The 60,948-nt window shown below is 33.4% G+C and overlaps 1 protein-coding gene across 2 annotated transcripts; it reads left to right on the forward strand.

Moving 5' to 3' along the window:
• Nucleotides 1-26,956: 26,956 nt before the first annotated feature.
• Nucleotides 26,957-42,725, forward strand: LOC142349321 (uncharacterized). Of its 2 annotated transcripts, none has more exons than XM_075400796.1 (4): nucleotides 26,957-27,427; nucleotides 32,475-32,788; nucleotides 38,742-38,980; nucleotides 42,170-42,725. In XM_075400796.1, the coding sequence occupies exons 1-4, from the start codon at nucleotides 27,165-27,167 to the stop codon at nucleotides 42,284-42,286; spliced, it is 933 nt and encodes a 310-aa protein (XP_075256911.1). In that variant the 5' UTR covers nucleotides 26,957-27,164; the 3' UTR covers nucleotides 42,287-42,725. The 2 variants fall into 2 exon arrangements, with proteins under 2 accessions (XP_075256911.1, XP_075256910.1); XM_075400795.1 differs by lacking the exon at nucleotides 26,957-27,427 and adding an exon at nucleotides 29,493-29,992.
• Nucleotides 42,726-60,948: the final 18,223 nt, after the last annotated feature.

Genomic DNA, 60,948 nt, shown 5'->3' on the forward strand with positions numbered 1-60,948 from the left:
TTCAACACTTCTTTGAAAAATTTTTATAGAAGTGAAAAGCTTGGCAACTGTTGTTACCCAAACCCTAAAATTACAATGTCATGGCTACCAAATGAGCTATAATACACAGTTTAACTCATCTTCAAAAAGCTATTAACAAAGCTTTTTCATTAAGTTAGACAATTTCTCCACCTGATCCAACAATTCTTTGAAAAATTTTTATGGAAGTGATTATTTTCTTTGACAATTTCCTGTACAAGTCAAAGATTGGCATCTGTTTCAACACAAACTCTTTAAATTTATTGTTATGACTACAAAAAGAGCTGTCATACACATTTTAACTCGTATTGTTCAAAAAAGTTAATAAGGAAGCTTTTTCATGAAGCTCGACAATTTCTTCACCTGATAAACTTTTTTAAATGCTTTGCACAAGTCAAAATATTGGCATCTGTTTGTACACAAACTCTAAATTACAGTGCCAAGGCTACCAAATGAGATATCATGCACATTTAAACTCGTATTGCTCGAAAAGTCATTGACGAAGCTTTTTTAATGAGTTCGACAGCTTCTTCACCTAGTTCAACAATTTCTTGGAACAATTTGTTTGTTTTTCAAAAGATTGGCATCCGTTCCAACGCAGAATCTAAGGGTAGTTTTCACGGCTACCAATTGAGCTCTCAGACCTTTTTAACTCGTATTGTTCGAAAATTTATCAACGAAGGTTGTTCTTGAAGTTCGACAATTTATTCACATAATTTAACAATCCTTTAATCTTTTTTGTTTAATTCAAAAGATTGGCATCTTCTTCAAGACAAAAATCTGAAAATAATTTGTCATGGCTACCAAATGAGCTATAATACACAGTCTAACTCATCTTCAAAAAGCTGTTAACAAAAGTTTTTCATGAAGTTCGACAATTTTTTTTTTCTAATTCAACAGTTCTTTGAAATTGTTGTATAGAAGTCAAAAACTTGGCATCTGTTCTTCCACAAACGCTGAAATTACATTGTCATGGCTGCCAAATGAGCAATTATACACGTTTTAACTCGTCTTGTTCAAAAAGTTATTAACAAATTTTTTTCATGATGTTTGACAATTTCTCCACCTAATCCAACAGTTCTTCGAAAGTTTTTCATAGAAGTCAAAAACTAGGCATCTGTTGTTACACAAACGCTAAAAATAAATTGTCATGGCTACCAAATGAGCTATTATACACATTTTAACTCGTCTTGTTCTAAAAGTTATTAACAGAGGTGTTTTATGAGAATCGACACATTCTTCACCTAATTCAACAATTTCTTGAAACTGTTTGTTTTATTCAAAAGTTTGGCATCTGTTTCAACACAAAATGAAAAAGTAAATTTCTCGGCTACCAAATGAGCTCTCAGACCTTTTTTAAACTCGTTATGTTCGAAAAGTTATCAACAAAGGTTTTTCTTGAAGTTCGACAGTTTATTCACAAAATTTAACAATTTTTTAATTTTCTGTTGTTTAATTCAAAAGATTGGCATCTGTTTCCAGCCAAACTCTAAAATTAATTGTCACGGCTACCAAATGAGCTCTCAGACACTCTTTAACTTGTATTGCTCGAAAAGTTATCAACGAAATTTTTTCATGAATTTCGACAATTTCTTCGCCTAATTCAACAATTCTTTGAAAATGTTTTATAGAAGTCAGAAGCTTGTCATCTGTTATTACACAAATGCTTAAAGTACATTGTCATGGCTGCCAAATGAGCTATTATACACATTTCAACTCGTCTTGTTCTAAAAGTTATTATCAAAGGTTTTTCATGATGTTCGACAATTTCTTCGCGTAATTCAAAAATTCTTTGACAAGTCAAAATATTGACACCTGTTTCAACTCAATTTCTATCATTATTTTGTTACGGCTACCAAATGAGCTATCATGCACAGTTTAACTCATCTTCAAAAAGCTATTAACGAATGTTTTTCATGAAGTTCGACAATTTCTTCCCCTAATTCAACAGTTCTTTAAAAATGTCTTATAGAAGTCAAAGGATTGGCATCCTTTAGTACACATACGCTGGAATTAAATTGTCATGGCTACCAAATGAGCTATTATACACATTTTTGCTCGTCTTGTTCTAGAAGTTATTAAAATTTGTTTTCATGAAGTTCGACAATTTCTTCTTCTAAATCATCCATTCTTTGAAATTTTCTTAAAGATGTCAACAGATTGGCATCTGTTACTACACCAACGCTTAAGGCACATTGTCACAGCTACCAAATGAGCTGCCATTCACTTTTTTACTCGTCTTCTCTAAAAAGTTATTAACAAATGTTTTTCTTGAAGTTCGATAATTTCTTCACCTAATTCAACAGTTCTTTAAAAATGTCTTATAGAAGTCAAGGGATTGGCATCTTTTAGTACACATACGCTTAAAATACATTGTCATGGCTACCAAATGAGCTATTATACACATTTTTGCTCGTCTTGTTCTAGAAGTTATTAAAATTTGTTTTCATGAAGTTCGACAATTTCTTCTTCTAAATCATCCATTCTTTGAAATTTTCTTAAAGATGTCAACAGATTGGCATCTGTTACTACACCAACGCTTAAGGCACATTGTCACAGCTACCAAATGAGCTGCCATTCACATTTTTACTCGTCTTCTCTAAAGTTATTAACAATTGTTTTTCTTGAAGTTTGATAATTTCTTCACCTAATTCAACAGTTCCTTGAAAAATTCTTTTAAAAGTCAAAAGATTGGGGTCTGTTTTTGCAGAGATTCTGAATTGAAATTGTCAAAGCTACAAAAAGGCTTTCATACACATTTTAAATCGTCTTGTTCTAAAAGTTATTAACAAAACCTTCTCATGAAGTTCGACCATTTCTTCACCTAATTCAATAATTCTTTGACAATTTGTTGTACAAGTCAAAAGATTGGCATCTGTTTCAACACAAACTCTAAAAGTACAATGTCACAGCTACCAAATGAGCTGTCATACACATCTTAAGTCATCTTCAAAAAGCTATTAACCAATGTTTTTCATGAATTTCGACAATTTCTTCGCCTAATTCAACAGTTCTTTGAAAATGTTTTATAGAAGTCAGAAGCTTGTCATCTGTTATTACACAAACGCTTAAAGTACATTGTCATGGCTACCAAATGAGCTATTATACACATTTCAACTCGTCTTTTTCTAAAAGTTATTATCAAAGGGGTTTCATGATGTTCGACAATTTCTTCGCGTAATTCAAAAATTCTGTGACAATTTCTTGTACAAGTCAAAATATTGACACCCGTTTCAACACAATTTCTATCATTATTTTGTTACGGCTACCAAATGAGCTATCATGCACAGTTTAACTCATCTTCAGAAAGCTATTAACGAAAGTTTTCATGAAGTTCGACAATTTCTTCACCTAATTCAACAGTTCTTTAAAAATGTCTTATAGAAGTCAATGGATTGGCATCTTTTACTACACATACGCCTAAATTACATTGTCATGGCTACCAAATGAGCTATTATACACATTTTTGCTCGTCTTGTTCTAGAAGTTATTAAAAAATTTTTTTCATGAAGTTCGACAATTTCTTCGCCTAAATCATCCACTCTTTGAAATTTTTTGAAAGATGTCAACAGATTGGCATCTGTTACTACACAAACGCTTAAGGCACATTGTCACAGCCACCAAATGAGCTGCCATTCACATTTTTACTCGTCTTCTCTAAAAAGTTATCAACAAATGTTTTTCTTGAAGTTCGATAGTTTCTTCACCTATTCAACAGTTCCTTGGAAAATTCTTTCAAAAGTCCAAAGATTGGGGTCTGTTATTACAGAGATTCTGAATTGAAATTGTCAAGGCTACCAAATGGGCTTTCATACACATTTGAAATCGTCTGGTTCTAAAAGTTATTAACAAAACCTTTTCATGAAGTTCGACAATTTCTTCACCTAATTCAATAATTCTTTGACAATTTCTTGTACAAGTCAAAAGATTGGCATCTGTTTCAACACAAACTCTAAAAGTACAATGTCACAACTAACCAATGACCTATGATACACATTTTAACTCGTCTTGTTCAAAAAACCTTTAATGAAGCTTTCTCAGGAAGTTCGACAATTTCTTCACCTGATTCAACACTTTTTGGAAATTTTTTGTACAAGTCAACAGATTGGCACCTGTTTCAACACAAACTCTAAAAGTACAATGTCACAACTAACCAATGACCTATGATACACATTTTAACTCGTCTTGTTCAAAAAATCTTTAATGAAGCTTTCTCAGGAAGTTCGACAATTTCTTCACCTGATTCAACATTTGTTGGAAATTTTTTGTACAAGTCAACAGATTGGCAACTGTTCGTGCAAAAACTCAAAAATTGTATTTTCACGGCTACCAAATGAGCTCTCAGATCTTTATTAACTCGTATTGTTATCAACAAAGCTTTTTCTTGAAGTTCGACCATTTATTCACATAATTCAATACTTCTTTAGTTTTTTTTCTTTAATTGAGAATATTGGCATCTGTTTCCAGCCAAACTCTAAAATTAATTGTCACGGCTACCAAATGAGCTCTCAGACACTCTTTAACTTGTATTGCTCGAAAAGTTATCAACGGAATTTTTCATGAATTTCGACAATTTCTTCGCCTAATTCAACAATTCTTTGAAAATGTTTTATAGATGTCAGAAGCTTGTCATCTGTTATTACACATACATTGTAATGGCTACAAATGATCTGTTATACACATTTTGTTTTGAACTCGTCTTCTTCAAAAAAGTTGTTAACGAAAGTTCTTCATGAAGTTCGACAGTTTCTTCACCTTAATCAACAAATTTTTGGAAATTTCTTGTACAAATCAAAAGATTGGCATCTTCTTCCACGCAAATGCTGAAGTTACATTGTGATGGCAACCCAACGAGCTATTACACAAATTTTAAATAGACTTGTTCTAAAAGTTATTAACAAAATTTATTCATGAGGTTCGACAGTTTCTTCACGTAATTCAACAATTCTGTAAAAATTTCTTGTACAAGTCAGAAGATTGACATCTGTTTCAACACAAACTCTATAATTATTTTGTTACAGCTACCAAAACAGCTATCATGCACAGTTTAACTCATCTTCAAAAAGCTATTAACGAATGTTTTTCATAAAGGTCGACAATTTCTTCCCCTATTTCAAAAGTTTTTTAAAATTTTTTTATAGAAATCAAAAGATTGGCATCTATTATTACACATACTCTTAAAGTAAATTGACATGGCTACCAAATGAGCTATTATACACATTTTTGCTCGTCTTGTTCTAAAAGTTTTTAAAAGATTCTTTTCATGAAAGTTCGACGATTTCTTCTCCTAAATCAACAACTCTTTGAAAATTTCTTAAAGAGGTCAACAGATTGGCATCTGTTATTACACAAACGCTGAAAGCACATTGTTACAGCTACCAAATGAGCTGTCATACACATCTTAACTCATCTTCAAAAAGCTATTAACGAAAGTTTTTCATGAAATTCGACTATTTCTTCACCTAAATCAACAGTTCTTTGAAAAGTTCTCACAGAAGTAAAGAGATTGGCATCTGTTACTTCACAAAAGCTAAAAGCACATTGTAATGGCTTTAAAATGATCCATTATACACATTTTAACTTGTCTGGTTCAAAAAGCTATTAACGAAATTTTTTCATGAAGTTCGACAATTTCTTACCTAATTCAACAGTTCTTTGAAAATTTCTCATCGAAGTAAAAGATTGGCATCTGTCAATGCACAAGCCAAGCGCCAAAAGCAGATTGTAATGGCTTTAAAATGATTTATTATACACAATTTAACTCGTCTTGTTCAAAAAACTATTAACCAAAGGTTTTGATGAAGTTCGACAATTTCTTCACCTAAATCAACAATTCTGTGAAAAATTCTTCTACAAACAAAGAAATTGGCATCTGCTTCTACGCAAATGCTGAAGTTACATTGTCATGGCAACCTAATGAACTACTAAACACGTTTCAAAACCACTTGTTCTAAAGTTTATTAACAAAGGTCTTTCATAAAGTTCTCCAATTTTTTCATCTAAATCAACAAATATTTTAAAATTTCAAGTCAAAAGATTGGCATCTGTTACTACACAAACGCTAAAAGTATATTGTCATGGCCACCAAATGAGCTATTATACACCCTTTAAATCGTCTTTTTCTAAAAGTTATTAACAAAGGTTTTTCATGAAACTCAACAATTTCTTCATCTAAATCAACAAATCCTTAAAAAATTTTTGTACAAGTCAAACGATTGGCATTTTTTTCAACAATAATTCGAACAGTGCATTATCCCAGCTACCAAATGAGCTGTTATACACATTTTAACTCGTCTTGTTCAAAAAGTTATGAACAAAGTTTTTTCATGAATTTCGACAAATTCTTTGCCTAAACCAACAAGTCTTTGAAATTCTTATGTACCAGTCAGAAGGTTTGTCTGCTTCTACATAAAAGATGAATGTACATTGTCATGACGACCAAAGGAGCTGCTATACACATTTTCAATCGAATTGCTCTAAACTTTATTAGCAAAGGTTTTAAATGGAGTTCGACATTTTCTTCACATAAATCACTGTTCCCTTGAGAGTTTCTTGTAGAAGTCAAAAGAGTGGCACCTGATACTACGCAAACACTGAAAGTAAATTGTCATGCCTAATAAATGGGCTATTACACAAGTTTTTTAATCATCTGATTCTAAAATATATTAACAATTGTTTTCATGAAGTTCGACAATTTCTTCTTCTAGATAAAAAACTCTTTGAAAATTTCTTGTACAGGTCAGATTATTGGCATCTGTTTCAACTGTAACTCTAAAACTACATTCTCACAGCAGCTATACAATGAGCTGTTATACACATTTTAACTCGTCTTGTTCAAAAAGTTATTAACAAAGTTTTTTCATGAAATTCGACAAATTCTTTGCCTAAACCAACAGATCTTTGAAATTCTTATGTACCAGTCAAAAGGTTTGTCTGCTTCTACATAAAAGATGAATGTACATTGTCATGACGACCAAAGGAGCTGCTACACACATTTTCAATCGAGTTGTTCTAAACGTTATTAACAAAGGTTTTAAATGGAGTTCAACATTTTCTTCACCTAAATCACTGTTCCCTTGAGAGTTTCTTGTACAAGTCAAAAGAGTGGCACCTGATACTACAAAAACACTGAAAGTGAATTGTCATGCCCAATAAATGGGCTATTACACAAATTTTAAATCATCTGGTTCTAAAATATATTAACAAAGGTTTTCACGAAGTTCGACAATTTCTTCTTCTAGATAAAAAAACTCTTTGAAATTTTCTTGTACAAGTCAAAATATTGGCATCTGTTTCAAGCGTAACTCTAAAAGTACATTCTCACAGCTATCCAAAGAGCTGTCATACACATTTTAACTCGCCTTGTTAAGTTATTAAAAAAATTTTTCATGAAGTTCGACAATTTCTTTACCTAAATCAACAATTCTTTGAAAATTTCTTGTACAAGTCAAAAGCTTGGCCTCTGCTTCTAAACAAGTGCTTAAGTTAAATTGTCATGGCTACCAAAGGAGCTGATATGCACATTTTGAATCGATTTGTTCTAAAGGTCTTTAACAAAGGTGTTTCATTAAGTTCAACAATTTCTTCACATAAATCAACAGTGCTTTAAAAATTTTTTGTTTAAGTCAAAAGACTGGCATCTTTTTCAACCATAGCTCTAATAGTACATTCTCACAGCTACCAAATGAGCTGTCAAACATATTTTACTCGTCTTCTTCAAAAAGTTATTAACAAAGGTTTTTCATGAAGTTCAACACTTTCTTCGCCTAAATCAATAAACCTTTGAAATTTTTATTTACAAGCCAAAACGTTTATCTGCTTCTACATAAACGCTGAATGTACATCTCCTCGTCATGACGAATAAATGAGCTGCTATACACGTTTTAAATCAACTTGTTCTAAACGTTATTAACAAAGATTTTTCATGGAGTTCGACCATTTCTTCCCCTAAATCAACCTTTCTTTGAAATTTTCTTGTACAAGTCAAAAGATTGGCATCTGTTACTACAAAAACGCTGAAAGTGAACTGTCATGGCTAAAAAATGGGCTATTACACACATTTTAAATCGTCTGGTTCTAAAAAATATTGACAACGGTTTTCATGGAGTTCGACAATTTCTTCTTCTAGATCAAAAACTCATTGAAGATGTCTTGTACATGTCAGAAGATTGTCGTCGATTTCAACAATAGCTCTGAAAATAAATTTTCACAGCTATCAACTGAGCTGTCATACACATTTTAACTCGTCTTGTTCAAAAAGTTATTAACAAAGGTTTTTCATGAAGTTCGACAATTTCTTCGACTAAATCAACAAACCTTTGAAATTTTTAATTACTTTTTCTGTTTTTCTGTTTCTACATAAACGCTGATTTTACATTCCATTGTCATGACGACCAAATGAGCTGCTATTCTCATTTTAAATCGACTGGTTCTAAAAGTAATTAAATGAGGTTTTTCATGAAGTTCGACAATTTCTTCATCTAAATCAACAAATCTTTAAAAATTTTTAGAACAAGTTAAAAAGATTGACAACTGTTACTACACAGACGCTGGAATTAAAATGTCATGGCTTCCAAATGAGGCATTTTACGCATTTTATATCGACTTGTTCTAAACGTTATTAACAAAGGGTTTTCATGGAGTTCGGCAACTTCTTCACTTAAATCAACAATTCTTTGAAAATTTCTTGTACAAGTCAAAAGGCTGGCATCTGTTTCTACACAAAAGCTAAACGAACATTGTCATGGCTACCAAATGAGCTATTATACACTTTTTGACTCCTCTTGTTCGAAAAGTTATTAACAATTTTTTTTTCATGAATTTCGACACTTTCTCAACCTGATTCAAATTTTTTTCGAAAATTTCTTGTACAAGTCAAAAGATTGGTATATGTTTCAACAATAACTCCAACAGTATATTATCAAAGCCACAAAATGAGTTGTCATACACATTTTAAATCGTCTTGTTCTAAACGTTATTAACAAAGGGTTTTCATGGAGTTCGACAACTTCTTCACTTAAATCAACAAATCTTTGAAAATTTCTTGTACAAGTCAAAAGCTCGGCCTCTGCTTCTAAACAAGTGCTTAAGTTAAATTGTCATGGCTACCAAAGGAGCTGATATGCACATTTTAAATCGATTTGTTCTAAAGGTTTTTAACAAAGGTTTTTCATTAAGTTCAACAATTTCTTCACATAAATCAACAGTTCTTTGAAAATTTCTTGTACAAGTCAAAAGACTGGCATCTTTTTCAACCATAGCTCTAATAGTATTTCAACCATAGCTCTATTCTCACAGCTACCAAATGAGCTGTCATACACATTTTACTCGTCTTCTTCAAAAAGTTATTAACAAAGGTTTTTCATGAAGTTCAACAATTTCTTCGCCTAAATCAATAAACCTTTGAAATTTTTATTTACAAGTCAAAACGTTTATTTGCTTCTACATAAACGCTGAATGTACATCGTTTCGTCATGACGAACAAATGAGCTGCTATACACGTTTTAAATCAACTTGTTCTAAACGTTATTAACAAAGATTTTTCATGGAGTTCGACCATTTCTTCCCCTAAATCAACCTTTCTTTGAAAGTTTCTTGTACAAGTCAAAAGATTGGCATCTGTTACTACAAAAACGCTGAAAGTAAACTGTCATGGCTAAAAAATGGGCTATTACACACATTTTTAATCGTCTGGTTCTAAAATATATTGACAAAGGTTTTCATGGAGTTCGACAATTTCTTCTTTTAGATCAAAAACTCATTGAAGATGTCTTGTACATGTCAGAAGATTGTCGTCGATTTCAACAATAGCTCTGAAAATAAATTTTCACAGCTATCAACTGAGCTTTCATACACATTTTAACTCGCTTTGTTCAAAAAGTTATTAACAAAGGTTTTTCATGAAGTTCGACAATTTCTTCGACTAAATCAGCAAATCTTTGAAATTTTTAATTACAAGTCAAACAGTTTTTCTGTTTCTACATAAACGCTGATTTTACATTCCATTGTCATGACGACCAAATGAGCTGCTATTCTCATTTTAAATCGACTGGTTCTAAAAGTAATTAAATGAGGTTTTTCATGAAGTTCGACAATTTCTTCATCTAAATCAACAAATCTTTAAAAATTTTTAGAACAAGTTAAAAAGGTTGACAACTGTTACTACACAGACGCTGGAATTAATATTTCATGACTTCCAAATGAGCTATTTTACGCATTTTATATCGACTTGTTCTAAACGTTATTAACAAAAGGTTTTCATGGAGTTCGACAACTTCTTCACTTAAATCAACAATTCTTTGAAAATTTCTTGTACAAGTCAAACGGCTGGCATCTGTTTCTACACAAAAGCTAAACGAACATTGTCATGGCTACCAAATGAGCTATTATACACTTTTTGACTCCTCTTGTTCGAAAAGTTTTTAACAAATTTTTTTTCATGAACTTCGACACTTTCTCAAACTGATTCAAATTTTTTTTCGAAAATTTCTTGTACAAGTCAAAAGATTGGTATGTGTTTCAACAATAACTCCAACAGTATATTATCACAGCCACCAAATGAGTTGTCATACACATTTTAAATCGTCTTGTTCTAGAAGTTATTAACAAAAATTTTTCATGAAGTTCCACAATTTTTTCAGCTAAATCAGCAAATTTTTGAAATTTTTATGTACAGGTCAAAAAGATTACCTGCTTCTACACAAACGATGAGCGTACATTAATATGGCGACCAAACGAGATATTACACTCATTTTAAATCGAATTGTTCTAAAAGTAATTAACAATTGTCCCTCATGAAGTTCGACAGTTTCTTAATCTAAATCAACAAATCTTTGAAAATTTCTTGTAGAAGTCAAAAGATTGGCATCAGTTTCTACACAAAATCTAAAAGTACATTGTCATAGCTACCAAATGAGCTGCCATACACATTTTAATTGGTCTTGCTCAAAAAGTTATTAAAAAGATTTTTCATGAACTTCGACAGTTTCTCAACCTGATTCAAGTCTTTTTAAAAATTTCCTGCTCAAGTCAAAAGATTGATATCTGTTTCTACACAAAATCTGAAAGTACATTGCCACAGCTACCAAATGAGCTGTCATACACTTTTTAGCTCATCGTGTTCAAAAAGTTTTTAACAAAGATTTGTTATGAATTTCGGCAGCTTCCCAACCTGATTCAAATTTCTTTTTATAATTTCTTGTACAAAACAAAAAAAATGGTATGTGTTTCAACCATAACTCTAACAGTACTTTATCACAGCCACCAAATGAGTTGTCATACACATTTTAAATCGTCTTGTTCTAGAAGTTATTAACAAAAATTTTTCATGAAGTTCCACAATTTTTTCAGCTAAATCAGCAAATTTTTGAAATTTTTATGTACAGGTCAAAAAGATTACCTGCTTCTACACAAACGATGAGCGTACATTAAAATGGCGACCAAACGAGATATTACACTCATTTTAAATCGAATTGTTCTAAAAGTAATTAACAATTGTCCCTCATGAAGTTCGACAGTTTCTTAATCTAAATCAACAAATCTTTGAAAATTTCTTGTAGAAGTCAAAAGATTGGCATCAGTTTCTACACAAAATCTAAAAGTACATTGTCATAGCTACCAAATGAGCTGCCATACACATTTTAACTGGTCTTGCTCAAAAAGTTATTAAAAAGATTTTTCATGAACTTCGACAGTTTCTCAACCTGATTCAAGTCTTTTTAAAAATTTCCTGCTCAAGTCAAAAGATTGATATCTGTTTCTACACAAAATCTGAAACTACATTGCCACAGCTACCAAATGAGCTGTCATACACTTTTTAGCTCATCGTGTTCAAAAAGTTTTTAACAAAGATTTGTTATGAATTTCGGCAGCTTCCCAACCTGATTCAAATTTCTTTTTAAAATTTCTTGTACAAAACAAAAAAATGGTATGTGTTTCAACCATAACTCTAACAGTACTTTATCACAGCTACCAAATGAGTTGCCATACACATTTTATCTCGTCTTGTTCTAGAAGTCATTAACAAAAATTTTTCATGAATTCCACAATTTCTTCACCTAAATCAAAAAGTCTTTGATATTTTTATGTACAAGACAAAAGGATTATCTGCTTCTACAGAAACGCTGAATGAACATTATCATGGTAACCAACTGAGCTATTATATACTTTTTAAATCGACTTTTTCTAAAAGTTATTAACAAAGGTTTTTCATGAAGTGCGACAGTTTGTTCATCTAAATCAACAAATCTTTAAAAATTTCTCGTACAAGTCAAAAGATTGATATCTGTTTCTACACAAATTCTAAAAGTACATTGCCACAGCTACCAAATGAGCTGTCATACACCTTTTAGCTCGTCTTGTTCAAAAATGTTTTAACAAAGATATGTCATGAATTTCGACAGTTTCTCAACCTGATTCAAATTTCTTTGAAAATTTCTCGTACAAGTCAAAAGATTGGTTATTGTCTCAACCCCAACTCTATTAGTACTTTATCACAGCTACCAGATGAGTTGGCATACACATTTTAACTCGTCTTGTTCTAGAAAATATTAACAAAAATTTTTCATGAATTCCACAATTTCTTCACCTAAATCAACAAATCTTTGAAATTTTTATGTACAGGTCAAAAGGATTGTCTGCATCTACACAAACACTGAACGCACATTGATATGGCAACCGAATGAGATATTACACACATTTTAAGTCGACTTGTTCTAAAAGTTATAAACAATGCAAGAAAATTTCTTTGCAAGTCAAAAGATTGGCATCAGTTTTTCACAAAATCTAAAAGTACATTGTCATAGCTACCAAACGAGCTGTCAGACAAATTTTAACTAGTCTTGTTCAAAAAGTTCTAAACCAGGCTTTTTTCATGTTTTTTTATGAACTTCGACTGTTTCTCAACTTGATTCAAATCTTTTTGAAAATTTCTTGTACAAGTCAAAAGATTCGCATATGTTTCAACCATTACTCTAAAAGTAAATTAAGACAGCTACCAAATGGGCTGTCACGCATATCGCATATTTTAATTCGCCTTATTCTAAAAGTTTTTAACAAAGGTATTTCATGAAGTTCGACAGTTTCTTCATCTATATCAACAAATCCTTAAAAATTTCTTGTACAAGTCAAAAGATTGGTATCTGTTTCTACACAAAATCTAAAAGCAAATTGTTACAGCTACCAAATGAGTTGTCATACACATTTGACCTCGTCTTGTTCTAGAAGTTATTAACAAAAATTTTTCATGAAGTTCCACAATTTCTTCACCTAAATAAACGAATCGCAAAGTTTTTTTCATGAACTTCGACTGTTTCTCAACCTGATTCAAATCTTTTTGAAAATTTCTTGTACAATTCAAAAGATTCGCTTCTGTTTCAACCATTGCTCTAAAAGTAAATTAAGACAGCTACCAAATGAGCTGTCACGCATATCGCATATTTTAACTCGTCTTATTCTAAAAGTTATTAACAAAGGTATTTCATGAAATTCGACACTTTCTTCATCTAAATCAACAAATCTTTAAAAATTTCGTGTACAAGTCAAAAGATTGGTATCTGTTTCTACACAAAATCTAGAAGTAAATTGTTACAGCTACCAAATGAGTTAACATACACATTTGAACTCGTCTTGTTCTAGAAGTTATTAACAAAAATTTTTCATGAAGTTCCACAATTTCTTCACCTAAATAAACGAATTTTTGAAATTTTTCTCGTTCAGGTCAAAAGGATTATCTGATGCTACACTAACGCTGAACTTACATTGATATGGTGACCAAATGAGATATTACACAAATTTTAAATCGACTCGTTCTAAAAGTTATTACCAATGGTTTTTCATGAATTTCGACAGTTTCTTAATCTAGATCAACAAATCCTTGAAAATTTCTTTGCAAGTCAAAAGATTGGCATCAGTTTCTACACAAAGTCTAAAAGTACATTGTCATAGCTACCAAATGAGCTGTCATACACTTTTTAATTGGTCTTGTTCAAAAAGTTCTAAACAAAGTTTTTTCTTGAACTTCGACAGTTTCTCAACCTGATTCAAATCTTTTTGAAAATTTCTTGTACAAGTCAAAAGATTCGCATCTGTTTCAACCATTACTCTAAAAGTAAATCAAGACAGCTACCAAATGAGCTGTCACTCACATTTTAATTCGTCTTGTTCTAAAAGTTATTAACAAAGGTTTTTCAAGAATTTCGACAATTTCTTCACCTAAATCAACAAATTTTTGATATTTTAGGTACAAGACAAAAGGATTATCTGCTTCTACAAAAACGCTGAATGAACATTGTCATAGCAACCAAATGAACTATTATATACCTTTTAAATCGACTTGTTCTAAAAGTTATTAACAAAGGTATTCCATGAAGTTCGACAGTTTCTTCATCTAAATCAACAAATCTTTGAAAATTTCTTGTACAAGTCAAAAGATTGGCATCAGTTTCTATACAAAATCTAAAAATACATTGTCATAGCTAGCAAATGAGCTGTCATACCTATTTTAGCTGGTCTTCTTCAAAAAGTTATAAACAAGATTTTTTCATGATATTCGACAGTTTCTCAACCTGATTCAAATTTTTTTGAAAATTTCTTGTACAAGTCAAAAGATTGGCATCTGTTTCAACCATTACTCTAAAGGTACATTATGACAGCTACCAAATGAGCTGTCACATACATTTTAACTCGTCTTATTTTAAAAGTTTTTAACAAAAGTATTTCATGAAGTTCGACAGTTTCTTCATATAAACCAACAAATCTTTGAAAATTTCTTGTACAAGTCAAATTATTGGCATCTGTTTCTACACGAAATCTAAAAGTACATTGCCACAGCTACCAAATGAGCTGTCATACACATTTTAGCTCGTCTTGTTCAAAAAGTTATGAACAAAGATTTTTCATGAACTTCGACAGTTTCTCAACCTGATTCAAATTGTTTTGAAAATTTCTTGTACAAGTTAAAAGATTTGCATCTGTTTCAACCATTACTATAAAGGTAGATTAAGACAGCTACCAAATGAACTCTGACACACATTTTAACTCGTCTCGTTCTAAAAGTTATTAACAAAGGTGTTTCATGAAGTTCGACAGTTTCTTCATCTAAATCAACAAATCTTTGAAAATTTCTTGTACAAGTCAAATTATTGACATCTGTTTCTACACAAAAACTAAAAATACATTGTCACAGCTATCAAATGAGCTGTCATACACCTTTTAGCTCATCGTGTTCAAAAAGTTTTTAACAAAGATTTGTTATGAATTTCGGCAGCTTCCCAACCTGATTCAAATTTCTTTTTAAAATTTCTTGTACAAAACAATAAAAAGGTATGTGTTTCAACCATAACTCTAACAGTACTTTATCACAGCTACCAAATGAGTTGCCCTACACATTTTATCTGGTCTTGTTCTAGAAGTCATTAACAAAAATTTTTCATGAATTCCACAATTTCTTCACCTAAATCAAAAAATCTTTGATAGAACAAACTTTTTACTGGAACAACCCATTAAAATGAACTGTTTACATCACTGAGCAGTTTTTTGAGCTCCTTTATTTAAAAAAACCGCTTATCGTTACCCTGGAGAAACAAATAAGCTAGGCAGTTAAAACATGCTGTCAACGCTCAACGTTTGAAACATCTTGCAGTTTGAAATTGATAAAAATTACCTATGCGTTTATTTCTCTGGTACAGATTAGCATGCTCTGGGTTTTGGTTGTAAATTTTAAAAAAAACTAGCCTTTAGACCGACCGTCTTTCGACAAATATCATTTTCTATAATCAGAAAAGAACTGGCAAATACTCATTATCATTTTCAAACACCAGTATTCCGTTGAAAATTCATCTCAGATAAGAACTGTGTACGATACAATCTACCTAAAGATCTAGTTTTCTACCATTAAGCTATTGTCTCATAAGAAAAAGTTAGAATTTTTTCTCGTGCAGTGCTAACGATCATTTAAACAATTACAAACGATTATTTAAATACTTATGAAAACCTATATGTTTAAGTTCTCCTGAAATATTTAATGTAAAGCAAAAGTTTCTCTTTGTTTATTTTTTGTGCAACTAAGTTGGCTAAACTGTAATAAACATTAAAAAATGCATAATATGTTTGAGTGCTTTATACCAATTACACAATTACAAAGCAAAGTTCTCGCACTGCCTGAAACTGTTGGCATGAGTACTAGTGTTTCAGGAGTTCTAGTGTTCTTCTTATTAACTCCCTCCATTTGGATGAGTTCCATTCCACTGAGCTGCGTTCAATTCACAACTCTCCTGAAAACCTCTAGAATCGACTGATGTTTATGGTAATTCTCTTTTTCTTGACCACTTTTTGTTTGTGCCATAAGTAACCAAACACGCTTGCATTAACATCAATCTGAGAACATCAATCTCGCAACACTTTTCTCTGCGATCTTCAAATTTTTTTAAAAGTTTTAGATAATTTATGTTTTATCAGCGTTTTGCCAAAGTTTTGGTTAACCTTTTTTTGTTCAGAGATTTTCTGAGGCCGCTTTTCACCGTTCTCGTTAATTTGTTACTGAAAAGTCGTCTTCTAAATTTGCCACTGAAAAAAAACGATTCTTCGGAAAATACTTGATTCAAAACAGAAGCCTAGTGAAAATTCGATTGATTTTCAACCTAATTCTCATACTGTGACTAAAAAAATGCCACAAACGCAAAAACTTCTAAAATAAGCAAACAGAACAAAATAATGAGAAAATTTCTTTCAAAATCTTTTTTTAACTCATTAGAGCGTCGAAAGAAAAATCAAACATTACAAAATGACAAACTTTGAATCTATTAAAACGAACAGAATGCGTCAAAACGTAGTCTAAAGGCTGAATAACGTTGTAACTCATTGAAAAAAAATAAATGAACCAGATAAGTGTATAATTTTTTCAACGTTGTTCAAAATTTAATTCCATCTCAGATTGGCCTAACCAAGATCCCAAAAATTTTTTTCTGATCAGGGACATTTTTAGCAGAAAAACCGACACTTTACAAATGTTCTTTAAGGAACTCTAGATGTTCTCATATAGTATCTTCATATGTTTTGTTCTCAGTTAATCTTGCACTAAATGTCAATTTATGGCTGCAACTGTAGATGACCTGATCTTTGGCTATTCTTGTTTTTGCTACTTATAAAATTCAAATTGTAAGAGAAGTGTTTTTCAATAATTTAATCTCTATTTAATGTCTTCTTAATCTTTTTGTTTATTCTCTACGTTAGCCAGTTAAACATGCTGATGGTACTATCTTTCAAACACATAACAAAAACTTTTGAAATTGCAACTGAAATATCGATTTTTCTGTTGATTGAATACTCCTTTTCCAATAACTTTTATCAGAAAAGAGAGAAGAACTTGTTCAAATTTGAGTCCAGGCGAACCAAAATGGTTAAAAAAGGAAGTAAAGCTCTCTGTGTTCTTTTATTTTTTACGCTAAATTAAGTGTTGTCTTCAGAACAAACTTTTTACTCTCCTGAACAACTCCTTAAAATTAAATATTTACAATACTGAACAGTTTTTTTTGAGCTGCTTTAAACAAAAGCTTATTGTTGCCCTGGAGAAGCAAATTAGCTGGGCTGTTAAAACAAGCTGTCAACGCTCCTGTGAGAAGCGGTCTTAAAAAACTCTGTGTACGATCCAATACAATCTACCTGAAGTTCTAGTTTTCTATCATTAAGCTATTGTCTCTTTAGAAAAATTTAGAAATTTTTTCTCGTGCAGTGCTAACGGTCATTTAAACAATTACAAACGATCATTTAAATACTTATGAAACCCTATATGTTTAAGTTCTGAAACATTTAATGTAACACAAATTTTCTCTTGGTTGATTTTTTGTGCAATTAAGTTGGATCAACTGTAATAAACATAAAAAAATTGCATAATATGTGAGAGTGCTTTATACCAATTACACAATTACAAGGCAAACTTCTCGCACTGCCTGAAACTGTTGGCACAGGTAATAACATTTCAGGAGTTCTAGTGTTCTTCTTATTAACTCCCTCCATTTGGATGAGTTCCATTCCAACAAGTGGAGTTCATTTCACAACTCTCCTGAAAATTTCTGGATTTTACTAATGTTTTTTGTATTTCTATTTTTCTTGACAAATTTATGTTTCTGCCTTAAGCAACCAAACACGCTGGCCTTGAACTGAGAAACTCAATCGCGCAACAATTTTCTCTGCGCTCTTCAAAACATTTTAAAAAAGTTTTTGAGAAAGTTTATAATTTATCGGCGTTTTTTATTCTTTGATCAACATTCAAATTCAACAAAATATCAATAACTGTTGAACAAGCAGGAAACAAACGCACATTTTTCTTCTGATTTTTTTTTCTAGAATAGAACAGAAAGTGAAAACTCAATCAGCTTAGAATTGTTTGACTTTTGGTTTACTTTGATTTGGAATACCGTTTGGATTTTGAATTGTTTCTGTTCGTTTTTTCTCAATTTTTTTTTTGAAATAGGGAGAACACTTTTGAGAAAACTCCAAAAAGGTCGACGCTTTCGTTTCTTTCTTGTATAAACGTATAACGTAACCAAACTCTGCAGCTGGAAAACTCAATTTTAAGTGTAGACAAGATTTCGATTTTTTTCGGTTCAAGTTGTTTCAAATTGTATCAACTGCTTATGTTTTTGCAATAGAATGTTGCGCTCTCAGTAGAATTTGATCGTTTATCTGAGATATCCAGGCAAAAAAAGTTTTAAACAAATCTCAAAACAGTTAAACTTGAAAGACATAACGGAAAATGAACAGAAGAAACTGAAATCGATTAGAACGCTCACTAAACGATAGGTAAATTGACAAATGAGCTGAAATACCACTAAATTTTGACAAATGAGTCACCGGATAAAGAGATTTGTCATTTTGTGGAGTTCTGTTTTAATTCTTATTTTTATTCACTTGATTAATTTTTTTAAGTAGAATTACAATATTTTTGAGAAGAAAGAGTGAAAACTAGATCGAAAATGAACGAAAGGAAGGAAGGAATTATTTAAAAAGGAATCTGCCGGAAACAAATCTGAGAAATTAGATAGTATAAGGCCAGTTGTACTAAAAACGCTCTAGGGTAAAAAACGTTTGTTGATTGATTTCTTTACCCTAATCTCATTGCAAATTATTACTGAAACATTGTACTCCAATTGTATATCGTCAGCCCTGAGCTGTATCAATGTATCCTATGAGCATCTTGCTACTAATAAGCTCCATTCCAGTAAGCTGAGTTCAATTCACAACTATCCTGGAAATTTCAAGAAGTGACTGATGTTTTTTTGTGTCTCTTAATCTTGAAAAATCTATGTTTCTGCCTTAAGTAACCAAACACGCTTGCTTGGGCCTGAGAAAATCAATCGCGCAACAGTTTTCTCTGCACTCTTCAAAACATCTTTTAAAAAAAGTTTTTGAGAAAGTTTATAATTTATCAGCGTTTTTTTATTCTTTGATCAACCTTCAATTTCAACAAAATATCAATAACTGTTGAACAGGCAGGAGACAAACACACATATTTCTTCGAATTCTTTTCTTTTCTTCAATAGAACAGAAAGTGAAAACTCAATCAACTTAGAAACGTTTGGATTTTACTTAAGTTCGACTTGGAATATCGTTCGGATTTTGATTTGTTGCTGTTCTTTTTCTCTCAATTTTGTTTCCTTGAAGCAGGGAAAACACTTTTGAGAAAAACTCCAAAAAGTCTACTCTCATTTTTTTTAATAGATTTACATTATTGTGATAAGAAGGAGTGAAAAGAAACAAAAAACTTAGTAAAAAATTGAACGAAAGGAAGTGAATGAGATCGTAATACATATAATGGAATCTTCACGAAACAAATCTGAGAACTTAGAACGAATAAGGCAAGTTGTACATAAAGTGTTCAATAGTGTACAAAACGTTCGTTGGTTGATTTCTTTACCCTAGTCTTATTGCAAATCATTACTGAAACATTGTATTCCATGAGTATATCGTCGGCTCTGCTCTGTATGAGTGTATCCTATGAGCATCTTGCCACTACTAAGCTCCATTCTAGTAAGCTGAGTTCAATTCACAACTCTCCTAGAAACTTCTAGAATTGGCTGATGTTTTTTCTGTCTCTTATTCTTAAAAAATCTATGTTTCTGCCTTAATTAACCAAACACGCTTGCATGGGCCTGAATAAATCAATCGCGCAACAGTTTTCTCTGCACTCTTCAAAACATTTTTTAAAAAAGTTTTTGAGAAACTTTATAATTTATCTGCGTTTTTTATTTTTTGATCAACCTTCAAATTCAACAAAATATCAATGACTGTTGAACAGGCAGGAAACAAACACGCATATATCTTCGAATTCTTTTTTTTTCTTGCATAGAACAGAAAGTGAAAACTCAGTCAGCTAAAAAATGTTTGGATTTTAATTTAGTTCAATTTGGAATATCGTTGTTGCTGTTCGTTTTCTCTCAATTGTTGCTGTTCGTTTTCTCTCAATTTTGTTTCCTTGAAGCAGGGAAAACTCTTTCGAAAAAAACTCCGAAAAGTTGCCTCTCATTTTTATTTTTCAGGTTTACATATTTGTGATCAGAAGGAGTGAAACGAAACAAAAAAGTTAGAACAAAATTGAATGAAAGGAAGTGAATGAGATAGTAATACATATAATGGAATCTTCCCGAAACAAATCTTAGAACTTAGAAAGAATAAGGCAAGTTATACATAAAATATTCAATAGTGTACAAAACGTTCGTTGGTTGATTTCTTTACCCTAGTCTTATTGCAAATCATTACTGAAACATTGTATTCTATGAGTATATCGTCGGCTCGGCGTGGTATCAGTGTATCCTATGATCATCTTGCTACTACTAAGCTCCATTCCAGTAAGCTGAGTTTAATTCACAACTCTCCTGGAAATTTCTAGAATTGACAGATGTTTTTTGTGTCATCTTATTCTTGAAAAATCTATGTTTCTGCCTTAAGTAACCCAACACGCTTGCATGGGCCTGAGAAAATCCATCGCGCAACAATTTATCTCTGCACTCTTCAAAACATTTTAAAAACAAAGTTTTTGAGAAAGTTTAAAATTTACCAGCGTTTTTTTAATTCTCTTATCAACCATCAATTTCAGCAAAAAATCAATAACTGTTTAAAAGGCAGGAAAAAAAACACACATATTTCTTCGAATCCTTTTTTTGTTCTTGAATAGAACAGAATGTGAAAACTCAATCAGCTTAAGAATGTTTGGATATTACTTTAGTTCGATTTGGAATATCGTTCGAATTTCGAATTGCTACTGTTCGTTTTCTCTCAATTTTGTTTACTTGAAGCAGGGAAAACACTCTTGAGAAAAACTCCAAAAAATTGCCTTTCATTTTTCTTTTTTAATAGATTTACATATTTGTGACAAGAAGGAGTGAAAAGAAACAAAAAAGTTAGGAGAAAATTGAACGAAAGGAAGGGAATGAGATCGTAATACATATAAAGGAATCTTCCCCAAAACAAATCTGAGAACTTAAAAAGAATAAGGCAAGTTGTACATAAAATATTCAATAGTGTACAAAACGTTCGTTGGTTGATTTCTTTACCCTAGTCTTATTGCAAATCAATACTGAAACTTTGTATTCTATGAGTATATCGTCGGCTCAGCCTTATATCAGTGTATTCTGTGATCATCTTGCTACTACTAAGCTCCATTCCAGTAAGCTGAGTTTAATTCACAATTCTCCTGGAAATTTCTAGAATTGACTGATGATTTTTGTGTCAACTTGTTCTTGAAAAATCTATGCTTCTGCCTTAAGTAGCCAAACACGCTTGCATGGGCCTGAAAAAATCAATCGCGTAACATTTTTTTTGCACTCTTCAAAACAATTTAAAAACAAAGTTTTTGAGAAGGTTTATAATTTACCAGCGTTTTTTTAATTCTTTTATCAACCATCAAATTCAACAAATTATCAATAACTGTTTAACAGGCAGGAAACAAACACACATATTTCTTCAAATTCTTTTTTCTTGAATTGAACAGAAAGTGAAAACTCAATCAGCTTAAGATTGTTTGGATATTACTTTAGTTCGAGTTGGAGTATCCTTCGAAATTTGAATTGTTACTGTCCATTTTAAAACACTCTTAAGAAGAACTCCAAAAAGTCGCCTTTCATTTTTCTTTTTTAATAGATTTACATATTTGTGATAAGAAGGAGTGAAAAGATACAAAAAAATTAGGACAAAAAAGAACGAAAGGAAGGGAATGAGATCATAATACATATAATGGAATCTTCCCGAAACAAATCTTAGAACATAGAAAGAATAAGGTAAGTTGTACATAAAATGTTCAAAATTGTACGAAACGTTCGTTGGTTGATTTCTTTACCCTAGTCTTATTGCAAATCATTACTGAAACATTGTATTCTATGAGTATATTGTCGGCTCGGCGTTGTATCAGTGTATCCTATGATCATCTTGCTACTACTAAGCTCCATTCCAGTAAGCTGAGTTTAATTCACAACTCTCCTGGAAATTTCTAGAATTGACTGACGTTTTTTGTGTCATCTTATTCTTGAAAAATCTATGTTTCTGCCTTAAGTAACCAAACACGCTTGCATGGGCCTGAGAAAATCAATCGCGCACTAATTTTCTCTGCACTCTTCAAAACATTTTAAAAACAAAGTTTTTGAGAAAGTTTATAATTTACCAGCGTTTTTTTAATTCTTTTATTAACCATCAAATTCAACAAAATATCAATGACTGTTTAACAGGCAGGAAACAAACACACATATTTCTTCGAATTCTTTTTTTTTCTTGAATAGAACAGAAAGTGAAAACTCAATCAGCTTAAGAATGTTTGGATATTACTTTAATTCGATTTGGAATATCGTTCGGATTTTGAATTGTTACTGTTCGTTTTCTCTCAATTTTGATTTCTTGAAGCAGGGAAAACACTCTTGAGAAAAACTCCAAATAGTCGCCTTTCAATTTTCTTTTTAATAGGTTTACATATTTGTGATAAGAAGGAGTGAAAAGAAACAAAAAAGTTAGGACAAAAATGAACGAAAGGAAGGGAACAAGATCGTAATACCTATAATGGAATCTTCCCGAATCAAATCTGAGAACTTAGAAGGAATACGGCAAGTTGTACATAAAGTGTTCAATAGTGTACAAAACGTTCGTTGGTTGATTTCTTTACTTTAGTCTTATTGCAAATCATTACTGAAAAATTGTATTCCATGAGTATATCGTCGGCTCTGCGCGGTATCAGTGTATCCTATGAGCATCTTGCTACTACTAAGCTCCATTCCAGTAAGCTGAGTTTAATTCACAACTCTCCTGGAAATTTCTAGAATTGACTGATGATTTTTGTGTCAACTTGTTCTTGAAAAATCTATGTTTCTGCCTTAAGTAACCAAACACGCTTGCATGGGCCTGAGAAAATCAATCGCGTAACAATTTTCTTTGCACTCTTCAAAACAATTTAAAAACAAAGTTTTTGAGAAGGTTTATAATTTACCAGCGTTTTTTTAATTCTTTTATCAACCATCAAATTCAACAAAATATCAATGACTGTTTAACAGGCAGGAAACAAACACACATATTTCTTCGAATTCTTTTTTTTTCTTGAATAGAACAGAAAGTGAAAACTCAATCAGCTTAAGAATGTTTGGATATTACTTTAGTTCGATTTGGAATATCGTTCGGATTTTGAATTGTTACTGTTCGTTTTCTCTCAATTTTGTTTTCTTGAAGCAGGGAAAACACTCTTGAGAAAAACTCCAAATAGTCGCCTTTCAATTTTCTTTTTAATAGGTTTACATATTTGTGATAAGAAGGAGTGAAAAGAAACAAAAAAGTTAGGACAAAAATGAACGAAAGGAAGGGAACAAGATCGTAATACCTATAATGGAATCTTCCCGAAACAAATCTGAGAACTTAGAAGGAATACGGCAAGTTGTACATAAAGTGTTCAATAGTGTACAAAACGTTCGTTGGTTGATTTCTTTACTTTAGTCTTATTGCAAATCATTACTGAAAAATTGTATTCCATGAGTATATCGTCGGCTCTGCGCGATATCAGTGTATCCTATGAGCATCTTGCTACTACTAAGCTCCATTCCAGTAAGCTGAGTTTATTTCACAACTCTACTGGAAATTTCTAGAATTGACTGATGATTTTTGTGTCAACTTGTTCTTGAAAAATCTATGTTTCTGCCTTAAGTAACCAAACACGCTTGCATGGGCCTGAGAAAATCAATCGCGTAACAATTTTCTTTGCACTCTTCAAAACAATTTAAAAACAAAGTTTTTGAGAAGGTTTATAATTTACCAGCGTTTTTTTAATTCTTTTATCAACCATCAAATTCAACATTTATCAATAACTGTTTTACAGGCAGGAAATAAACACACATATTTCTTCGAATTCTTTTTTTCTTGAATTGAACAGAAAGTGAAAACTCAATCAGCTTAAGAATGTTTGGATATTACTTTAGTTCGATTTGAAGTATCATTCGAATTTTGAATTGTTACTGTTCGTTTTCTCTCAATTTTGTTTATTTGAAGCTGGGAAAACACTCTTAAGAAGAACTCCAAAATGTCGCCTTTCATTTTTCTTTTTTAATAGATTCACATATTCGTGATAAGGAGGAGTGAAAAGAAACAAAAAAGTTAGGACAAAAATGAACGAAAGAAGGGAATGAGATCGTAATACATATAATGGAATCTTCCCGAAACAAATCTTAGAACTTAGAAAGAAGAAGGTGAGTTGTACATAAAATGTTCAAAATTGTACAAAACATTCGTTGGTTGATTTCTTTACCCTAGTCTTATTGCAAATCATTACTGAAACATTGTTTTCTATGAGTATATTGTCGGCTCGGCGTTGTATCAGTGTATCCTATGATCATCTTGCTACTACTAAGCTCCATTCCAGTAAGCTGAGTTTAATTCACAACTCTCCTGGAAATTTCTAGAATTGACTGATGTTTTTTGTGTCTCTTATTCTTGAAAAATCTATGTTTCTGCCTTAAGTAACCAAACACGCTTGCGTGGGCCTGAGAAAATCAATCGCGCAACAGATTTCTCTGCACTCTTCAAAACATTTTAAAAACAAAGTATTTGAGAAAGTTTATAATTTATCAGCGTTTTTTTCATTCTTTGATCAAAGTTCAAATTCAACAGAATATCAGTAACTGTTGAACAGGCAGGAAACAAACACACATATTTCATCGAATTCTTTTTTTTCTTGAATAGAAGAGAAAGTGAAAACTCAATCAGCTTAGAAAAGTTTGAAGATTACTTTAGTTCGATTTAGAATATCATTCGGATTTTGAATTGTTGCTGTTCGCTTTCTCTCAATTTTGTTTCCTTGAAGCAGGAAAAACACATTTGAGAAAGACTCAAAAAAAGTCGCCTCTCATTTTTTTAAATAGATTTACATATTCGTGATAAGAAGGAGTGAAAAGAAAAAAAATTAGGACAAAATTGAACAAAAGGAAGTGAATGAGATCGTAATACATATAATGGAATCTTCCCGAAACAAATCTGAGAACTTAGAAAGAATAAAGCAAGTTCTAAATAAAGTGTTCAATGGTGTACAAAACGTTCGTTGGTTGATTTCTTTACCCTAGTCTTATTGCAAATCTTTACTGAAACATTGTACTCCATGAGTATATCCGCGGCTCTGCGCTGTATCAGTGTATCCTAAGAGCAGCTAGCTACTCATTATGGGTAACAAGATGCTCTTAGGATCTGAAAATCTAAAAATTTCGGGAAAAAAAGAGTTTTTGAGCAGGATGAAGAATAGAATGAGAATGTGATAGGCCCCACCTGAGGTATAATTAAATACAAACAGATTTCAATAGTTATCATACATAAATTTTTGTGTTTTTTCCTAACAGATTTTGATGTAATTGAATGTTAATTGTCCAATTTTTTGATGAATAAGGCTAATTTAGTAATATATTTTTCAAGTTTATTTCCTGATAAAAAACTGCTCAGAAAGTTCACAGAGTTTTTTTTTGACTGTGTACAAAGAATTGGATTTTGGGCTCTTCGGAATGTTTTCAAAGAGCCCTTTTTACTATAATTTTTGTCTGAACAGGGTAAAAATTGTCATGATCATAATCCGCTCATAGTTAAAACACAGATTGATGAATACTATGATTCAGCGCTGATTTACTATTTTACTATGATCCGGGTTATTTCTATCCAAAGATATTCAATTGCTCTTATTCAGATGAGCTTTATTAGCTGTAACTTATCTCGTGTGAAATTTCTACATCCCGACATTAGATGCTTTTATTGTTATGATACGTTCATAAAAGAATCGTTTGATAGAAGTTAGGAATTGTAATCTATACTTAGTCAGACTGAGATCCTCCAACGATTGATGTCAAGAGAATCAGGTTCCTATCTTGACATTCCTTTTTTCAGAATGAATAAAAGGTTATGGGCGATCTCTGAGTCTTTTCCATCACTAAAATTCAGCATTCATTTGGCATTTTGATCGATTATTTGGATATCTTCTGTGAATCTCTAGATTCTACTGAATAAATTATTTATTTTAACTTAGGTAAAATAAACTCCTGCAAAAATTCATTGGGTCATATTTATCTCTGGGCTCCTACAATAAAAAAGTTTAAATGCTTTTATAGTTTTTTTCATCCCATTTTCAAAACTATTTTCCGAGTAATGATTTGCCAAATATGTGGAAAGCGCCAATTTTGCGATGTCTTTTATTTCCTAGAGGCGAGAATGAACAGAGTGCTGGACCAGAGCACTTTATTTTGGTTTGTCGTTTTTATTTCGATTTAGTTCGTAGTCGTTTCCCGCTGATTTGTTCCTGAAGCAGGAAAATATTTTTCAGCATCCTTTTAAACAATCGAGGCGCGCCCTTTTCCTCATTTAAGAGGAAAACAAGCTATGTAGTATAAAAACACAACTTGCATTTTACACAAGAATTGTAAACATATAAATAAGGCTTTTGAATAACGTATTATTTCCCGCTTGGTAACGCGTTTTAACTTTTTTACATAGCAACAAGCAGCATAGTTACTATACAGCAAAGAGCTGCCCGGATAATTTCGATTTTTGCTTGTTTTTATGAATTTCTTCATCGGCTCACGGCGCAAACGAATTGAATTTTAATCCACAACAGAGAGCAATCAGCGGATATATAGAGCGCGAATATTATTCAAATGGAGCTGAACGGCCGAAAACTATTTTTAGTTGCTAAAATCAAGCACAAAACTTCTCGTCTGAACAATGCTACTGCAAATAAAAACCCGAATTTTGACATTGCAAACTTCAAAACGGGAATCAAGGCTGACTTTGATGAGATGGAACAATGTGTTAAAATGGAGATTGACAAGGCTTCGAGTAAATCTGAAGTCGAGGAACTGACGAAAGAAGTCCTGGAGCTCCAAAAAGCAACAGAGGACGCTGCAGAAGAGTATGAAGGGTAGGTTTTAAAATCTAAATATTTTCTATCCCTAAAAACTTATGGTTGAATACCTTTCCTCGACAAAGAATAGCACACTTTTCAGATTTTGCTATATGTATTCCAAATAAGTAAATTACACTTCAAGTAAATGTAACGTTCAGGTTCTATGAATTTATTGTACTTAAAGGAATCTGTAAACAAAATAACAGTACTAAAAGGAATCTGTAAATAAAATAAAATAATAAGTGAATAGCGATTTTTGCTTTTTTACTCATAATTATGGAAAACACACCCAGAAAATACTGCAAAATTCTCAAAAGTCGGTTTTCAACTTAATCGAAGACTTTTCCGACACTGTTGCAGATTTATATTTTAACAAAGACACCTAAATAAACTTGGTACGGCCTTTTTACGGTACCCCATTAATATTGGTACAGTCTTAGTAGGGTTCCTTATTAATATTGTTGCCGCCTTAGTGTGGCACCTTAGAAATCTTGGTATGGCCGTAGTACGCGCCGTAAAAACCTAACAAGCGCGTAGTACGGTTTTATATCTATGATTTATATGGAGCCGTAGTACGGCTTACTAAGTTTTTAACTTTGGTCAACATGGGAAGCTTTTTCGTCAGCACGCCTTCATACGTTTAGATTGACGTGTAACATATCTTGGCAAAAAAACATTGAGCCACTATTTTTCTAATGCGTATACAAGATAACTCGCGTCGATATCAAAAAGTTTTTGAACATGAATGCTCATGTTTTGGAATTGCATGAATCATAATTAGGATAAAAACTGATATCAAATTTATTGATCCACTGGCTTTTGAAAAAATGTAATCAAATTTTTCTGCTATTTTTTTGTTTTAACATTTAAGACTTGCTGCTAAATGTTTAAGACCTGCAAAAGTGGCGTTTCACTATGATTTAAGAGCCGAGTCCTTTGCAAGATCTAAGGAACCTTGTAAATCTTAACAAACTCAGTAAGATTCTTGCCGGAGCCGAAAAAATTATCGTGAAGCTTTCAAAATCTAGAATTTTCTATCGGGATCTTATCACTTCCTAAATTATTTTACAGAGAAACTTATTTCCCAGTTTTCTTATTGCAGTAATCAGAATCTTTGTTAGTACTGAGAAAAGCCGACGAGGGCACTGAAATTCTGGTTGTCGTGAAATAGTGACTATGAATCAATATTTAATTAATTATCTTACCTTACAAGAGCTAACTATAGAATTTTTGTTGATTTTAGCGGCTATGGTATCTTCTAGCGCTAGAACAACCTAAGGAAACGTAAAATTTAGATCAAATTAACCCTGCGAAAAATTTGAAAAGTTCTCAGATTTTCGATATGTCGTATCCAAGACCGCTCATGTCTTAGAAACATAGGAAAAACCGAGAGACCTTCATGCGCCTGGACGCACAATATCACCCCCCATGGTGCGTGTACATAAGTTTAGCTATATCGGTCTTGTATCTTGGGCTGGGGTGATAACCAATACGGACTTCCAACTCTAAAAAAATTATACAGATTTATATAAAAAGCCTGTAAAAGTTTGTTCATGATAATGCATGGGACCTAAAACTCTACTGTCAAAATCCAGAACACTGTTTAAATAAAAAATTCCTAGTCAAGTATGAACATTTCTGTCATTTTAGGCAGCAGCCATCTCAAATGATACTGTTTGAGTCTGTATGTATCCTTTTTATGCATAGTCCCCGAAAAAAATACACTTCATGCATTTGTTACGTATAGTTTTTTAAAAAACGTCGTTTCGGTTTGTTGTTTTTTTACCCCATTTTTCACACACACAAGTGTTCTGTATAAACATTGTATACATTTTATAACATTTTCTAATGAATACAAAAACGACCGAACCATCAAATAAACTTGCGTCAAATTTTCTCGGTGATATTAGAAATGGTAGAAAACGCCGTTTTCTAATTCTATTTTTAGCAGCATTTTATTGAACACCACAACGCGTCGCGTATTTGTTGAACTCGTGATTTTCAGTTTTGTTATTTCAAAGCCACACGTGTTTAATTTTGCTCTGGCTACTATATCGCTCAATGCAGTGGTTTGTTCATCCACGTCAGCCTATTTGGAATTATTTTCACAACACGAGCTCAAAATTTTTTGCTTGACGCATTTAATTACTGTAGCTGTATTCATCGGATTTTCGATTTAACAATTGAAAGTTTTGTAATTTTTGTGCATTAACTTGTACCAGCTTTCATTTTTTTGCATATTTAATTGTTCTTTAAAGCTCACAAGTTTTGTTTGATTTGCATATAGATAATAGCTGCTATTCAAAATTGCCTCAAAATGGCACAGAGTGGTCAAAAAATATTGTTGGTGGCTAAAATAAAGCAGAAAACCGGTCGCCTCAACAATGCCATCGCTGATAAAAATCCGAATTTTGACATCAAAAGTTTCAAATTTGGAATTAACGCTGATCTTGATGAGTTGGAACTCTGCGTCAGAGCACAGATTGACAACGCACAAAATCAATCAGATGTCGAAGAATTGACGAAGGAGGTCATGGAACTCCGTCAAAACGCCGAGGAAGCTGTGGAAAAATATCAGGGGTAAATTTTCATGTCAGATTCTTTTCATTTTACTTTGACAGACTCCAGACGCTAGAAATTGTAGTTTGTTGCTTAATCTTAGATACCATGATTTTTTCATAGTCTCATGGGAGTCTCATTATCTGAAAAAATTCTCTCGCATACAATATGAAGTTCAGGTCTGGACCTGAAATGCCTGTGCTGGGAACGCTCGACACAAATAACCTCTCGCCTGACATTTGTACTCTCTTGAAAATCTGTACTCGCAATTTTCAAGCTTTGTTCGTACTTCGTTCATAGACAGTTCTAAGATGCGATTTTTTTAAAAAAATTAGAAGTTGATTTTGCTTGGTTCTTTGGCTACATTTTAGAAACCATTTGGTCCGTATACGACCAGTTGAAGCAAAAGCTATATTTGTGTACTTTTCTAATTGTTGGAGCACGTTCGTGTAGTTCAACCATTTCGCTTTCTAGTTTTTACCTATTTTCGGTAGCAAGTTGTTGTACATTCTTGAAATTTTTTTGATTACTGTTTGCTCACTTCATTCGTATGGCTCTTACTTTTTGCAAAAAAATCGAACAGTTCCAGAGTTTTCTCTCATTTTCCGAACTTTTACGAGATCTTCCAGAAAGGTCACATGACACATTAGATACAATTCGGATCATCTTATCTTCTGCGATACGACTGCCCGGAAAAGCAAGCCAGTAAACTGGTATGGCTTTGCTGTATATGGAGCCATGTAGCACAAAACAGATTTTGAATGTGACAGTATTGAGTGTACCTTTATGTGCATGATCATTACAATCTACTTGACAACATTGTTGTACAAGGCTTAAAAACGATGTGGGCGGGGGGCTGCGAACAACAGTTACAAGTTTGTGAACTAAGCTTGCAATATTTTGCCAGTATTAATCATATTAATATTTGATCGCTCTAGTGATTCATGCAAACATATGTAATTGGATTTCACATTTTTCTCGTGTGAGTTACACTTGAGCTTTCCTACTGCCAAAATCGTTCATCATCTCAAAGTCTCAAAGGCAAGTATAGTTCACAAGAGTTATTAAGAACACATGTGTAAAAAAGCCTGTGATCTTTACTTACTAGAGAATGCACGTTTACACTGTTCTCCTTCTTTTCACCCCAATTCATTTAACCCCGCATATTTTAACCCCGTATCTTTTAACCCCTCTATCTTTTAACTCCTATATCATTTCACCCCTCTATCATTTCATACCGCCAATTAAGAGTCGACATTAAAAGTATATTTTGTCATAATTAAGTAGATAACTTAATACCATGTTCTGTTGTGATAGTTTCTTATCTGTTCCCGCGGGGGCCGCTAAGGCATGGCCATGGCCCGCGAGGCATGGCCAAATGACTATATTGCTAATTAAATAGTCCTTATTTTACAAAAGATTAAAACCGGGGTGAAATGATAGAGGGGTTATATAATAGAGGGTTTAAATGATGGAGGGATGAAAAAATCGGGGTTAAATAATAGGGGGTTAAATAAATAGGGGTGAAAAAGCTGGACACCGTTTACACGAATTCTCGCTCCTGGATTGTTTTTAAGTAGACTGCAGTGGTACCCTCGCCGATAGTGGAAGACTATCTCGCAATAAATTGGACAAAAAATTGGCAATAGAATGTATCGTATTATCAGATTTTGAAATAATGTTGCAAGACAAGCATCAGAATTTAACTGCGATGTCTAACTGCAGCATGCAGAACATCTGATTTAAATCATCATTATTTTTGTGCCCTGTCAAAATTTTGACCGATTGCCGAACAGCATTCAGTTTTTTTTATTTCCATATTGATTGTGCAATTTTTCTGCCGAATAAGAATTGCTGAACTGAACGGTACATAAATTCTAGAATCGAACTTAATTAACTTCGTAGAAAATCACGAAAAAGCGTTGAACAATTATCAGAACAAGGCAAAACGATAGGTATTTTAAATACTAGAAGCACTTATTAATTAACTCTTTGCTCTTAACGCAGGGCAGGGAATAAAACATTGCTAAAATATTCCGTAAGAAGCAACACAAATATTTGTTAACATGCAGGCTACTGCTGCAACACAGCAGCTGGGCTTCAAATAATCCAAATTCAATGGCATAGCATTTGAACTGATTTATAAGTGCACAATTTTAAAAAAAATGCTGTGTGTTAGGACAACTGTGAGGAATTTTTTGGGATTGATCTGCAATTATTATGAAATGAAACGAGGAGAAAAAGAAAATAAAACCATAATGTATAGAATAGTTTAGAGGAAAAGGAATTCTATACTTTTGAAACAGGAAGCATTCCATTGCAGTTTTTTTCGTGAACAATTAAAGAAAAGTATGCTGGTTGCAAAAACTCTTGTCAAGCTGAACAAGTAGAGCTTCCCTCTCAAGCTAACTTACAGCACAATTTACTGTAGGTTGTTTTCTCCTCTAGCACAATGTTGAAGCTTCTAACATTATAAACAAAGAGCCTTTTTTTGTTGTTTTAGAACCGTTTGTAAATGGAAGCTGGCATTCTTAAAGATGGCGGTACCGACTAAAGTCACTCTTCGCTCTGTTGCTACTACTCTCATCTTCAATTGGAGAGTTGGCTGCAGATTCCTGGCCATTCTGCTGGCTGTGGCGATTCTTGTGATTCGGCGCATATTTCAGTACGAAATCTGGTGGGATATCAAATATTCCCGGAATAATGCATATCAGAATTCGTATGGCATGGCATATGACTCAAATGGCAACCAATACAACCCCAATTACTATCAATTTGACAAAAATGTCTACGGTGACAGAGCTTTGGAAGCAACAGGTGAATTCAATTAAATAATGACTAAAAAGATAAAAAAAACAATTAAAAAAACATGAAAAATTTCGAATATTATGTAATTTAGAATAAATATAAAAAAAATTTGAAGGGATTGCCTTAGTCGACCTGGATTTATTAAAAGACTGTCTTCGACTGATTTAAGGAATGAAAAGACTTCACTCGACAGATATTTCGTATGAAAAGAATTCTGGACTTTGCGTGATATCCTCGACTTTGGCTGGAACTGAAAGAAGAGTTCCCGACTCTGGATAGACAAAAAAGGTGCCCCCAGATTTGGCTAGACCATAAAACGTGTCCTGGAATTGGGCTGAACAATAAAACGTGTCCTGGAACAAATGTTATTTTACGTGCAATTTATTGATAACTATTGCGCATAGCGTAGTCAGCATGCATGCTCCTTCATCTTTTGCTAATTAGAACAACCGACAATCTATCAAAATACAGCAACGTTTTTGTAAAAAATGCTTAATTATAAATTTGAAAAGGGAAAAAATAATAACGCCACTCTTTCATTAGGGCTAAAAGGAAGAAGGAAGAGGACCTTTTACAATTAAATTAATTAGTTTCATTCAATCAACTATTGTGGCAATACAGCCCAGCATCGATAACTGTGATTGTAATTAAGCGTAAAAATCCTTTTGGCAATTTTCCAGCTGCTTTCTTAGTTGCATTGAGGTGATGCAATGCTGTTCAGTCTTGCACCGATGCTGCTTTTATATGAACAAAAGCAGATTTTTTTTTAAAAAAATCCAACTTTGAAAAACAAAGTTATAAAAATATTCTTGCTCGATTCATGAAAAGACCATGCTTGACCCAATATAACTATAAAAAGACCAAGCTTGTCCCAAAATGCTTATGAAAAGACTTTTAATCGACCCTTGAAAAGAATTCAGCTGGACTTAAGAAAAGGAATGGCTTCGATATTAACTCGAATCCTAGACCATGTAGTTTAATTCAATATTTACCCTCCCTCACCCGGAATTAACAGGCCTTTTCATAATTCCAGGTCTAGACTAGGGCGTTGTCTCGTAGTTATCTATATCTGATTCATCATTAAGATACAGCACCCACCTGCACAACGGATTTTATTGATTATGGAGTTAATTTGCGTATTAATTTCAAACAAAACCATCGTCAGGTATAATATAACTTATAAAGTTGTATAAAAGAAAAATTTATTATTATTTAACGTTTAATAGTATATAGCAATTGGTATAATGCTGCATCTGTAGCCATGTCCATCACAAACAGTACAGTTGACCTTTCTTCTTTCGAAACATTGATCGATTTTGCACTTACGCAAACACAGCAAAATTAAATTTGAACTTTTTCATTCGAAAATACAGAAATTGCAATGTCTATCACAAACTCTAATAATATCCAACAAGAAAGCCAGGAGCATTTCAACTTAAATGAACAAACTGATCCTTCATTACTATTCCTTAAGGAATTGGCTCAACTGAAAAAGGAAACGTCTTACTTATTATATCTTGACTTACATCAAAGATTACAAAAAAGAAAAAAAATTAAAATGTGCTCGTTGCTTATCAGCGACAACTGCAGGACAAAAACTTGGAACAGTCATCTACTGAAGAAGAGGGCACAATCAAACATGAATCAAAATCTTGAAAAAAAAACAGGTTTTTTCAGAGAAGATCAGAGATTTTGATTTAATCCCCCTCAAACTAGAACAATCAAGTTTGGTTCTGGGTAGCAGCATCATTAAAAAACTAAAAAAGTGATGCAACAATTCCACTGGACACAACTATCCATGCCTACTGTGGGTCAACCACTAAAGAGAAAATAAAATTTGTTGAAACATATGAAAGCAAAAAAACTTAAAACTTTAATTCTTCAAGATGGAACAAATACTGTTTTCAAAACTAAAAAAGCAGCATTGAGGTATTAGATGATATGTTCAGCCTTATTGATATATAATTTCTTTTATCATGACAATGTATATTTGAATTTCAATCATGGCATTCCTTTCCTTAAAAATCATCTAATATTTTTACTTCAAACATCCGCTGGCTTTTGCGATACTAATAAATTCACCAACCGGAGCTATAAAATGAATAATTGATTTCAAAAGTTTCAAGAGCAGTACGGGCCTAATACAAGTACAAACCTTAATTTTAACTTGAATAACATTACCGTTACCAACCATATTAGTAATGATGAATTTATAAAATGCCGAATCAATTGTAATTTTCTGTTGTATTGAATGAATTGGGTCTCAACTTTTTGACAATTTTATTGTTTTCTAACTTGATTTGTTTAATAATTTTAGGAATAAGGTAATCGAGTTAAATGACTTCCTCTTTTTCCACGTCACCTAACTCATTAGCAATTCCTACTCAAATTTGTTCGGAGACCAAGTCCAGGAGCAAGAAGCCAGCTTTAAAGTTTGAATGTCTTAAAGCTCTTCTTGCTCTTGGAATATTCAAAACATTGGGCTCTTCCACAATTCCCTCATGGGCATTGCGAGACGCAGCTAGTGAACTAGCTGAGGTTATATGTTTTCTATTGAATGAATTTATATAAACAAACATTCTCTGCTGAACTCAAAAGAGCCAACATCACACCACTTTTTTTAAAAAAGAGACCTTGGTGATTCTCTAAACAATCGACCAATTTCGTTAACAGCAGCATTAGCAAAAGTTTTTGAATCTCTTATTAAACAACAAATATATGAAAATGTAAGAATATATAAGAATGCCTTGCTTTCTAAAGCACATTTTGGTTTCAGAAAAAAGTTTTCTACAACAGATGCGCTCGTTTATTCAATTGAAACAAAACGATGCAACAAAAACGAGAAAGAATTTACCGCAGCCGCATTGTTAGATCTATCAAAAGCTTTTGACTCAAAAACCATCCATTCTTGGATTTTCGATACCAGCTTAAAATCTAATTACCAGCTATCTTTCAAACAGAACACAAAGAATCATAGTCAAAAATGTTAAATCAGAGTGGGTTGAAGTGGCTCAAGGAGTTCCGCAAGGAACAGTTTTAGGACCTCTCTTGTTCAATTTATATGATAATGATCTCAGCAAATTTTTTGTCATGTGAAACAATACAATACGCAGATGACACAGTCCTATTAAGCTCTCATGATGAAGTTCTCAAATGCAAAGACAAGCTTGAGAAGGCCATAGAGAAATTTATTTATTTTTTTAAATTACATCACCTCAAGATCAATCTGCATAAAACAGAGTTTAATATTTTTGTTAGCTGTAATCTTCAAGACGAAACGACATTAAAAGTTGGAGACAAATTAATAGGTTCGAAAGCAGAAATCAAAAACCTCAGTGTTTATATTGACAAAAACCTCAAATATCAGAAACAAGTAGAATTTCTTTTGTCGAAATTGGCCCAGGGCAATAATTGCATTTACGCACTCAGGAACGCAATTCCAACTGTTTACAAAAAACTTATTTTAAACTCTGTTCTTCTGAGTCATGTTCAATATTCTTCTGTATTACTTTCAACTATCAATCAAAATCTCATAACAGCTCTAGAAAAGCAGTTGCATTAATCAAAATCTCTTAAGAACTCTATAAAAGCTCGTTTTCGCAGAAAAAATGTTGAATCATCCTCAGAGCCTCAAATGAATCTTGGTATACTACCTATTTCGCTGCTTTCTGATTGCAGGGCTGCCACTTACTGTAATAGCATCGTGGATAATAAGAAGCCTGCCTTTTCAAGCTCAGCTTTGAAATTACCAACAGCAAGCTTTTATATACAAGAACGAACTCCAAAAATTTTTAACCAAAACAATGAGAAAAATTAAATTAAGAGATGTATTCTGCAGCACAATTGTTTTAGAAGAAATTATTTGTCAATGTCATACAGTCAAGAAAGACCGGAAGAAAGCCCCATATGGTTCAATTACTTGGAAACATTTTAAGTTCAATTAAATTTCTCTCTGTTTTGTATTGAATTTATGTTAGTGTCGTCCCGCCCCGCCTATACAAGTGATTTCTCTATTCGGTCGATATTTTAGTTATTATAAATTATTAGTTTTCTCTGTTTATAATTATCTAGTTTCTTGACTGCCTATCTCCGTAAATTTTACTATGAATGAAATATTTACAGATATTAGGAGAAATACAGTGTTCCTTTTTTTCTTTAAGGTCTTTTCGACATGAATTATCACACGATATGGGAATGAAAGAAGTAAGATGCATCGAATTGTCTATTATTTTATATGTTAGGGGCGCTCGCTCATAATGATGATTACTGAAGTTGATTGTGAGTGCTCAGGTCCCACCAGTATGCTGACCACGTAAAAATGTTAATCAGTTGGAAAGTTTTTGCTGTTTCGCTATTGAAAAAAGGTTTTCGACGCTTAATCTGGCTGAAAATTTAGTTTCGTCAATTTTGAAATGTTGTGACTAATGGCACTTTTAGTGCATTGATTTACATAATTTTTTCATTTGAACCAAACTTTTATTACAGTCTAAAACTTCTTAAATGCACTCTAAAACAGAATAATAAACTGACCGTGAACACAATTTTTTGGACTAAGAGTGCCCCACGAGAAAATTGCAATGTGCATGATGTTTCATGTCAATTTAAACAATTTCTCGTGTTTGCCGTCGTGTTTTTTTGTAATCCACATAAGATTCCAGGTAATTTTCAATGCAAAAGAACATGAAATCTCACTTTTTCGATAGCCAAATTCCAAATTCATAAAATCAAAGAAAACTCACGTTTGTTCAGACAAAAAGTATTGTGATTTTTCTTGGAAGTAAAATTACATTGAATTTTATGTAATACAGTTTTTGTTGTGTAACTATTGCCTCACTAAATCATGTGTCAACACACAATTTTTTTTGTGACATCGAGCAAGGAATCATGTGAAGAAAATATTCACATCACGTTAGACAGCCACAACACTTAATCAAAAGACGTAAAATTATCAGTTTTATCAATTACTTAAGGAAAAAAACAATTCTTTGTAAAAACTGTCATACGTTTTGCGTAGTTTGTTGCAATTGACTTGTTATCGGCTTTCAAATCAGCTTCTTCAATTTCAACGGCCACATTATTTTGTATTCGAGATTACTTTAGCCGGCAAAACTTCTGTTGCAGGCATGAAAATAAAAACCATAGCATAAATTTACCGTTTGCAGATCAGTTTTACCACTGGCAGAATGTTGAAGGCAGATTTTGACATTTACTTTAGATTACCCCAGATATACTTTTGTAGCAAATCTTGGCTAAAATTCTAGTCAATTTTCTTTTGAGTTTGTTAGTGAAATTATCTGTATTTATTTAGTGAATCACCATAGAGGTTGGATTGCCGAGGAGGCAGTTTCATCCATTCAACATTGATTGCCTTACATTAATTTTGTCAACATTCTACGTGAAAAAGTGTCTTTATCCGCTCTACTCAGGCTCGATTTGTCGCAGAAAAAATCAGGGCAGAAATTTTTTTAGAAACCGGTCGTTTTCCTCATACGAATACGCTTAATCACACAAAAAATAGTGAATTTATTCATCATGCGAAAAAATTGTGAAACATGTAAAACTGCTCCAGATGCAGTTTTCACACAACGAGATTTGTGGTTATTTCACATGAGAAACTGGAGTGTATATTTAGGAAACTGACAAGGTCAAATTGATTATATCTTTTCTGTTTGTTATTTTTGGTTTGATTTCTCTCTTCAAACTTCTATCTCAAATCAACTTTTTTGCGATAAAGAAGTTTCTTCGACTTATTTGGAATGTTTGGTTTTTCGTTAATAGCTTACAGGCAGCTACTGGCCTAGAATAAAATCTAGACAGATTTCTGACAAAAGAGTCAAAAAGATCATGTTTCTGAGAATGAGCTAAATATATTATTCAGCTCAGTTCCTAAAATTTTTTCAAACGAGTCATACATCTTAGTTAATATATTTCCTAGTCTGAATTTGAGTATGTTGAATTTTAGCCTGGACTTGCCTTTCCTTCTCTGTGTTCCTGGGTGTACTGAACATGTTGGAAAGAGGGGTTGGAATCAAGTCAATCGGATGCAAGGTGTTTGACATTGTGATGAGTGTGGCTGCTGTCGCTCTGTGGAGTCTATCGATTGTTCTGATTGTGTTGTATAATGTGAAGTATGACGAAGGATACCCGAAGGGCTACAACATCATCCAACTGACTCTCTGCGCACTCTCTCTGTTTCTGCAGGTTTGCCCAGCTTCTATTATAGACCCGGACGAGGTGCTTGTTGTCAAATCCTTACTTTTAGGGATATATATATATATATATATATATATATATATATATATATATATATATATATATATATATATATATATATATATATATATATATATAAATTATAATTTAATTTCCTCAATGCTAAATAAATAACAATTTTTTATAAATCAATAAAATAAAAAGCACCTATGTGGATGGTAAATAAGCAAGTTCATGCTTTTTTGGTACCGCCCGAATATCTATTCCTTTTCTCAGTCTTTGGGTGCGTTTGTAGGGTAAAAGCAGAGTGTTCAAGCAAGATTGATCCATTCTCTCTTTCAACTCTCTACTATTTTCAACTTCTTTTCACTGCTCTTATTTTTCCACCATATATCATTCACTGCGCGGATTATTTTGCGGCAAGACGACAAAATTTTGTTGAAATAACTCATGCTAAGTTTGAACTTCATCTTCTTTTAGTTCCCCAAGGTCATTTGGGTTTTTCAATTGTCTCAATTTTTGCCATGTGGCTTGTGACTCATAGATGAGTTCAATTGGATTGTTTTCAAGTAAGTTAGAAGTATTACTGTAAGCCACTCCAAAAAAAACACCTAACTCGCCTAGTCATCGGAATTGTCACTAAAACCTTTTCCGAGTGATTGAAAGTAGCAGTAATGAAAAGACTGATAAATGTCGAGAGGCGAACATCAGTGTAACTGATACAGTAGTGTGAGGATTCTTACCCTATTCACAAACTAATCATATCCGGAAAATTTACTCCGAAAAATCTTTTAACTAGTTTTTGTTGTTATTGCATTTAGTTTAGTAAAAAAAATAAGGCAAAAAAGTGCCGTAATATTATAATTCTGACTTCTTTTCCCTTAGACTTTTGATGAATACTTTTGGAGATTTTGACATTCTTTTGGAGACCATTCACTAGGATAATGAACAATAAAAAATCGCAGTGATTTATCAGAGCAGATTTTTTCCCTCCATTAGTACAATGCTTTATTGAAATTTGTTTTGATGTTTATCTAGATAATGTACATAAATTGTATCTAATTCGTGACGTTTTTTGATGTCGGTATACATGTAAGATGTTAGAAAATGCCACAAAAATTTAACATTTTCTTGCACGGGACCCAGTCATTCATTTTTTCATATTAGGTATTTCGTCTGCTTTCCTTTCATGATAATTTTCTCTCCACTTCTTATGAGAACGTTGTATTTTATAAGCTAGAATGCATTGGTTTATACGTGGAAGTGTGTAAAGTTGTTGATGCAAAGCAGATAGTTATAAGGGGGACTATCTTTGGTTCTTTTGGGGATCATGTATTTAACGGTTCAAAAGATGAAGTAGAATTTGGCAGATTTCATGCACCGGTGCCTGTCAATCAAATAAAGTTTAAAATTGTGCAATATTTGCACTCTTTCTTTATTATTCACTTTCTCTATCGAAAATAGTATTTGATTGACTCAAAAATTGTCCGTAGATCTATCAAAACTGCAATTTTTTTCCATACTATTGCTCTTCTAGTTTTCGGCGGTAAGTTCAAACAAAACTTACAGAACTCTTAATTTTGTCTATTTTTGCTTTGATCTCAACCACTAATTCATTTTAGAATTCAAAAGTTTTTTGAGTCAACGTTTTTAAAACATTTTTTTGAGAAAATTTGTCTTTTCTTCACTAACTTTTACTGAGTTTTTTCATTGATATAACATGAGGAGAAGTGTGTATATCTTTTGTGACGTCAACTATTCAATGTTATGACTTCGCAAAACATTTATTCTTTCTATGCACTTCGGGAATTAAGTGCACTAAGAACTGTACAATATAATTGTTCAGTAAAACGGTAAAAATCGAACTAAGGGAAACTGAATTATTATAAGAACAAAATGCTCAGTTGATGAACTATTTCTATTTATCGAAAAAACCTATACTTTCCTCTTTTTGAGTTTTGCGTCTGCAGCTACTGCTGCTAATCAGCAATTCTGATGCCTTCTACGCTTTGACGAACTTTATACATTTTATTCATTGTTCCTTATGTTTTCCAGTGAATTTTGTTTTTTTTTTCATCTGATAGTTTCTGCTCATTTTACCTTGCATTTTGCCTTTCATTAAAATTCTGTAAACGTAGAAGGATCATTGGATTGCAATTTCAAAGTGAAATTATGAATGATCTAGTAGGGTTGTTAAGAGCCGGCTTCTGATAATTGCGGTATTATTGAACAACATGTAGTAATGCGAGCAAAAACGTAAGACAAGTAACTTCAGTAGATATGGCTTGAATAATAAGTATGAAAATATTGTATCTATTTTAGTTATCCCGAGAAGTTACTTAGCAAAAAAACAATTTAAACTAAATAATGGCAACTGTAAACAAAATTTTGGGCGAGAGAAAACTCGAAGGCAATAAAATAACAAACTTGCGTTAATGAGAGCAAATATTTTTTAACCCGAAGCAAATAATTATTGTCAACCCACATGTACATAAAGTATTGCGCAATACAATAGTTTTAAAAAATCTATTATATGAAATTACAGGATTGTGGTTCAGCGACAGAAAGTTTGCTCATAAGAAGCTAAGTTGTTCTTTTAAGTTTTCAGCTCAGTTTTTTTCACCATTCTATTTTTGATAGCTTGTTCCACTTTTTGCTTTGTTCTTCATCGCAGAGGACATGGTTTTTGGCTTTTATTCAAATCAAAAACATTTTATTCTGTGGTCGAAGCCCGTGGCTCCAAAATCTAATGAAGTCAAAATAAATGCACTTAACTGAAAAACACAACTGAAAGCTATTTTTAAAGAAAAATGCTGCAAAGTGAAATGAATTCTCTTTGACTGTCTCAGAACTGCTGATAACTACATTTTAACCTAATTAAATAATATTTTACGCTTTAAAACTGTTTGATTGATTGCTACGTGCTACATTAATGTAGTACGGAACATTATCTTACATTCACGATACGTTTCGGGGCTATCAGTCATACTTTTAATTTTTTTGTTGTGTGACCTCGGACTTGTTTTTTATTAACTTAATCTCTAAGTGCTCATTTTTATCGCTACTTAACTGTGACCTAGTATATTTCAGTCACTCCAAAATGTGGAAAATTGAAATACAAGTTCAGTATAACTATTTAGTGTCACCATGATTTTGGAATTTGACTTTCTGCTTTAGATTCTTTGGATTCTGGCCAATGTGCGAGAGATTATCAAAATTCGAAGAAGCCGAAAATGTGACAAATGGGAAACCCTTCCCAATGAAAAACACCCAAGCCTCGCAACTCTAACTTGAAATCCACTACTGCAACACTGAAATTGGTTGGAAAAGCGGAAACTGAAACTGGGAAATAATCAAAAAAAGATCAGAATTGAAGAAGAGATTCCCAATTAGTTAAACTCCACCTCGCTCTACTTTAACCCATTAACCCCCTGCTTCCATTATTATTTCGGGCAATTTTTCCTTTGCTTAAAATGCTGGAGACCCATGTTACAAGGAGTAATGATAATACATTTCTGTACTAACCCGGGTTGTAAGTTAAAAAACAAAAAAAGGTGATACAAGGTTACAAGTTCACCTATTTGACTCTGTAATAGAACCATGATTACCACGATCCATGAAGTTGTTCTAAAGTAGTAGTATAATTTGGGCTCAAACTTCCCTTTTTAAAATCTTTTGGCAGGTTGACAAATGCCAATTAATCTTGAAGATAAATTCAATTATTAGTTTTCAACTTTTACGATTAATAGTTACGGCTGAGTTAAATCTGTATATATGAGAGCTTTGTGTTCTTCAAACTTTCAAAACCTCAGCTGCCGTGTATATATAACCAATGACGCCTGCGATAGCTTGATGTACTAATTTAGATTAAAGTTTAATTTCATTTGCTTCGAATTGAGTTATTGGGAGACTTAAACGCTTCATGGAAACGCTTCTAAAAGATAATCATTAAAGGTAATTTTGCTTGCCATATCTGATAAGATTATCTCAGGATAGTGCATAAATATTACAATTTTTTCCCTAACTCTTAGGTGAAATGTTCCTTACAGTGAAATCAGTACGTAACTTCAAATTTTTAAGTTTTTGTGGGGCCTTTTTTGATCATAACAGTCATTACGATGCAGAGGTATACCCAAATCGTCACGGGCAGATATGCCCGATGCGTGTATCTCGTGTTCGTTTTTACTATGTTAATACAATGAAAGTGGAACAATATTGCGGAAAATAGATACTTTAGCAGAAACCGGCAAAATGGAAGGGAAAATCGCATCCCGTGTTCGCAAAAGTGTCCTAATTTTAGCCGCGAAATACAAGTACAAACTTGATAACCTATTTTTCGCGCGAGTAGTATCACTCATCCGCTCCATTTATGTATCGATTTTTCGCACGCAATATAGCTCGATTTCGCATATAATCCGCAATTAAGCCTAACTTAATTACTACTTATTTAATTAAGCTTAACTTATTACTATTAGTAGTTCTTTATTACTAAATTATTACTACTTATAGTACTTTATTACTACTTATTACTACTTATTAGTACTATTTATTACTACTTATTAAACTCGGCCAGTCCCACATTGATATACAAAGCTTTTGATGTGCGAGGGATTTTTCGGAAAAAAAATCAGTTTTCGTGGTTGCATGTATTTAAATCACTTCAAAGCTTTGAAAGCTTTAATTAAATCTTTATTAAAGTGCTTATTGCATGCTCAAAATTCGCGCGAATAATAGATACCTAAATTGAGCGGAAATGTGCTACAAGATTTGTTACCTAATTTTCGCACCGAATGTTCTCTTATTTCGCAAAATTGGCGGAACCCCTTCTGCGAAAAGTAAGATACAAAGGATGTCTCCTAATTTCGTTCATTGTATGTATCTAATTTTCGAGCCAATTTTACTAAGGCGGATATTTTGGGGTATACCTCTGCATCGTAATGGTGATAAAACATTGACACCTATTTTCACTCTACGCCAGTGACGACCTCTGCAAAAGATTTCGGAATAATTATGTTTACTTTGGAAAAGTGACAAAAAATTTGCGGAATTTGCCACCCGCATTAACAGAAAAATGTAAAATTTGTCCAAAATCATTAGTCTTTCAATGTTCGCAAAACACATCAATAAGTATAAACCTTTTTTACTTGAGTATATATAGTAAATAATTGAGACGCAGTTGAGATGCTTCACGGTTCTTTTGATCCGCAATATGGATTATAGTTTCTAAATTGCTAATTGTCACCTGAACTCTCAGCTATAGCCCTTTTCCATAGCTTAACTCTAAGTCCGGGCTTATCACCCAAAGTGTTTCAGTACTCAACCTGCGTATTTCAATTTTAACCTGTAAAACCAGAACTGAAACAGCTTATTTAAATCAAAAACGTAGGTCATTATTTCCAGAAAAAACCAAAACAACTATTCAGATTGTTAAAAGTAATTTCATAGTAAAACAGTACAGTGAAAATTTCGAAAATGATGAAACTGCCTGAGCATGTCAGAAACGTATGCAAAATGCATGCATTTTGTAAAGACACGTTACCAGTTAACAGCTAGATACTGCTGCTGATGCTGATACTGGATACTGACACGTAGCGATTGCGGTGCGTTTTGGGCGCGTTTGGTGTGCGTTTGGGGTGCGTTCGGGGTTCGTTTGGGGTGCGTTTGGGTTCCGTTTTGGGTGCAACGTGGAGCATGCATTCGCATAACCAGTACAGATATATTCTCGACTTCCGGGTCACTGTGATTGTCTGCGTGGACAAAAATTACAAGATGTTACCACTTCCCGAGGCCGAGGTTTTGTCGAAAAAATAATGTAAGAACTGTGGTGAAAGCAATAAGATTTTCGAGCGTTGAACTTTTGTAATATTTGCGGTTTTCAGCAGTTAATTGTTTTTCACCGCCTTCACTGTAATTTTCGAATGAAAAATTTCCGTACATGTGTTTGAAGATCTAAATATCTGCATGGGACCAAATTTTTCTTCCACTGCGCCATCTGTCATTTACTTCCTGGATGTTTATTTTGACTATAAAGCACCGTCATTGAAACCTGCAAGATTTTAGAAGAACTTATGAAGGTTAACATTTTTCAAGGGGGAGCATATCTTTTTACCTCAGAAGAGATGAGAAAAACAATTCAACGATGCAAACAGTGAGCGGCGAAATTAAAAATTTCACCGCTAAAGTCTAAGAATCTGACAAAAATTGACAATAAAAACTGTGCAGTGCTTCTTACCGGTGATTCGACAAAAAGTACGCGGTTGCCAAGAGTGTAATTTCAATTCTTACTTTTTTCACCGCATTCAGCGCGAAAAAGAGCAATCGTTACAATCATTTAACGCATTCACCGCAACTGCTATATTTTTAGCGGATACAATTTTAGGTTTTTTAAAAATTTTTTGGCGGATAGAATTTTGATTTCGCTTCTCAAGCAATGAAAAGAACAACTCGCCGCTGCCGACAGAAATCCTGAAAATTAAATTTTCCCGCTGAAAACATTAAGACTTGCAAAATTAACCAAAAAAAGAATGCAATGATTTCTACCGGTGAATTGGTCAAATTTTTATTCTCACCGCTTTCACCTCATTCAGCGCTAAAAAGATGACACGTCGACCTGGGTCTGTACACGTTTGCAGAAAGTATAAATTTTTTTGGGCAAATGTGACACATTTTCCTAGTTCTGATACAAATCTGAACCAGTTTTGCTGACTGTCAATGTTGTCAACACACGTTTACACATTGTTAATCTTTCTCAATTGCAGCAGGAACCACAAACACCATTTATGAATGTGGGAGTTTTAGGTATCCATTATACATTTGGTCAAGGCTATTACCAATCAATCAACTTTCAAACCACGAATGATGACAAAGTCACATTTTCCCTCTGTTGACTAATCAAAACAGCTAAACAAATATGTCAAAAAATGATTACAAAACAGGCAGTTAGAAATTTAAATTTGTATTTTTGGACTCACGACGAAGAAATCCTGATTGAAGAAATTTTGTTCTACGCAAAAACCAAATGTCAACTTTTCCATCAAATAGCCCGGAGGTTGGTGGCAGAGCACATCAGCGCTGAATCAGTCCGAAGAATTCTGTTTTTAGGATGGCCAGTATTCTGTTCATGTCACCATTTACACTGGTCAGTCTGATTTCTGAGTAAAATTTACTTAATGAAAAAGAATATGTTCAGCATAACTCCCGCCAACAAGGTTTGCTTTATATGCGATTGAAACTTCCGCGTGGGTACTTGTAACATTTAATTTGCGTAGCAAGTTGTAACCACTGAGCTAAATGGGCTTTGTTGTAATTGCCTTCAAACCAACTTAAATATATATAGTGAATAAACTACTATAGTAATTACCAGTTATAAGCTGCATAAATATGAAATTACTCTGCTCAGACTTAATTTTGGGGTATGAGTAAGTTTCAGACTAAACAGGATAAGTTTAGACTGGGCGAACTCTATGACCTCAATATAATCATAAAGAAGAAAGACTGCACATAAAAAAACTTAAAATATTCTGGATATACAATTTTTCAGAACTGAACTAAGTTTTTACTCTTGAAATGTGCTGGTTCAGTGCTGAAAGCTCTGCGACTCAAGTCCGGGAGGTATTTTAGACTATAAAAAAGTAGTCTTGTACAAATTGCATTTCGATGAACTCAAAGACAATTTCTGTAGTTTACTTTATTCTTCAATGACCTCGTAGAAAAAAAGACTAAAATGTTTTGGTTACTTTTATGATAAAATTGGAGAGGACACCTTGCTGTGACTCAAAACAACTGAGTTTATTGTCATTAATTTTAAAAATCGTCTTCAATAAATCTCGATAAATTTTAACGTTGACAAACTGACAAAAATTTTTTTTGAAATAAAATTGTAGCGGAAAGAAACACAATCAGGGAGTTTCACTTACGAACTTAAAAAAAGATACTGAAGTAAAAAAAATAAACCGAGTTCTCTATACTAACAAAAATTTAAACTTTATTTTCATTTGAAAAACAGGAAATTGACTAAAAAATGGTCAACTTTTTTGCCATGTAGAAAACTCGTAGTATTCATGAGCACAATATAAACTCTCAAAGTCGATTATTTTTACTCCCATAGTTTTCTTGTCCTCCTCTTGCTTCAAAAATAAACCAGGAAAAATCACGCATCAGACAAATATATTGGGAATAAAAAGTTTTCTCAATAGGAAGATTTAGGCAGTGATTTGATTCAACAACACCAATTCAGTCTTGACACTCAAACAAATTATTCGAATACACAACGTGAACTTTTACACATATTATAATAAAAGAATATTGCAGTAAATTTGATAGTACAAGCATGATTAACAAAAAAGGACTTTTTTGTCAGAGGGGATTTAAAGACAGCCGAAATTCCTAGACGCAAATGAGTTTTTTCTAGACGCAAATGTTATCTTCTGAATAAGTTACACCGAAACCTTAGAAGCATAGCGACAGCAGCCATTTCAAAAAAAACGATTCAGGAAATTAATGATGACAACGTAAAACCATAACTTTGCATGAAAACGCAAGCGCATTTAAGTTTTTTGATTGAATCTTTTAAAATTGAAGTCCCTTTCAATTATTTTTAATTGCCTGCTAATTGCACTGCCAGTGCTGATTGTTGATTGTACTGCCATTTAAATATTCTAAAATTCATATGCTTCCACTTGCAGTTTCTACTTTCCTTCTTTTTACATAATCAGAGTTCAGTTTTCGAGAAATTCCCAAACTAATTACCAATAAGATGACCAGATCTTTTTCCATATCACTTTTCAATTTTCACAACTTCTATATGGCTTCCCCTATGTCACATATTTATCACTGAATCATCAAGTCGTGCTATGGGTTTGCAAATTTACAAGCAATTCTTACCCAGGTCGAGGTGTCAAAGCCATTCAACGCAAAATTATGTAAGATAAGAGGTGAATGCGGTAAAATTACAAAAATCAGGCGGTGAATGCGGTGAAAAAAACTTTATCGCCTGGTAGTGCTGAAATTACACATTTTCACCGCTGAATTTAGTGGTGAAACTACACAAATTCATCGCTTAGAAAAAAGTGTAAAAATTGTGTGGGAACAGCAGTGAATGCGGTGAAATAACATAAATTCATAGATTAATTTAGTGATTAAATAACATAAATTCACAGCTTAGAAATTGCTTCGAATTGTTTTTTGTCCAACGAAGATAAGATACATTCATTTAAAAGAGGCATGGAAAATTCACCCACGAAAAACCATACATCAACATGAAACTTTTTTTAAGTGTTCAATTTATGTAATTTCACCACTAGATTAAGCGGTGAACTTACAAAAAATCACTATATTTCACCGCAAAAAATTGTAATTTCACCGCTAATCTTACAAAAAAAGTAATGAGCATGTTTTACAGATAGTAGAGTTAATTTGATTTAAGTGGAAGAAGAAGAGGCTGACATTCAGGAGGTGAGAGGTTCGAATCCGTGTAAGGCCAGTAAGTTGTAGTAAATGGTGAAATGCTGTTATTTTTGTAAGTTCATCGCTTACTCTAGCGGTGAATTTACATAACTTCACATTTCACTGCAAAATTTTGTACAAAATTAACGGTGAAAAAAAAACTACTTTTCAGCGCTTATCTTACATATTTTTCAAATTTTTCCTCAACCCGCGAATTTAAACAGCGTTGAAAATTCTCTTGGAGGAAAATTAGTTAAAAATTGACTAAAATTCGAACTCAAGTCTCATACCATTATCATGATTACCAAAATGTGAAATTCGAAGCATTAGGTTTAGAAAAGAAAGTATTTTGAAAAATTCCCAAAATTGTTTTTTTTTCAAAAACGGCATCTTGAAAAAAAGCTAATAATAACAACAACAACAACAATAATAATAATAATAATAATAATAATAATAATAATAATAATAATTACAATAATAATAATAATAATAATAATAATAATAATAATAATAATAATAATAATAGCTAATAATAATAATAATAAGAATTAAACAATAATAAAAAAAATAATAAAAATAATAATAAGGATAATAATAATAATAATTTTAATAAAAATATTGATAATAATAAAAATAATAATAATAATAATAACGAACTTTTTAAAACTTGGTTTCATCTAGCTTAGTAATCAATAACGGGGCTTGAATTTGATTTTTCTCAAACACTCTCCTTCCATATAGGTATGATTTATACTTAAAGTTCTTCTTAGCAAAATCAAATAGTTGTTCAAATAGGGCATACCTACAAAATTCTAATTTGATAAATATCGAAGTAGTGATATCGAATTGTTGCAGCCTGTAATTCTGTAGCAAAAATATATTGGCAACGCTCGCGACTACATTCTATTGATTATTAAAACATTTTCTCGTTAGATCGTGTTTTGGGATGTTCATTTCTCATTTCCCGCAATTTCCCTGACCAAATGGGAAGCTTCCCGATCACAATTTTTCATAAAAGTTACAGGATTCAAGAAAAAAAGTTGATCAGAGATTAGAAGTAATTTTACTGATCGAAGACAATCAGTGTCTTCCTTATCAGTAAAATCACTGCTTGAACGTATCCATTTTTGACCTTTTCTCTAAAACTTTGCATTTGCCTCACGATAATTTTATTGGCATACAAATTATTGATCCATAAAACAGGATGGGTATTATGTAGTTTTCGCATTTTAATGACATTTTTATTCATTTTTCATTGATCTCTTTAGGCGTGCCAGCCTCTCATTATCTTTTTTTAGAAGAATACTCAAGTGATAAGCCCAAAATAACTTTTCTGAGAAGTATTTGCTCAGATATTTGAATTGTTGTTCCTGTGAGATGATTTCTTTTGTTCGAAGAAGCAAGATATGCTCGTTTTGAATATTTCGTAAGAAAAAATTGTACGCTTTTGAATTTATAAAAAATGAAATTTAACCTTTTCTGCTTGCTCCAAACAACATCATTTTCAATATCTCGTTCATCACTGTTTAATTTTACAGCGACCATTGCTGAGCGACCATTTCCAACAATGACACTGGAGTCCCAAACTCACATCGTCAATTAGAGCGTTTATACAAGGGGCCTTGTTGACAGACAGAAACACCTTGAACTAGCGAGGCAAATATTCATGCAACTACTGTTGGGACAAAAAACATGACTTACACTAGTCATAAACTCTGTTATGTGCAAAACAGTCTTCATCATAGCGACAAGCAGTTCATCAACAGCTCCAACCGCCCTTTGTTTTTGAGAAAGGAATGAACAATTCAATTGTTCAGCCAGAGAGTCCGAAAAAGAGCGTTTTCAGTGGCAGCAAAATTGCTCGGCTGGAAACCGAATTCAGTACGACAGAACCTACAGATCAGAAATCCACTGACAATGAGTCTAAGAGCAGTAGGTACGAATACGTGGAATCACCTAGCACCACCGAGGAAGCTGCAATAAATGAAGGGGGAAACCCTCAGAGCCCATAAGAAGTCATCCAGAAAGTGAGAACAACCAAAGAAATCTTGATTACGTATCATCCTTTATTTAGTTACAAAACTGGGTAGGTGCTGGTTTTGTTTAAACGATGATAAAAAAATTATAATTGTTTTTGTTGAAAATTTGCAAAGCAAAAGAACAAACTACCTGACAAAATCTAATGTTGGGTCGATAAATAATGGCCCAGAAACTTTCTAATCTTTATTTTGTGTTGATGCTATCAATATCATTTTGGACTATCAGTCAGAAGTAGTTAGATAATAGGGTACTAAGATAGGGGGGGGGGGGTTATCCTTCGAATTAATACGTGTGATAATAGGGGGTTATCCTTGGCGGCGCTACATGTAAAACAACGGCCGTGCGTGATACATGTAAATTGGCATGTAGGTTGATTTGGGTGTAAAAGCCTGGCTAGAGTCATTTTTGAGTGAGCGTTCATAAAATCATATGGCTACAATTGCTACAGTTGTTTTGAAGAGTATTCACGAAACTTATAAGGAAATCGAAAAAGAATATTCACAATAAGGTAAACGGTTTTTATACTTTTTAGCTACTTGTCTTCATTTGGATCCTGAGATTGATTTAGATATAGCTTTGAAACTACGACCTTATGGTGGTTTGATTGGCATCGACAATTCAGCCCTCGACAAATATTTTAAATCGTTCAAAATTTTGAGACTGCATGCGATACTTCACGACGCTTCCGGTTTTGTATATGAATATAGTGAAAAGGGTCCAGGCTATTCCTACGTATTACCTTGTTCAGTCACAAATGAGTACCTTGGTCATGTGACTGGAATTGCTTTTTGTTTATACGTAAAATCCTTCAAAAATAGTTTATTCAATTTGCTGGAATGTTGAAATCTGCAGTTGTTCTTGATTTTGAAGGCTTTAGAAGTAAAAAAAATCTGGATTTATAGTAAAAGAACTTGCGGTATCTACCAAAAATTACAACGATACAATTTCGTTTTTACCTCCAAACTCATTTAACATACTTTCTTCGAGTGAGCAAAGATCTTTCCTGTGGGTATCTAAATTTCTTCATGGTCTCTCGTGGGAGACAGGAGAGTACCCTTATCATTATTTGCAACAGACTTTTCAAAGTATAGTTCTTCGATTTCCCTTTTCTGATTTTTACGCAAAAGGATTAGAAAAAACGGAAACTTTACGGAAGCTGTTACAGAGGAACGTTATCAACTTGGAAACTTTGTTTTGCCCAAAAATTGAACACTTGAAATTATATCGGGAGACACCAGTTTGTAAATTACATGCATTGAGTTGCCCAAAACGACAAAGAAGCAAGCTTTGTGCCAATAAGAAGGCAAAACTCTTTTACCAGTGGCTGACGAATGAATCGTCGGTTGGAGAAACCAGCTCCGTCTCTACTTCAAGTGAATTTGTCTCCAAATTTGACAGTTTACAGTTGCATAAAGCCTGAAAATCAGTTAACGGTTACTCTTATCAAGGAAGAAAAAATTGACACAAGAGGGCAAACAGTTTTGAGAAATCAGCAGATCGTGTGTGCTGGTGCTGAAATAGAAGCTTTCAAGATGTATCTTTCTCTACTGGAGTACTTTCAATTGTACCATGTCTTTACAAGAGAAAATGAAAAGGTTGAAACTAACCCCTTTACCTACGCCCAAGCCTGCAGTGCCAATTCTGATGTCTCTGGGCGATGAGACTCTTCCCGATGAAATCAAGAAGCTGATTAAAGAGAACAATGTAGAGTCAATTTTTTTTAGAGATAAACAAGATTCGATGAATGCAAACTATACAATCACTTACAAACAAGGAGACAAAGACTCTGGATATGTTTTGTATGAATTTTTTATTGTTGAATAATTATGTAACATTCTTGAAAAGCAATTCATTTTTTGAATAATTTTGTTTCAAAATGAGTCAAACCGAAGATCAACTAGATTCGGGCGGAGGCATAACTGACATGGTTTTTGACGATGACCACCAAGAAAGACGATCTTGGAGGTTTTGCAATTCGAGATTGCCTCGATCAGAGGTTGTATACTTTACACAAATCTTAATAATAATTTTTCTTATAACTGTGTCTCTCGCCAAGTTGGTTTTTTTCAGTCTCGACTGCGAAGAGTCAACATTTTGGTTTTCACTCCTCTCTTGTACAGTTGGATACGCTCATTCAAATCCAAAGTTATGAATAAAATTATTTCCACCTCTGACCGGTTGTTCATGGCTGTTTGTGGGCCATCTTGTTGCGGGAAAACTGAGCTCATTTTCAAAATGTTATTAGTTGGCACTTTTTTCCCAGAATTTCAAACAATTTATTATTTTTATCAGCACGATCAGCCAAAATTCCAATCGTTAGAGAAGAAACTGAACATACATTTTAAAAAATTCTCTAATTTTGAACTCATTTCAGAGTTAGACAACTGCCTCCTTGTGTTCGATGACTCATGTGAAGAAATTTTTAATGACAAAGAATTTTCAAAATTAGCAACCGCAGGGCGACACAGAAACATCAGTGTAATCTATGTTAAACACAATTTGTTCCAGCAAAGCAGATGGTCCAGAACAATTGATCTAAATACAATACATATCATATTGTTTAAATCACCACGTGACACACAATAGATTACTTTTATTGGTAGACAGTTGAATAACTCTCAATTTTTAAAAGAAAGCTATGAGCTGGCAACTAAAGAACCGTTTGGTCATTTATTAATTGATTTGGATCCCAAAAGATCAGACGTCTTGCGCTACTGTTCAAATATTGTTCCTCCAGGACCATCAATTTTTTATCTGCCATCAGCTAAAGCCGTTATTACAAGTTTAAGCGATGAGAGAGAAAGAAGTTTGTATGCTGGGGCGGCTGCTAAACATATCGGATACAAAACTAAAAGAGAAGATAGAGAGAGCTCCAAATCATTTCATTAAATTCCTTTGCGAATGTTTGCTCAACATTGTCAATAGTAATGTTCCAATACGAAAAAGTTTTGTGCAAGGCTATGAAAAATCATTCAGAAAACTATTGTCTAGACAAACAAGTTTGAAAGAAAAGAGGCAACTTTTTGCTAGAGAAACAGATTTGGTCAAAACTGTTGGCTTCGCTTGTTATCGTTATTTGACAAAGTCGTAACGCACACCGAAGAATTCATTTTAATTCCAAAACGAATGTTTGCTTCACATCAACCGGTAAAAGAAGTTTTGGACAATCCCCTTTACAAACAGAAAGCTGCACAGCTGTCTCTTTTGCAAAGAAACCAGTCAAATTCAATGGAAAAACCAGAGAAAGCAGTTGAACCAGTTGAGACTGCAGACAAAACGATTGAAACAGCAGAAGAGGAAAAAACAGATCCCATGAGCGAAGACAGCGAGATTGAACCAGTAGTGAAAAAACAAAGAAAAAGCAAAGATTTCGACTCCATATTGTTAGAGCTAGATTTTATGAATAAAAACCAAATCAAAAGATCAAAAATCATACTTGACTTGAAAAATACAATCTGAAACAGTAACTGTAGAGTCGAACGACGTTCTTCACGTAAATAAAGAAAGACTGGGCATTAAAGCTTCAACATTTCTGTACAATCTGCAGCAACCAACTAAAAAAATTGACATTGAAAAATACTCCAAAATTTAATTGCTCTTAATATCTCACCTCATCTTGTTGCAAATACACATGCCAAGCAAATCTTGGAAGCCTCGTCTGAAAGTGAACAAGAGTTTTTCCCAAGTAGAGAACAACCCAGTCGGCAAAAGCTCTTCTCTAGTAGAGAACAACACAGTGGCTCGAAACCAACCCAAAAAAGATATAAAGAAGAACCGGACCAAACGACAGACAAAGAAGAGACCAGTCAGAAGATGTGGTCTTTCTTTTCCTGAAGTAAAAAAATTGGATCAGTTTTATTTAAAAGGACCAGCGTCGTATGGAAGCATAAAGCGGTTACAGACGCAAAGCAAGCTCCCTCTAGGTAAAAATCAGTCCTATTTGGAGACAAAGCCGTCTTTCACAAAGTACCGTTCAATTCGATTAAAATTTCCCAGGCTTAAAGTTTTTGTAAAAGACATCAACGAAATTTGGTCTCTGGATTTGGCACACGTTGAAAAACTGGCAAAGTATAACCGCAATATAAAGTATCTTCTAGTAGCGGTTGATTGTTTGTCAAGATATTTACGAGTGGAACCAATGAAAACAAAGTATGCAACCGAAGCAGCTGAAGCATTCAAAAAGATGATCAAAAACAAACAGCCCGAAAAGTATGGGTTGACGATGGTACAGAATTTCTTGGAGCATTCAAACAATTGTGTACCAAACGTGGAATTCATTTATATGGTACCTTTAGCGAAAAAAAGTCAGCTTTTGCAGAGAGGAACATTAGATCTCTCAAAAAGATAATTCATCGGTATCTTGAAGAAAAGTGGACCTATAGCTACATTGACCAATTAGACCAATTTGTGAAAACAATCAATTCAAGAGTCAATCGAATAACAAAAACTGCTCCTAACAAAGTTACAAAAATGGATGTGCCACGGCTAGTGTCATTGGCAGCACAAACAAGCTCAACTCAGAAGCCCAAGTTTTACATTGGAGACTTTGTGAGAGTAGTTAAAAAAGATAAAGCATTCAGGAAAAGTTATATGCAATCATTCACAGACAAAATCTTTGAAATAACGGGAATACCGACATTAAGCCCACCAACATACACCTTAGCCGACGCAGACAAGGAACCAATTCAAGGAAAATTTTACCAACCAGAATTACAACTTGTCAGGCTCCCTCTTGTTTAAAATGTCCAACAACCGGTTTGAAGGCGAGTTTACAGTTCACGTTGTTTCATCAGCTTCAATGGAAATATTTGATTCAAATACACTTGCATCATTTCGGAATTTTTTCAATGACGAAATTCAACTTGCAGGTGATTGGAGAGTAGCGCTAAGTGAAATCATATTCCCAACAAAAATAGAAAACATAGTAAACGGAAATCTAATTGCGTACAACTTAAAAGACTTTGAAGATTCCCAAAACATTTCTTCGGGAGCCAATGTTATTTCTAGACCTTATAGTGGACAGCAATTTAGTTTTATGCCAGGAACCTTTGATACAGTGGCTCAACTTCTTGCTACATTTAAGCGCACAATTGGCCTGCGCCATTTTTCATTCAGAGAGTTGAAGAGCTCTGAAAAATATGAAATTTTGTTTGGCAAGTATGAGGGAATTACGTTTCCCAGCGAAGAAATTCCAGGCATTATTGGATTTACGGGTATTTCTGACGGTAATGGAATACACATTGGGTACAAAATGATTCCCAATGCGAACAGATTTATGAAAAGTGATGATAAGAAAGCTTATTATGGGGAGTTCCCAGCTGACCTTTGTGCTGGAAAACATCTAATTTTCATCTACAACAACATAATTGAATACCAATACGTCGGTGACACTAAGGCTCCTCTTTTGCGAGTCATTGATTCAAAACAACGTCTGAAAAACGGTAGTGTTTGTGAGCTTGAACCCACTCATCGGATAGTTTTTACAAATTTAGACTATAAGCAGCTCCTAACCAACACAATTCAATCGATTTCAATTGAACTGAGAACGGAAACAGGACAATTAGTTCCCTTTTCGGGAACTGGAAAAGTTATTCTAACACTACAATTCAAAAAATTTTCCCCTTAAAATGGATTCTTATTATGCCAATCAAGCAACGTCTTTGCCTCACTTCTATGGACATTATCGTCAAAGAGGAAGTGGTTTTGGAGCTCTAGCTGCAGGCATTGGACGTGTTGCGCTACCTTCAGCACGTCGTTTCATTTTGCCTACAGCGAAGCGTATCGGGAAAGAGCTATTGAAACAAAGTGTTCCAGAGATTTTGGATGTAGTCGGAAGCAAAAAATCTCCTAAACAGGCGTTTAAAAATACAATCTCAAAAACTGTCAAAAAACAGACAGGAGGATCTCGCCGAAATACTTCACGTCGGAGGAATTCAATACGAGTCAAGCCACAGAAAGCAATCAACAAACGCAAAAAAACCATTTCAACGCACAGAGCTCCAAAATGAAGTCGGTCAGATTTTTTTGCCAGAGTGAACGATGATCGCTAATTTGTTACCATCAGAGGCAACTCACAGTTCTTTGGATTTGTTCGAAAAACCTTCTCTCGTAGTAACTTTCGATGGTAGTTTTTGTCAAAAGTTGGGCCCAGTCTACAGTCCAAATGGACCCATGTTAGAATTTGAAGTCGCCGGTGACCGAAATAATTTTATTGACTTACAGAAAATTTTCTTGTAAGTGAAATGTAAAATTGTCCAGTTATCAGAAGCTGATTTGAGATATGACGCAGGAGCAGCAACAGATGTTACGAAGACAGATGCTCCCTATTTTTGCAATAATGTTTTACATTCACTCTTCTCTGACAGTACAGTGTCTGCTAATGGACTAAAAATTTCAAACGCTAACGGAAACTATGCTCATAAAAATTTTATTGAAACAGAATTTTCATACAACAAAGATGCAAAAAACACCTGGTTGGCATGTCAGGGCTGTTCCTACGAAGAAAATCAAGGAGCGCTGTCAACTGGAGAAGTGAACAGAAGGAAAGCCTTAGTGAGGCAATCGGCTGAGTGCACATTTTACGGTAAAGTTGCAGTTGACTTTTTCACTTGTGACAGTCATTTGCTAAGTGGTGTGACACTTCATATTGAATTTAGACGGTCAATAGATGATTTTGTTATAATGTCTGACGATGCAGCCAAGCACTACAAAGTAAAAATTGTCGAAGCTAATTTATATGTGCGCAAGATGACTTTGAACGATGATGTCGTATCGGCTATAGAAAAAACTTTGTTAACAAGTCCAGCTTCGTATCCCTACTTGGAGACTCTAACAAAAACATTTTTGGCATCAACGGGTCTTCACAGTTGGAAACAAGAAGATATTTTTGCCAGAGAACCGATTCGTAGACTAGCAATTTGTCTGAACACTAACGAAGCGTTTCTTGGTAACAACAGACAAAATCCATTTAATTTCCGCAAATTCGAACTTGAGCAGATTTATATTTACCGAAACGGTTTACCTGTGGCAGACAGTCCAATATCAACAAGTGATGACAAACGTCTCTACTTTAATACAATATCGGATTTAGCTTACATCGACAATGGTCATGGAATAAGTTTGACAGAATGCTCGAAACATTTCATAATGGTTTTTGATTTGACCAGCACCCAACAAGCATCCCATGATTTTATTCATCTTGAGCTTACAAATTCGTCAAATTCTATTGAGTTGAAATTTTCTGCGGCCCTACCAAACAATAAAGAGGTTTTCATTATTGGCGAAAAAGCGAGCACAATTTTTCTTGATAGTGCAAGAAGAGTATCAAAAAATCACATTCTGACAAATTAATGATGGATGATGATGATATTAATGATTTAGTCCAAGGCTGCAAAACTCTTAAATACAAATTTCATGGCGTGTTTGCGGCCAACAACTTTCCGGAAAAAATGAACAGAAACAGCTTCCTTATTGTTAATGCAGCAACTGCTGAAAATATTAGCACCCACTGGTTACTTTTATGCAGAAAGAACAATCAACTTCTGTTTGCCGATCCCCTTGGTCGGCCCATTTCATCATACAAACACTTATATCAAAGAATAATTTCTGTTGGCAACAATCACAATATCTATCAACTCTTGGAGAATCAACCAATTCAAAATGCAATCTCTAAACTTTGTGGACTGTTTAGTATTTATATTGCTCATTTTGTTTTCAATGCTCTAAAACTTGTAAATATTAGCGATAATGAATTGATTCGTTTTGCTTTTCATATGATGTTCTAACCTTACAAACTTGAAAAAAAATTTTTTTTTCAAAACTTTACTTTTTCTTCATACACAAAGCGAACACTCACTAAATCAGAATCAATATTCAATTTTCCATATCCACTAAAAAATATCCATAATTTGACAAAAAACACCAGAATGAGGACCATACAAAATTGTTTCAACTCTTGTTTCACTATTAACAAAATCAGTTTGAATTTGTTTTGATGGAGGCCGACAATTGTAGATAGTCTTTTGGGCAACTACTGGCATCTTGGCACTCGTTTTGGGATTGACATTTGTTCGTTTTGCAGAGCTGCTTTTCGATAGAGTGTTGTTGCTGTTGTTGTTAGCAAAAGCTGGTAGTCGTTTGCGCACTGACTGTGAATCCGTTTTTTCTGCAGAACTGTTGAATTCGATTGCTAATTTAAGCTTTGAAAACACATCTCCATTAGTCTCCAAATTTGGTGCAGTCCAAAACAAGAACTTGAAAGCTGTATAAACACAAGGCACAGGAAAGCTTTGAAATCGTTTCAATGTTTCGTTTTCAAATGTAGTTGTATCAATAAGAAGGTGATAATGGCTACTTACTAAATTGCAAAATTCGGAATCAAAATGTGCACACACTGCATAACAATTTCCAATAGAAAAGGTAGGTTTCTCTTCCACAATGAGAAATTTGAACTGTTTCTGAAATTGTTTAAAGTAATTTGGAGAACGCTCAAACATCCCTTCAACCATCGTTGTTGACAACTTCTTTTTGAATTTTTGGTTTCTTCGCTGGTGGTGGTTTTGGCGATGACTGCTGATCAGCCACTGAGTTCTGTATTTTGCTAGCTGAACTGACCAAATTTTCAAACTCTCCAAGAGTTAACGAAATTCTCTGTTCAAACTCGTAATCGTCTGTTGCTTTTTTGAACAATTTCAGAAATACATATGTCCCTGTCCTTTCATAGGTTTTCAGCGTTGCCCTGATTAAGCGCTTATCAGTTTTAGAAATATCGAAATAACAATCTCCAAACTCTGTGTCTTTAGTGGAAGTGAAAGGCATAGTGTGCAACTTGTTTTATTACTTTCAAGTGTTATAATGTGTAAAACTACAATTCAATGGGTGCGGCAAGTTGGGATTAAACAAGTGTCCTCAAACTGCCTAATTCAATCCAAATGATTTGTGAATACAGTCTCAAGTACGCCTATGGCGTACTTGAGTCTGTCTGTTGTTCAAATATTGTATAGTTAACTTCGGCTGTGACCTTAGAGATAAGACAAAAAACATATGTGACCCTAGGTGTGTACTTGAACCAGCAGTGCTGTGTACACTGTTTATTGGAATTATATGTGGACCATATGTTTTGGTTCTATAGAGAAAACAAATGTGACCCTGGGTGGGTTTTTGACGTCAATGAGGATTGTAGTGTACACTGTTTATTGAAATTATATGCGGGCCATATGTTTTATTTCTCTAGAGAGAACAGATGTGACCCTAGGTGTGTATTTGAACCAGCAGTGCAGTGTACATTGTTTATTGGAATTGTTCATATGTTTATATCTCGGAACAGATGTGACCCTAGGTGTGTATTAAAATTGGAAACACATGTGAACCTACAGCAGTAGGAAAATTCTGATAAGAATAAACATGTACCAGTGTACAATGAAATGCTAATAATAAAATACGTTCTAGATAAGAATTGAGTTAGTACAAACTATAGACTGTATCAACCCATGTATAATAACAAAATGTAGAGCATGTAACAGAGCATATACACTACCAAAATTAAAACCAATTATGACCCCAGACATAAACTGTTGAATTACACGTTGTACAATACAACTTTAGAACTAGGTATTCATTTTCTTTAAACCTTGCGTTCAGTGCACTTTGCTTTCTTTCAAGAGTTCGTTACCAGACAAACATTATTTTTCAACCTTCTTTTATCAAATTGGTTTTAATTTCTTTCTTAAAATTTGTGCAAAAAATTATGTCAGTTCAAATACTTGCTGAATCTGTTATTTCTTTCGAACGAACATTGGTTTATCAGACAGTGTTCGAAAACTTTGTTGTGCTGATTCAGCAGAAGAGACAAGGTGATGTTTGGCAAACTTACCAGCACTGTTTGATACCTAAGCTTTTCATTAACGCAATTGCTTCTTTACCAGAGAAGACAGAACCAGCAGAATGCAGTGTTATTAGATCAGGGGGACATTTACCTCCAAACGCTTTGCCAACATTTCAACATTTTGACATGGAGTCATTACCTAACGACGTTAAACGAATTTTGTTTCGTTACGATTGCGACTGTGTGCCTCTGTTTGAAAACCAGTTAGGGGCTTATCAAGCTTGCGAAAACTTAGCTGACATGTGGGTCATAAAGTAATCACCTTGCTCCCCAGAAAATCAATTGCAATTGGATTCAGCCAGCTTGCCAGTAACACCAGCAGTTGATCCGAGTCTCAGTTTGACGCGGACATCTAGTCCATCTTTCTTTGCGGGAATTCACAAGAACAATTCTACCGCTCTGCTCAGTGAAAGCCAGTTTGATACAGCGTTACTTTCAGCTACAGAATTTCAAACACCAGAACCAGCACGTGTTTTTGGCGTTACAGAAACTCCAAAGATTTGCAATGCACCAAAGAAACGGCTACCTGAGAATTCTTTAATGGACTTAATTGATTGACTTGAAAAACTTTGATGAATCAACACAAACC

Source organism: Convolutriloba macropyga, chromosome 11 (assembly GCF_964194025.1).
Source record: "Convolutriloba macropyga chromosome 11, txConMacr16.3, whole genome shotgun sequence".
Classification (NCBI taxonomy): Eukaryota; Metazoa; Xenacoelomorpha; order Acoela; family Convolutidae; genus Convolutriloba; species Convolutriloba macropyga.

Excerpts from the sequence above, each read along its gene's own strand:
- LOC142349321 (XM_075400796.1), top strand. The coding sequence starts at position 27,165 with ATGGAGCTGAACGGCCGAAAACTATTTTTAGTTGCTAAAATCAAGCAC. Across the intron at positions 27,428-32,474 it reads GCTGCAGAAGAGTATGAAGG|AACCGTTTGTAAATGGAAGC; the intron begins GTAGGTTTTAAA and ends TTGTTGTTTTAG. Across the intron at positions 38,981-42,169 it reads CACTCTCTCTGTTTCTGCAG|ATTCTTTGGATTCTGGCCAA; the intron begins GTTTGCCCAGCT and ends TTTCTGCTTTAG.